The sequence below is a fragment of the Tachyglossus aculeatus genome, chromosome 5, assembly GCF_015852505.1.
Source record: "Tachyglossus aculeatus isolate mTacAcu1 chromosome 5, mTacAcu1.pri, whole genome shotgun sequence".
NCBI lineage: Eukaryota > Metazoa > Chordata > Mammalia > Monotremata > Tachyglossidae > Tachyglossus > Tachyglossus aculeatus.
This window is the reverse complement of record NC_052070.1, coordinates 100,053,797-100,125,885: the sequence shown is the minus strand read 5'-3', so window position 1 is coordinate 100,125,885 and position 72,089 is coordinate 100,053,797.

Sequence of the window (72,089 nt, the reverse complement as noted above, 5' to 3'; positions counted from 1 at the left end):
ACAGCTGCAGAACCATGGGGGCACAATGGTTGCAGCATGGCCTAAGAGAAGCAGCACGGCCTAGTGGATAGAGTGTGGGTGTGGGAGTTGTAAGGTCCCGGGTCCTAATCCTGGCTATGACATTTGTCTATTGTGTGCCCTCAACTAAGTCACTTCACTTCTCTGGGCCTCAAAATGGGGGTGAAGACAGAGCCCCATGAGGGGCAGGGATTGTGTCCAACCTGATTAACTTGTGTCTACCCTAGTGCTTAGTATAATGCTTGACACATGGTAAATGCTCAACAGATACCATAAAAAGAATGGATGCCCAGGAGATGAAAGGGAAGAGGTACATTGGCGTTAATGCCTTAACGCTTTTTGATCCTCCAGATTTGGGGGTTCAGTCCTCATTTCCTCCCTCATTTGGGAGCAGGTGCCATGGTCAACTGAGGAAACTGTAGCCCCAGTCCACAGGAACTGATTGTAAATCCCGGCTCTGACAGTTGTCAGCTGTGTGACTTTGGGCAAGTCACTTAACTACTCTGGGCCTTAGTTCCCTCATCTGTAAAATGGTGATTAAGACTGTGAGCCCCACGTGGGACAACCTTGATTACCGTGTACACCTCCCCCCCCACAGTGCTTAGAACAGTGCTTGGCACATAGTAAGCGCTTAACAAATACCAACATAATTATTATTACTATCATTGACCCTGCCGAATAGTTCATGGACAGTTTCAGACAAATCACACAAATCTCTGTTTCACCTCGTCCGTTGGTTCAGGACGGGGACAGCCAGGCACGTGGCTGCAATGCCAAGGGTTCAGAATCATCCCGTGGCTTCTCAAACATTTGCTAAGACAATCTTCTGATGGTAATTTTGGAAAACGTTCGGTGAAGGTTGACTCTTCTGATGATGAGAAGCAACATGGCCTAGTGGAAAAAGCCAGGGCCTGAAAATCAGAAGGACCTGGGTTCTAATCCCCACCCCGCCACTTAATAATAATAATTATAATAATTATGGTTCTTGTTAAGCACTAGCCATGTGCCAAGCACTGTTCTAAGTGCTGGGGTAGACACGAGTTCATCAGGTTGGACACAGTCCCTGTCCCAGATGAGGCTCACACTCTTAGTTCCCATTTTACAGATGAGGTAACTGAGGCCCACAGAAGTGAAGTGACTTGCCCAAGTTTGCAGAGCAGAAAAATGGTAGTACCAGGATTAGAACCAGGTCCTTCTCACTCCCAGGCCCATGCCCTATCCAATTCTGCTTCTCCTTTGTCTGCTGTGTGACTTTGGGCAAATCATGTCACTTTTCTGGATGTCAGTTACCTCATCTGTAAAATGGGGATAAAACTATGAGTCCTATGTTAGGATAGGGACTGTGTCCAACCTGATCAGCTTGTGTCTATCGCAGTACTTCGTACCATGCCTTACAAAGAGTGAGAACTTTAGAAATACCATGTAAAATCAAAGAAACAAACAGGTATTAAATCCCTATTATACACATGAGGAAACTGAAGCACAAAGAAGTTGGGTGACTTAGCCATGCTCACAAGCAGGCAGAGCTGGGATTAGAACATATGCCGCTGTCTCCCAGGCCTAGGCCTTATCCACTAGGCCACACTTCTTCCAACTGAAGGACTGTGCTTCCAATTGAAGGAGAGCGAGAACGTAGACACCTGGAAGTGAATCTTTAGCTTTCTGCCGTGATATCCAAGTGCAGAGTAGCAGCAAGGTCTCCTGGGGAAAGAAGACTAGCTGTTCATGGTGATGTTCGACAGCAGGAATGCATTACTGATATTGAATGTGGTGATGGAACTGTAAGCCTAGGGCTTTTCCTCGGATGCCTCCTCTTGTACTAGTTATATTCCCACAGCCTCAGTACAGTTGAAGTAAAAGAGAAAAGGCAGAGAAAAAGGAGAGAGAAGAAACGATAAGATCTTGAAAGGTTCTCTGGAAAAGTTCATGCTTATTTATTTATATGAACTTTGTGATGATTAAACATAAGAACTCCATTATACTATGACTCCATTATAATTATCCACCTGGGTGCTATCAATATTTAAACCGGCAGGCTGCAGCTGCCCTAAAATGCGTGGAAACTAGATTTCACCTGAAGAAAAGAGCTAAGCAGGCTTCTCGAAGGCTTTCTGGGTGCTAGGCTCTGACCATTCAGACAGGGGAATAGCATTAATTATAATGATAATGCTTTGAATTTAAAGAGGGCTTTGATTACTCCCATCTATTTGGACATCAATGATTTTATTTCACTTTCACAACATTCCTGTGCAGTGGGGAGAGGCTGGTATGATTATCCTATTTTACTCATGAGAAAATAGAGGCCAGAGTGCTTAAATAACTACTCTGAGGTCACACATAGCAGACTGGTGGCAGACTGGAGGAGAGAATTCAGGTTTCCAGATTCCTTCTAGACTTTGAAGGAGGAGAAGGATTCCAGGTTAGGCTTTCCCAGATGGAAAGTGAATCTCCGATGTGAATCTCTCTTCACATCTCCTCCAAGGGACTTGCCCTGTTAAGCCACTTTTTTTATGGTATTTGCTTAGGGTTTTCTACGCCAGGCACTGTCCTAAGTGTTGGGATAGATACAAGCTAATCTGATTGGACACAGTCCATGTCCCACATGGGTATCTTAGACTTATCCCCATTTTACAGATGAGGTAACAGGTCCGGAGAAGTTAAGTGACTTTCCCAAAGTCACACAGCAGAAAAATAGCTGAACCGGGATCAGAACCCAGGTCTTTCTCACTCCCGGGCCCATGTTCTATCCACCAGGCCATGCTGTTTCTCATTTCTCCTTCTCCTCAATCAATCGATCAATCAAATTTATTGAGTGCCTACTGTGAACAGAGCCCTGTACTAAGCACTTGGGAGAACACAATATAACAGAGTTGGTAGATGCCTTCTTTGCCCACAAGGAGCTTCTGCATCACCCTTGCCCTTGGGTTTTCACCTACCTGCAGCCCCAAAGCACTTATGTACACATCTGTAGTTCATTATATTGTCTGTCTTCCCATCTAGACTGTTAGCTCCTTGTGGACAGGGAACGTGTCTTCCAACTCTGCTGTACTCTTCCAGTTTCTTAGTACAGTGCTCTACAAATGCTAAATGCTCAGTAAATGGCATTAATTGACTGATTGATTGGCTGTGGTCCAGCAGAGACCTACGGGAATCCAAAATGTCTCCTCTCACCCACCCTTGTCAACATGTCCAGGGATCGGGCATCTGAAGTCACAATCTCTTAGAGAAGAAACCGTGACAATAATTGTGTTATTTCTTAAGTATCCGCTATGTATCAAGCACTGTGCTACCCACTGGGGTAGTAGATTAGACTCAGTCCAGTCCCACATGGGGCTCACAGTTCAGGGAGAAGAGAAGAACGCATATTGGATCCTCATGTTGTAGATGAGAAAATCGAGACTCAGAGGAGTTGAGCGGCTCACTCAAGGTCACAGAGCAGCAAGTGGAGGAGGCCAGATTAGAACACAGATCTCCTAACCCTACTAGGCTGAGCTGTTGCTCAAACAGAAAGGAAAAGTGGAAAAACCCAAACAGGCCAACCTTCAGCCTGAACGTGATAAAACTTTCAGTTGAAGACCGTTGAGACCATATGACTGATCTTAAATTAAACACAAGTACCCTCTGGCTCTTTCTAACTATGTTACGGGCTTGAATTTGACCCTTGGGAAAATTCTGTTCAAAATCAGTCCTCTAATCCCTTGTTAATGAATTACTAGGCTCTATGGCACTTTTCCACCACAGGACCAGAGTTGTGGGTTGGAAAGAGGCAGACAGGCCTCTGGGCATCCCCAGAGAATCAAATCCCAGACTGACCTCCCAATATGCTTCTCTCTCCACCGTTGTACTTCATTTTGGAGACTTTGAGTTTCATTAAACGGCAAAAGGAGCTGTGAGAAAGGTTTCAGGCGAGAGCTGAGATGTCTTTGGGCAGGGTGGTGGATTAGAGAGCTGCTTTTTCTGTGGCCTTTAGCTACTGGCTGCCGAAGCTGCATTTGGTGGAAGATCTGGGAATGAGTGGAAGCAGCAGAGAGGCAAGATAGCAGGTGTGGACAGAGGACACTCGGAAGATTGAGTTCCACCTCTTTGGAAGCAGCATCTGGCCACATTGAGGCAGCCTGCGAGCCAGATGGGGTCTCCTTATTATGAACAGTGAACATATCTGCTAATTCTATATTGTTGTCTCGAAAGTGGTTAGTACAGCGCATAGTAAGCCCTAAATAGATGCCACCGATTGATTGATGAATTAAAATATGACCTCCCTGAGCTGCCTCCTCTCCCTATCCGCTTGTAACTTCAGATGTGTTGCACTGTACTCTCCCAGAGCTTATTTAGTGCTCTGCACACTAATACTAATAATACTAACGATGGTATTTGTTAAGTGCTTTCTATGTGCCAAGCACTATTCTAAATCCTGGGGTAGATACAAGGTAATCAGGTTGTCCCACATGGGGCTCACAGTCTTCATCCCCATTTTACAAATGAATTAACTGAGGCACAGAGAATAATAATAATAATAATAATAATAATAATGGTATTTGTTAAGCGCTTACTATGTGCAAAGCACTGTTCTAAGCACTGGGGAGGTTACAAGGTGATCAGGTTGTCCCACGGTGGGCTCACAGTTTCAATTCCCATTTTATAGATGAGGTAGCTGAGGGACAGAGAAGTTAAGTGGCTTGCCCCAGGTCACACAGAAGATAAGTGGCAGAGGCAGGATTAGAACCCACATCCTCTGACTCCCAAGCTTGTGCTCTTTCCACTGAGCCACGCTGCTTCTGTGGTGAATATTATCCCTTCAAAGCCAGGGAATGTTGTCTTATTTAATTGCTGGATTTTCCCAAGTGTGTAGAAAAGCCACAGATAAATGTCTTTTGTGTTTACTACTACCACTATTTCTACTATGCTACTATTACTACTGCTATAATATACTACTATTACTATTGCTACTCCTATTATTACTACTATTACTATCTACTTCTTCTATTATTATTTCTCCTCCTCCTAATTCTGCTGGTGCTCCTCCAAATAATCAAGAGCAAAAACACTCTTACTCCATTCCACCTACCCAGGCCCAGTCAACTTCTGCTATTTGAAAGGGAGAGAAAGCGTTTGAATTGCCTAAGTAAAATGTATCCCTAGGTAATCAGAAGTAATCGAGAATTGACTGTGCTGACAGATGAGATTCGGTCTTGGGAGGTAGGGACTGTGACTACCAACTCCGTCTTCTGAGTGCTTAGTACAGAGCTCTGCACAAAGACAACACTCAGTTAATACCACTGATTGATTGAGAACCTACACAAAGGGATTCACTCTAGCACTAGTGGTTTGCTCCTACTCTCTCGGCCCGACTGGTAGAGCTACTGCAGGGGCAACTGTTAGGACAACGGAGTAGATGGGTAGAGGTGTAGTACCTTGCTAAGTGCATGCGACAATTTAGCATCCAAAACCCATCGGTGGCTAAGGCGACCGCAACATAGTGCTGATGTGGGGTGTTGTACCATAATCCAGCAGACGGGTACCTGGGTAAGCAGCCTGGGTAGCCATTGCAGTTTTCACTGCCCCATTAGACATCTGTTTTCATTATCTGTGCTGAGCCTGCCCATTCTGAGAAATACCCTAAAGGTCTTAGGTCAGAAACCTTCCCTACTGAAGACATCCCTAGAAGAACTTCCTTGCTGGTTCAGTCCAAGGAGGAGAGTGGTAGTAGAAATAGTAGTAGTAGTAGTGGTAGTAGTGAAGCGGTATGATATAATGGATAGAGCGGGGGCCTGGGAATCAGACACTCATGGGTTCTAATCCTGGTTCCACCACTTTTCTGCTGTGTGACCTGTGGGAAGCAAGTCACTTCACTTCTCTGTGCCTCAGTTACCTCATCTGTAAAATAGGGATTGAGACGGTGAGCCCCCCGTGGGACAGGGACTGTGTCCAACCCAATTTGCTTGTATCCACCCCAGCGCTTAGTACAGTGCCTGGCACATAGTAAGTGCTTGACAAATATCATAATTATTATTATTGGTGGAATTTATTAAGGGCTTACTGTGTGCCTAGCACTGTACTGAGCTCCGGGAGAGAATAACAGAATAAAACACGGTCCCTGCCCCTGGTGGGGTTCACAATCTAAGACTATAAATGGGGAGGAGGGACTGGAGACAGACACATCAGGAATGAAGAGAGGGGTAGATTAGTCAGGGTGTGATGGTGGCTTACCTTCCTACTGGTCAAGGAAGATTTTCTGAACACTGTAAGTCCAGGTGGCCTCTCCTCTGTCCTCTCTACCTCAGCACTGCTGAAAAGATGGCTTCCTCCAGGGGACAAAGGGATGCTGAGATAACCGCACTCCCCAGATGTGCTGCAGGCTTTGTCTGCTACATGGCTTTCAAGCTATGTGGTTAACTCAGCAGGCCAGAACATTCTGACACGGGCCACCTGAACATTATCCAGATGGGGGTAGGATGAATAATGTCGGTGATTGCGCAGGCTCGGGGTGATAATTTGCCAGCAGGTGGTTCTCTGCTGTGGCAACACACTTGTCAGTGGACATCCATAAAAACTATCTCCCTATGTGGGTGGGTGTATGTCTTTGTCTGTGTATGTGTTTGTGTGTGTGTTTCTCCTCGTCATGTCTTTCCCCTTCTTGTTCACTCCCACCCTACTCCAGCTCTGTCTCAAGGCTGTGGTATCTGACTGAATGAGAATAAAACCTCAAAATGAAATGGAAAATGTTTTATTAGGAGCAGGAAATGTCAGTGGAAGCCAGATGCATTTCTATTTGCTGCTCAGGGCAGAGAGATAAATATATCTTAGTCCAAAGAGTACCTGATCTACATCGCGCAGATACAGGCAGGCAGACCTAAGCACTGGAGACTTAGGGAGGGAAGGAGCAATTTGCTCTCACGTATTTACGAGGATTTCCAGATCATAAACTGAACTGAAACTCCTAGATGGCCTCCCTGTCACAAGCAGCACTGAAACTTTACCTAGGTTGCCAGACTCATCCATCAGTGAGATAATGGAGCATCATTGTTACCATCATCTTCATCACGATCATCATCACCAGTCTTTACCATCTACTGTTTTAGTAGACTTAGTAAAGTGCTCTGTGTACAGTAAGTGCTCAATAAATACCATTCATTGGCTTTTAGAAGACACCCAGAAGTGGAAGATACGTATCATATCTAGATCAGACCTAGATATGATAGCTATGTATAATTGCCCCTGAGAAGCATCCACTCTAATGCCAAAGGCAAGCTAGCATTGAGAGACACATCCATGATAGTTGAACTAGCTATCAGTAATCAATTCACATGGAAGCAGCGTGATGAACAAATAAAAAGGGCATGAGTTTGGGCATAAGGAGATCCAGCTTCTAGTCCCAGCCCAGTAACTGTTATGCCGTGTGACCTTGAGCAAGTCACTTTTTTTCCACTCTGCTTCAAGTTCTTCATCTGTAAAATGGGAATGATGTTGTCTCTCTCTCTCCCTTAGATTGTGAGCCCTATGGGGGACAGGGACTGTGTGTATATATGTGCATATCTATAATTCTATTTATTTATATTAATGCCTGTTTTACTTGTTCTGATGTGTACTTATTTATATTGTACTTATTTATATTGATGCTATTGATGCCTGTTTACTTGTTTTGATGTGTGTTTCCCCACTTCTAGTCTGTGAACCCATTGTGGGCAGGGATTTTCTCTCTTTGTTACTGAACTGTACTTTCCAAGTTCTGCACACAGTAATCGTTCAATAAATACAACTGAATGAATGTCCCACATAATTGCCTTTGATCTATCCCAAGCAGGGGAACGCATTTACCAACTCTTTTCTACTGTACTCTCCCGATTGCTTAGTACAGTGCTCAGCCCACAGTAAACACTCCATAAATATCTTGATTAATTAACAATAAATACCATAAATAACCTAATTAAGTGGAGAAAGGAGTCAGCAGTAGATAAAGGAGCACCCCCATCCCCAAAGGCCTGTTCTGGCCCGGCTCTCTTCAACCTGTCTTCCAGTTGTAAATTATTTCAATACCCGTCTCTGCCCCTTTAGACTGTAAACTCCTTGTGGTCAGGGATCATGTCCACCAACTCTGTTGTACTGTACTCAAGTAGTGTGTCCTAGTAGATAGAGCAGGAGCCTGGGAGTCAGAAGAACCCGAGTGCTAATTCTGGCTCTGCCACTTGTCTGGTGTGTGACCTTGATCAGGTCGTTTCACTTCTCTGTGCCTCAGTTACCTCATCTGTACAATCAATCAATCAATCAATTGTATTTATTGAGTGCTTACTGTGTGCAGAGCACTGTACTAAGTGCTTGGGAAGTACAAGTTGGCAACATATAGAGATGGTCCCTACCCAACGGTGGGCTAACAGTCTAGAAGACTGCACAATGGGGATTTAGACTGTGAACCCCATGTGGGACATGGACTGTGTCCAGTCAGATTAGCTTCTATCTACTCCAGTGCTGAGTAGCATCCCTGGAAAATAGTAAGCACTTTTCAAGTACCACAAAAAATGCTTAGTACAGTGCTCTGCACACAGTGAGCACTCAGTAAATACCATTGATTAATTGCAGAATGTGGCCCCCACAATGGTTTCTCCAGCATCTCCCCACAGATATATTTGAAGAACAGAGGTACTAGGCTGACTCCCAGAGGTGGTATCTGCCTTGGCATAACCTTGACCCATGTCACTACCACTATTTTAATTTCCTCTGGTCTCTCTTTTCATTTCCTTCCACGGCAGCCCAATAGTCCCGACGGCTGCAGTGTCCGTGACCCCTCCACCCTCTAATCCAGGATCGAGGTGATAACCACGTGGGAACATGCCTCCTGCCTTTGATTTGACTGTATTTCATGCTTCCTTCTCAGAAGTGGGCAGTGATTGTGGATGGCACCCACAAATGATTAAAAAAATCAATAATTCAGTGGAATTTATTGAGCACTAACTGCAGGTAGGGCACTGTATTAAGTACTTGGGAGAGTACGATGCAACAGAGTGGGCAAACTTGTTCCGTGACTGCAAAAGAATAAATAATAATGACAATAATAATTATGGTACTAGTTAAGTGGTTACTAAGAGCCAAGTGCTGAATTGCGTGCTGGGGAAGATACAGGATACTCAGGTCAGATACAGGCCCTGTCCCACAACAGGATCACAGTCTAAGTAAGAGGGTGGACAAGGTTTTGAATTCCCACTTTACAGATGAGGAAACGGAGGCACTGAGAAGTTAAATGACTGGTCCGGAGTCATGCAGCAGGAAAGTCGCAGAACCAGGATTAAAACCCAGATCCTTTAATTTCCCAGGCCCAAGGTCTATCCACTGAGCCCCACTGCTTCCACAATAATAATTGAGGTGTTTGTTAAGCACTTATTGGGTACTAAGCATTGTATTAAGTGCTGATGTAGACACGAGATAATCAGGTCAGGCACAATCCCTGTCTCACATGGGGGTCACAGTCTGAGGGGAAGGGAGAGCAACTATTTAATGTCCATCTTATAGATGAGGAAACTGAGGCACGGAGCAGTTAAGCGACTTGCCCGAGGTCTCACAGCAGACAAGTGGGAAAGCTGGGATCAGAACCAAGGACCACTTACTCTCAGCCTGCGCTTTTTCCACTAGGTCACACTTCTTCCCTGGAAGAGAGTCCCTCTCTCCGCCCCTCCACCGATGTTTGATGACCACTCCGTAGTCAGTGAACTAGCTGTTGTGGGTGAGGGTGCTGAAGAGTAACGATGGCGACTGACACTCCACCCTCCTTTTGGGCACCTCAAGATGCCCTTTGCCACATTGTTGCAGTTACCACTTCCAGGGCAACGGTCTGCTTCTTGTTGTCCTGCTCTTCTCCAAACCTTTGCTTGAGGAAAGCAACCTGATTACCACATATTAGGCTCATCTATCTGGGGCCAGTCTATGATGGGAGAAGCTGTTATTGCATCCCCACGGCGGTGAGCTGACTGCCTTTCAGGACCTTAGTGTGGTGGTCCTGCCATTTGAGGCTCGGCGATGCTGGAGAAGCCATGTGGCCTCATGGATAGAGCACAGGTCTACGAGTCAGAATGACATGGGTTCTAACCCCGATTCCACCACTTTCTTTTATAGTATTCATACAAGTGCTTACTATATGTACAGTCCGACAGAATTAGCAGATACTTTCCTTGCCCATATTGCCTTTACATTCTAGAGGATGGGGCTCGATGTCCAAGTAAGAGGGAAACGTCTGCTGTGTGACCTTGGACAAGTCAACTCACTTTTCTGTGCCTCAGTTACCTCACCTGTAAAATGGGGATTGAGACTGTGAGCCTCTTGTGGGACAGGGAGTGTGTCCAACCTGATTATATTATATCTACCTCACCGCTTAGAATAGTTCTTGATGCATAGTAAGTGCTAAACAAATAACATTATTATTATTATTATTATTTAAATCTGAAATTTATTGTAAGGTCTGTCTCCCCCTGTAGACTGTAAACACCTTGTGGGCAGGGATTGAGTCTACTAAATCTATTCTATCCTAAATTCCCAAATGCTTAGGACAGTGCTCTGTACAGAGTGCTGTGTGTACAGTAAGCACTCAATAAATGCCATGGATTGATTGATGGATTGATCTATTGGATTCAGCACTGTTTTAGGCTCCTGAGGAAGCACATGGCATGGAGAAGATCTGTGCCCATTGAGCACTTGGTATGCACCCCACCCTAGCCCCACAACACCCATGTACAATAGTTATACATTATTTATTATAAACTATTTATTTATAATAATGTCTATCTCCCCACCTAGGCTGAAAACTCATTGTGAGGAGGGAACTTTTCTATCAACTCTGTTGAATTGTACTCTCCTAAGCTCTTAGTACAGTTCTCTGAACACAGTAAGTACTTAATAAATATGATTAAGTGATTGATTGAGAGCTCTTGAGTAATTTACAGTTTTATCAGAAACTCAGGCAGACAGAGCTTGCATGCATTTAGTCGAGGAGGAAGAAAGACATAGCTATAACATGGTAAACATTTCCGGCTTTATTTTAAACAAAGCAAAAGTAGGATTTGCAAGTAATCCCTTATCCTGATTGACTGAAATCCTCTTGCTGACAAGCTTTTGCTCCTGTGTGTTCTTTGTCCGGTCTGCTCTTCAGTTCTCCTTCCCTATTAAAGGAAAAAAAATCTCATAATACCAGAAATAAATGTATCTTGCCTTTCCACCAATCAAATCTAACTTTTATTTTTATGGTCTTTTTGCACAGAGATACTAACTCCAAAGATCACTGTAGGTTATTGACTATCGGGTTATTTTCTCCAAGCAGGCAGCGGTGAATTTCTTGTTAATTAAGGACGTGAGCTAAATTCAAAAATTTTGCAAAAGGATACCCTTCTTTTGCCACTTCTTGAGGCTTATTTTAGCTCTGGGCAGAATCCAGTGCCAAAAGGATATTTCTGCAGGTGAAATACTCTGCTAAAGACAAATTAACCCTCATCCTTTGTGGAATTAGTCTGTGTGCTTTGCTTCTTCTTTTAGATTATAAACCCCTCGTGGGTCAGGATCGTGTCTCCTACAATCCGTGCAACTCTGTCAGCTTTTACTACAGTGCTGGGCACACGGTTTCACAGTGTGCCCTTAAATTATTAACAGTATTGATAGAATTTAGTAAATAAGGTCCCTGATGAGAATGGAATTTAGTACAATGCTCTGTTTACTGTGCTGTATCTATGTCTTCCTTCATCCTGCAACTATATGCATGCAATTTATGTCTGCCTGGATCTCTGATAGAACTGTAAGTTACTCAGGAGCTCTCGATCAATCAGTCAATTAATCCATCATATTTCTTAAGTGCTTACTGTGTTCAGAGCAATGTACTAAGAGCCTGGGAGAGTACAATTCAACAGAGTTGATAGACAAGGTCCCTCCGCACAGCGGGTTTTCAGTTTAGATGGGGAGATGGGCATTAATATAAATAAATAGTTTATAATTTTTAAGTAAGTATAGGTAATTATAAGAAAGGTCTCTGTTGGGAGTGGATCTTAGTACAATGCTTTAGGGGTTCAAAACTAGAGAGTGAATAAACGAGGTGGCGGAATTAAGCTAAGCTCTAAACAGAGCAGGCAAGGCAGACACATTTCCTGATAAAAATCGATAACTTGAACATGGATTAATCCCCCGCTCCCTGCTTCATGTCATATCTTTAGCCACCTCAGCACTTTTGTGTATTTATCTGTTCATTCAGCTGATATTGATTGATTTATCCACTTCTGTATACTACTTATATCTACTCTCCTGCTCTTTTAGCTATTGCAGAGCCAACGGTTTATACTAATTTGTCTTCTCCTTTAGGTTTGCAAACATCTCGAGGGCAGACCAGGTCTTTCGCTTTTTCTTCATGTCCCCCGAACACCTGGCATAGCTGTCTGCATATAGTAGGTGCATGGTTGAGCATTAAATGACTGAATGCAATCACACCTCCCCATCGGACAGCGATCTGGAAGTAGGGCAAAGATGCATTCATTCATTCATTCATTCATATTTATTGAGCGCTTACTGTGTGCAGAGCACTGTACTAAGCGCTTGGGATGTCCAAGTTGGCAACATATACAGTCCCTACCCAACAGCGGGCTCACAGTCTTGAAGGGGAAGACGGACAACAAAACAAAGCATATTAACAAAATAAAATGAATAGAATAAATATGTACACATAAAATAAATAGAGTAATAAATATGTACAAACATATATACATATATACAGGTGCTGTGGGGAGGGGAAGGAGGTAAGGCGGATGGGGGCGGGGAGGATGTGTTCATTCATTCATTCATATTTATTGAGCACTTACTGTGTGCAGAGCACTGTACTAAGCACTTGGGAAGTCCAAGTTGGCAACATATAGAGACGGTCCCTACCCAACAGCAGGCTCACAGTCTAGAAGGGGGAGACAGACAACAAAACAAAACATATTAACAAAGTAAAATAAGTAGAATAAATACGTACAAATAAAATAAATGAATAAATAGAGTAATAAATATGTACCCTGATGAAAAAGTGAATCAGGGCCTATGCAAGGTCATTCACTAGGAACAGCTTGGGGAAGAAATTTAGTCTTGAATTCTGCTTAACCTGGAAATCTTGGTTGGGCCATTTCTCTGATAACCATCAGCAGCACTGAAGCAGAACCTACGGTGTTCAGAGTTGTGTATCAGTCCCATGGAACTTTCAGCAGGAGTGAAGAATGTGATTGTTGCCATTACAATGCATGCAATCGAGAGAGATAGACATAAAAGGTGAACCCTACAATGGGTAAAAAAAGTCTAGCTAGAAGTGTTCAAAGCAAAAGGAGTCACATCAGGGAACATACCTACCAACTCCGTTGTACTGTACTCTCCCAAGTGCTTAGCACAGTGCTCTGTGCACAGTGAGTGCTCAATAAATACCACCGATTGATAAAAGTAATAGTAGTAGTAGTAATAGGATCTATCGAGTACCATCTGGTTGTAATGCACTGTTCTAAGCACTTTGGAAGTTCAAAACAAACAAGTGACATTTTCCCTTTTTTTATGGTATTTGTTAAACGCTTTCTATGGTCCAGACTGTTCTAAGTGCTGGGGTAGATTCAAGATAATCAGGTCCCACATGGGGCTTTCAGTCAAAGTAGGAGGGAGAACAGGTATTGAATCTCTATTTTGCAGTTGGTGAAACTGAAGCACAGAGAAGTTGTGACTTGCCCAGGGTCACACAATCAGGAATGTTGCATGGCTGGGATTAGGTCCTCTGTCTCCCAGGACCATGCTTTATCCACTAGCTCACACTGCTTCCCTGCCCACAAGAACCTTACACTTTAATGGAGCAAGCAATACATATTTAACACTAAATCCAACTAATAGGGTAATTTTCCCAGAAGGTTGGTAATAATAATAATAATAATAATAGTAATAATAGTGGCATTTGTTAAGTACTTACTATGCACCAAGCACTGTTCTAAGCACTGGGGTAGATACAAGGTAATCAGGTTGCCCCACGTGGGGCTCACAGACTTAATCCCCATTTTACAGATGAGGTGACTGAGGCACAGAGGTGTTAAGTGACTTGCCCAAGGTCACACAGCTGATAAATGCCAGAGCTAGAATTAGAACCCACGACCTCTGACTCCCAAGCCTGTGCTCTTTCTTTAAGTCACGCTGCTTCTCTGATGTGGCAAGATTAGGCAATCAATCATATTGATTGGGTGCTTTCTGTGTGCAGAGCATTGTTCTCAGCGCTTGAGAAAGTACAATATTACAGAATTGGCAGGCATGTTCCCTGCCCACAGCAAGCTTACAGTCTAGAGCAGGGACAGACATTAATACAAATAAATAAATTAGGGGTTTTTTATATTTATTTATATAAATAAATAAATAAATAAGTAAATAAATAAATAAATAATGGACATGTACATAAATGCTGTGAGGCTGAGGTGTGGTGGGAAGGTGAATAAAGCATTCAAATCCAAGAATTTCAGGAGTTCTGGAAGAAAGGGGAGTAACGGGACGGGGTGGACAGAATGGGGTTGGGAGTGGAATGCAATATGAAGACGAAGGAATGTCTTCATGTGGATGTGGTAGACATAAATTTCACTCTCCTTCCACTCTGGATCAATTCTTAATCTTCTAAAGGCTCACCCTTCTCAAAATAGTGACACATATCTCCCCCCTGTTTCCCAGGATCTCCTATGAGTTTGAATCAAATGGCATCTGTGAATACGTCTAGTCGCTCAGATCTTATCGTGCAGAAAAACTCTTCTCTCGGAGGCCCACACAGTTACAACTACTGTCCCAGCCTCCAGACACCAACTGGAAGACTTGGGAAAAAAAGAAGACCGCTGATGATGGATTCAGGTAGCGGTGAGTGAGGTGATTGGCTCAGGGATGGGTCAGATGTGGAGAGGCAGGGTTAAAAATTTGAAAAACTATTGGAAGCACCCAAGCCTAGTTGGATGTGGAATTTTGGTGAGCAGGGAGTTGGGAAGGGAAAGCAATGTTTCTGGAGCAAAGTGGGAAGCCAGGGAAAATGTGGTATTTGTTAAATACTTATTCTATGCTAGGCACACTACTGTAGGTACTGTGCTGTACTAAGTGCTGGGATAAGCACAAAATTATCAGATAGGACACAGGCCCTGCCACACATGGGACTTATGGTCTGGATAGAAGGGAGAAGAAGTATAGAATTCCCATTTTACAGATGAGAAAACTGAGGCCCAGAGAAGTTAAGTGACTTGTCTGAAGTCACACAGTGGGCAAGCAGTGGAGCCAGCATTAGAACTCCGGTCCTCTGACTTCCAGGACTGTACATTTTTCCACTAGGCTATGCTACTCCAGGTTTAGAGGTTATGGTGCCATATGGAAGATGGGGAGGTACATTTGCTCCACTTCAAGGCAGTATATCCACGGTTGGCACTGAACATATTCCATTTCACTCATCTGTCACCCACTCTAGTGTGCCGGGGCTTCCGCCTGCAGAATCAGAGCAGGCCTTTCTTCCCTGGGCTTCCTCCTGGGCACAGGCAAATTACCCCCGTCACCTCCCCTTCTTTACCTCACCCTCATCCTTAAGTTCTTCAGCCCTCCCTGGTGAATCCAGAATGCCTCACATGCCAATTCCTGCTGCTCAATACTAAGAACTCAAAAGGGCCCCGAAAATCCTGAAGGATGAGGTTGACTTGCGCGTTGGGATCCTGCCTCCAGGTGATTCATCTTTACCAAACAGCAGCTTTTTGCTGGCTGAACCGGAAGCCCTCATCCATCAAAATGGGAACCCAAGTTTCAGTCCCTGAGCAATAAGAAAGACAGGATCTCCAGGTGGGATGAGGAGATAGAGAGAGAAGTTAATGGTTGCCCAGACAACGTTTATCTTTGAGCTTGTCCACCCAACAAAAACAATTACCGGCCTCCCAGACCTGAACAGAGTATTAACTTGGGGAATGAAGCCGTGAGGGGCTAAGTAAGATGCTTTGGTGTGATCTTCATGTTTGCCCAGAACATGGAAGAAAAAATTCAAAATCTCTGACCTTTGATAAGATGGGGTCTGTGGGGATCTCTTGGACACTAAGCAACCTACTCTAGACTATAAACTCACTGTGAGCAGGGAGAGTATCTACCAACACTCTTATACTGTACTCTCCCAATCACTTCGTACAGTGAATTTTTGCTTATGCTACAGGCCTGTTGGTGTCCTGGGGAAGTCATTAAATGGCATATGGATAGAGCACGGACCTGGGAATCAGAAAGTTATAGGTTCTAATCTCAGCTCCGCCACTTGTCTTCTGTGTGACCTTAGGCAAGTCAGTTTACTTCTCTGGGACTCAGTTCCCTCACCTGTAAAATGGGGATTGAGGCTATGAGCCCCACGTGGGACCATGTAACCCTATGTGCTTGTATCCATCCCAGTGCTTAATACAGTGCTTGGCACATAGTAAGTGCTTAACAAATGCCATTATTATTATTAGTAGTAGTAATATTAAACTGCTCAAGACATTAATTTTCTCTTCTGGAAAACTGGGGTAATAATCCTTGCTTCCCCCTAACTCATAGGGAGAGGATGGGATAACTTTTGGAAAGTCAGTTAGGAGAAATGCAAACACCATACAAATTCAAGACTATTTGTTGGGGGTCCAGATATTATGAGCAGGAATGTGACCTAGTGGAAAGAACACAGGTCTGGGAGTTGGGAAACCTGGGTTCTGATCCCAGTTCTACCGCTTGCCTGCTGTGTGATTTGGGTTGAGTCACTTAACTTTGCTGGACCTCAGTTTCCTCATCTGTATAATGGGTAGTCAATATTTCTTCTCCCTTCCCCTTAGACTATGAGGACTCACAGGGAAAGGGACTGTGATTTTATTGACCCCAGAACATAGCATAGTGCTTGGCACACAATGAGGCTCAACAAATACTTTTATTATTATTGTTATTATTCTCACTATCATTAGCATTAGCATTGTTATTATTATTATTATTATTATTTTCTTGGAATTCACCTGGATCCAAGCTTGAGGTTAGGAGGAGTGAAGCAGTGTTTCCTAATGGTTAGAGTTCAGGCCCGGGAGTCGAAAGGATCTAGGCTCTAATCCCAGCTCCACCACTTGTTTGCTGTGCGGCCTTATCCAAATCGCTTTGTTTCTTTGAAACTCAGTTACCCCCTCTGTAAAATGGAGTTTAAGACTTTGCACCCCATGTGGGTCAAGGACTGTGTCAAACTTAATTAGTTTGATTCTTCCCCAACGCTCAGCATAGTGCCTGGAATACAATAAGTGCTTCGCAGATACCACAATAAAAAATCTATAGTTTAATAGAGAATCAAAGAAGTTGCACAAATTTGGGAGGAATGAGGGCTATATCTGTCAGGACATTTTCAAGGCAAGGAAGGATGATGGATCCCGAAGGGGCGGGTTTGTCCACAAGCACTTAGATCCAAACACAGAAGAATGAAACAAATGGACACACTGAGTTTTGCTAGTAAAACTATGGCTTTAATGCATAAACCTACAAAAAAGCTACAGCTTTAAAATATATAAACCTACAAAAAAAGCTATGGATCCAAGGTGCAAAACAAACCCAAACTTTGAACAAAAAGAAATACATCCCCTTCGGTCCCACAAGCAACATTATTACATACCCAAATCTCAAACAAAAGGTATTACATCTCCTAGGATCTCAATGTCTTGTCCCTCCACGGGTCGGTTGCACGCGTGTACTAACCTCTAGCCCGGATAGAAAGGTCCTCAAACCCCTTTCCCTCTCTAGTTCTCAGCAGGTCCCTTACAGAGCCTCTGACCAGGTGTTCCCGGGTTAGCCGAGCACACTCCGGGCTGTCCTAGCCTCCCTTCTGGGTTGCAAGGAGCAGCAGCTTACCTGGGAGCACATGGCTTTTTAGAGGAAGCTGATGATTCCCCTGACCGACTGAGCAAGTAAACCATTTCGTTACCCATATGTAAACAACTAAGAGCATGTAAAAATTCCTGGATAAAGGAGGAGACGGTGGGCCCTTTCAAAATGGAGTAGGTTTGGCTCACTCTGGTTGGACGGCTGTGGACGCACCTCGGGCCGGTGTCACAGAAGGGGCAGTTGGCTGTTGGCCTTCAGACAGTAAACACATAGAGACTAAGAGGGAATAGGCAGAACCAGACACCTTGGTTGAGGGAAGAGGAGTCTTAGGGTGTTGGAGCCTGAAGGAATTGGAGGCTAAAGGTGAAGGAGACTGAGGGCTGTGGACACCAAGCTCTTCGGAGACTGAGGGTGTTGGAGGCGGAGGGCATTGGAGGCCAAAGGTGCCGGAGGCCAGGGACATCAGAGGTCGAGGAGGTTGGAGGCTTAGGGCATTGGAGGCTGACATGCCCTGCAACCTTACTAGCTAGTCATTCAACTAGCAAGAGGAACGTGTCCAAAATGCACAAGGAACGGTCCGCTTCCAAGCGCACCTTTAACTGGGGTAACTGGGAGCTGTTCTCTGAGCTCGGCTCTCTGGACGGTCCAGGGAGTTGTTGGGTTTTTTTGGTATTGAGCACCTACTATGAGTCAAGCACTGTTCTATGTGCTCGAGTAGATACAAGTTTGGACACTGTCTCTGTCCGACATGGAGCCCACAGTCTAACTAGGAGGGAGAACAGGAGAACTGAGGCACAGAGAAGTTAAGTGACTTGCCCAAGGTCAAACAAAGGAATTGGCAGAGTCAGGATGGATCAGAATCCAGGTCCTCTGATTCCTAGGCCCGTGCTCTTTTGACTATGCCATTCTGTTTCTGTTTAGAAACAGTCTGGCATGCTTCTGATGCTGCATGCAGGAGACGGATCATCACCGTTCTTTGATTATTGATTATCCAATCCCCCGAGTTGGGCTATAGCAAGTTCCCAGTATGATAGATAGCCTCTGTGTGCAATGGATCTTGTAAGGTCAGACATTCTAACTTCTGGGCCTGTTTCAATCAATCGACGGTTTTTTATTGAGTGCTTACTTTGTGCAGAGCACTGTACGGAACACTTGGCAGAGTACAATCCAACAGCGTCAGCACACACATTCCCGGACCGCATCTCCCCAAGAGGAGGGTAATAGGAAGGGCTGAGTTGGTAGAATGGTGGAAACGTGTCTCAGCAAAGAAGAGGGGAAGGAAAATTTTAAATCAAAATCTAACAACTGAAGAGAGGCAAGTCTGCCCGGCATTGTCTGTCCCTGACCCTGGAAGGATGCCCGGCCAGAGATGAGAAGGACAGAGTCTATTTGGGGTGTGGGGAGTAGGGAAGGAAGGAGCAGGGCCAGACACGCTTCATTCCTAGGCTTGGAAGGGAGATCAAGCAGTACATCTGATTTATGAGAGGAGCCCTGAGCCCTGGATAGCCACTGAGACCAACGGGGTCCCTCCAATCTTGACTGCTGGCCTCCGGTTTAGTGTCAGAGGGAGCGAGAGGGTGGAGGCCGTGAGGCAGAGAGGGGGCAGAATGAATCATAGGTCTGAAAGGGCACAAGTTTGGCTGCAGAATGGAAAATATCAGGGACTTTGTGTGGTGCTTGTGAGGGATAAACAGGATCCGCCCTTTCCTCTCCATCCAAACCGCTACCCTGCTCGTTCAAGCTCTCATCCTATCCCGTCTGGACTAATGCATCAGCCTTCTCTCTGATCTCCCATCCTCGTGTCTCTCCCCACTTCAATCCATACTTCATGCTGCTGCCCAGATTGTCTTTGTCCAGAAACTCTCTGGGCATGTTACTCCGCTCCTCAAAAATCTCCAGTGGCTACCAATCAATCTGCACATCAGACAGAAACTCCTCACCCTCGGCTTCAAGGCTCTCCATCACCTCGCCCCCTCCTACCTCACCTCCTTTCTCTCCTTCTACAGACCACCCTGCACCCTCCGCTCCTCTGCCGCTAATCTCCTCACCGTGCCGCGTTCCTGCCTGTCCCACCATCGACCCCCGGCCCACGTCATCCCCCGGGCCTGGAATGCCCTCCCTCTGCCCATCCGCCAAGTTAGCTCTCTTCCTCCCTTCAAGGCCTTACTGAGAGCTCACCTCCTCCAGGAGGCCTTCCCAGACTGAGCCCCTTCCTTCCTCTCCTCCTCGTCCCCCTCTCCATCCCCCCCATCTTACCTCCTTCCCTTCCCCACAGCACCTGTATATATGTATGTGTGTTTGTACATATTTATTACTCTATTTATTTATTTATTTATCTTACTTGTACATATCTATTCTATTTTATTTTGTTAGTATGTTTGGTTTTGTTCTCTGTCTCCCCCTTCTAGACTGTGAGCCCTCTGTTGGGTAGGGACTGTCTCTGTATGTTGCCGACTTGTACTTCCCAAGCGCTTAGTACAGTGCTCTGCACACAGTAAGCGCTCAATAAATACGATTGATTGATTGATTGATTGATTGAAGGGTAAAATCGAGGGGTGAACACAAACAGAAGAACTGGTCAGGGAGGCCAAACTTGGCAGAGGCCGAGAAGCAGGTATTGTTATTCTGCAGCACAAAGTTAGCATCTGGGATTGGTTCTCTTCTTTTTCCCTGGTGCCTTAGCTAATCCTTTGTCTCCTCCCCCTCCTCCTCTCCTTCTCTTCCCCTTTGGCCAATCCCTAATACATTCATTCATTCATTCAATCATATTTATTGAGCACTTACTTTGTGCAGAGCACTGTACTAAGTGCTTGGGAAGTACAAATTGGCAACATATAGAGACGGTCCCTACCCAACAATGGGCTCACAGTCGTTATCCAACCTTGGCTTCACAGACTCCGTCCTCTTCTGGTTCTCCTCTTATCTCTCCGGTCATTCATTCTCAGTCTCTTTTGCAGGCTCCTCCTCCCCCTCCAATCCCCTTACTGTAGGGGTTCCTCAAGGTTCAGTTCTTGGTCCCCTTCTGTTCTCAATCTACACTCACTCCCTTGGTGACCTCATTCGCTCCCATGACTTCAACTATCATCTCTACAATAATGACACCCAAATCTGCATCTCTGCCCCTGCTCTCTCTCCCTCCCTCCAGGCTCACATCTCCTCCTGCCTTCAGGACATCTCCATCTGGATGTCTGCCCACCACCTAAAACTCAACATTTCCAAGACAGAACTCCTTGCCTTCCCTCCTAAAACCTGCCCCCTCCCTGACTTTCCCATCCTTGTTGATGGCACTACCATCCTTCCCGTCTCACAAGCCCGCAAACTTGGTATCATCCTCGACTCCACTCTCTCGTTCACCCCTCACATCGAAGCCGTCACCAAAACCTGCCCGGCTCACCTGCACAACATTGCCAAGATCCTCCCTGTCCTCTCCATCCAAACCGCTACCCTGCTCGTTCAAGCTCTCTTCCTATCCCGTCTGGACTACTGTATCAGCCTCCTCTCCGATCTCCCATCCTCTTGTCTCTCTCCACTTCAATCCATACTTCATGCTGCTGCCCGGATTGTCTTTGTCCAGAAACGCTCTGGGCATGTTACTCCCCTCCTCAAAAATCTCTAGTGGCTACCAATCAACCTACGCATCAGGCAGAAACTCCTCACCCTGGGCTTCAAGGCTGTCCATCATCTCGCCCCCTCCTACCTCACCTCCCTTCTCTCCTTCTACAGCCCACCCCGCACCCTCCACTCCTCTGCCGCTAATCTCCTCATCGTCCCTTGTTCTCACCTGTCCCGCCGTCGACCCCTGGCCCACATCATCCTCCTGGCCTGGAATGCCCTCTCTCCCCACATCCACCAAGCTAGCTCTCTTCCTCCCTTCAAGGCCCTACTGAGAGCTCACCTCCTCCCAGAGGCCTTCCCAGACTGAGTCCCTTACTTCCTCTCCCCCTCCTCCCCCCTCCATCCCCCCCGCCTTACCTCCTTCCCTTCCCCACAGCACCTGTATATATGCATATATGTTTGTACGTATTTATTACTCTATTTATTTATTTATTTTACTTGTACATATCTGTTCTATTTATTTTATTTTGTTAATATGTTTTGTTTTGTTCTCTGTTTCCCCCTTCTAGACTGTGAGCCCACTGTTGGGTAAGGACCATCTCCCTGACCATTGCCAACTTGTACTTCCCAAGCGCTTAGTACCATGCTCTGCACACAGTAAGTGTTCAATAAAGACGAGTGATTGATTGATTGACTGATTAATACGTGGACTTGGGAGTCAGGGGACATGGATTCTAATCCCAGCTCTGCCATGCTGTCTACACATAAACAAAATGATGGAGTAAGGACATAAGCCCATCAGCAAGTCCATTTCTGGTTCAATCCATGGTCCAACCTGCCCAGGATTCTAAGTCTTTGACCATGGCAACGGGACGCTTGGAAGAATCGAATGATGACTGCCCTCTACGTATCCATCCTCAGTGTGAAGGACGGATCACCTAGCACCTCTGATTTCCCTCCTCCATCATTACATTTCCCTCTTCTGAGCCACTTTGGACCACTTGTCCATGAATTTTTCCTAACGTCCGTTGAACCTGCTGATAGTTTCTGCAGGCACAATTTCCCGGGGTAATAAATTCTGCAGTGTGACCTTGTGCAAGTTACTTAACTTCTCTTGGCCTCAGTTTCCTCATCTGTAAAATGGGGGATAGAATAATAATTATAGTATGCGTTAAGTGCTTACTATGCTCCAAGCACTATTCTAAGTTCTAGGGTGGATACACGGTAATCAGGTTGGACACGGTCCCTGTCCCACACGGACAGACTTAATCCCCATTTTTCAGATGAGGTAACTGAGGCACAGAGAAGTGAAGTGACTAGCCCAAGGTCATACCTGCTATTTCTTTCCTTTAGGTTGTGAGTCCCATGTGTGACAGGGACTATGTCTGACCTTATAGTCTTGCATCTACCTTAGTGAACAGTGCAAAACAAATACTGAGTACTTAAATACTGCACATATTTTTGCTAAGAAATAGTATTATCATCATCATTGTCATCACCATGATACATCAGGAAAATGGAGGTACCAAGGGTGTGAACAACTCCAGCTTAGAGGATGCAGTTTTCGAAAGCAATATGGCAGCCCTTTATTGGGTCCCATTTTCCACTGAGTCATTTAGGCCTCCCTACCCTTTGCTAAGTGGTTCCAACCCCTTCCAAATTGGACTGATTGGATTTTCTGAGACACTCCGAACCCTCTTAAATGAAGTCGGGGGTGGAGGAGGAGGGCATCTGAGGTCCTGAGACAAGCACCCGGATTGAATTCAGCTCGACCTCTCCATTCAGCGACCCGACCTGGACCCCAAGCACAAGGCCCCAGTGTTGTAAGGACACAATAGAGACCATGCAGTGCACGGAAACCTTAGGCCCTGCAGTATGATGCCAGGGTTAGGAATTAGCCTCTTGGTGTTGGAGACCGGCTACAGTGATTAAATCCCTTGGAGACACGCAGCCTGGAGTGTTGACTGGGTTGACCTTTGTCATTCAAATGGAAAACTACTGGTAAGACAGAACTAGGTTGTTGTTATCACTCCAAAATGTCGAGGAGCTCAGAATCAGGCTGTCTACACATAAGCAAAATGATGGAGTTAAAGGACATAAGCCCATCAGCAAGGCCATCTCTGGTTCAGTCCATGGTACAACCTGTCCAGGATTCTGTCTTTGACCATGGAAACAGGATGCCTGGAAGAATCGAGTGATGATTGCCTTCTACGTATCCATCCTCAGCATGAAGGACAGATCACCTAGCACCGCTAATTTCCCTCCTCCATCATTACATTTCCCTCTTCTAAGCCACTTTGGACCACTTGTCCATGAATTTTTCCTCAATTGAAACCACCGATAGTTTCTGCAGGCCCAATTTCCTGGGGTAATAAATTCTGCATATTTACCATTCACTGGTAAAGCATTTAATTTTGTTCCTCTTGATCCAGTTATTCTCTTCAGTGGATGCTTCTTCAACCTAGTGGTGTGGGCTTTCCCTTTCTTCCTGATCCATGACATGCTGGATTTGTGGCTCATAATAATAATAATAAAATAATGCTATTTGTTACTTTACTAAGCACTGGAGTAGAATCAAAATAATTACATCAGACACAGTTCCTGCCCTACATAGGGCTCACAGCTTAATTAGGAGGGGAAACAGGTATTTAAATTCCTATTTTCCAGATGAGGTAACTGAAACCCAGACAAGCGAAGTGACCAAAGTCCCACAGCAGTCAAGTGGCAGAGATGGCATTAGAACCCAGGACACTTGACTCCTCTTTCCACTAGGTCACACCGCTTTCAGTTGAGCGATTCATCCAGTTATTCAATCAACGAAGGCAGACAATAGTGCTAACAACAACCAGACCTTTCTTTTCCCCTCAGTTGCAGTGATTGTTTTTCTCTGCCTGAATTCTTGGGAACATGAACTCAGCTTTCCAATCACCATGATCCTGCAAACCCTGCCGGTGATGGAAGAGGCCTTGTTACACCACAACCATCACCACTGATCCTGGTGGGTATCTCTAATTCCCAGAATGTTTTCCAGTCCTAAAACATCAGGGCCTGCTTCCCTCACCAGTGAAGCCCACTTTAGGTGTATGCTCTGGAACCATTCAATAATAAACATAAAAGGAAACTAAATCTAGTTGAAGTTGTTGAGAGAGGGGATGGAATCTGTAATTGCACTCAACTGGTTTTAACAATAACACCGGGATTTATTAACTTCCATCTCTGTGTGCCAAGAACTGTGCTTAGTGTTAGGGATGTACGAGATGAAAACGCAATCCTTGTTCAACAGGGTACTCACAATCTAAGCAGGAGTGAGGCCAAGCCTTTCAACCCCATTTTACAAATGAGGAATCTGAGGTGCCGAGAAGCCAAGTGACTCGTCCACAGTCACCAAGAAACTGGCAGACCTGGGATTAGAACCCAGAGGCAGGAGGTCAGACTTAATAATAATAATAATAATGTTGGCATTTGTTAAGCCCTTGCTATGTGCCAAGCACTGTTCTAAGTGCTGGGTTAGATACAAGGTAATCAGATTATCCCACGTGGGGCTCACACTCTTCATCTCCATTTTACAGATGAGGGAACTGAGGCCCAGAGAAGTTAAGTGACTTGCCTGAGGTCACACAGCTGACAAGTGGTGGAATTGGGATTAGAACCCATGACCTCTGGCTCCCCAGCCCGTGCTCTTTCCACTGAGCCACGCTGCTTCTCTATCCACTAGGCCACGTTACATTCTACCCTCTACTCTTTCTCCTCCCATGTTTCAACTCTCTCCCAGTTGTTGTCTAAGGGGAGAAAGGATCAATGGGTCATTTGAAGACGTCCCAAACTAAACACCCCCTTTTCTTCGGCTCTCCCTCCCCTCCCCATCACCCTGACTTGCTCTCTTTGCTCTACCCCCTCCCAGTCCCACAGCACTTGTACCTATATTTACATATTTATAATTATAATTCTATTTATTTTTGTTAATGATGTGTATATATCTGTAATTCTATTTAATTATAATGATGTTACTGATGCCTGTTTACTTGTTTTAATGTCTGTCTACCCCTTCTAGACCGTGAGCCTGCTATGGGCAGGGAACGTCTCTATTTGTTGCTGAATGGTACTTCCCAATCGCTCTGCACACAGTAAGCATTTAGTAAATATGAATGAATTGAATTGAAACACGGGAATTTAGAAGGAGGGAGTTGCCATTTGTTGGGAACAGATGGGTCATCGTCTTCCGAGTTCTTCCATTTTGGCAGGATACACAGAAGAAGTGGGAATGCAGGGACAGGAGCTCTAGATTAACCAGGGATTCGGGCATCATTCATTCATACCTTCAATCGTATTTACTGAGCACTTATTGTGTGCAGAGCACTGTACTAAGCACTTGGGAGAGTCCAATATAACATGGAAATGGAGAGCGGATCCTTCCACATGGTCAGCCTGACTGCCACTCCGTCTCTGACACAGCAGGAAAAGGGCAAGACAGAACCAGATGCCGGCGAAGGTCTATTGGAGATCGTCTCCTGCTTCTGTCTTCCACGATTTTGAAGACCGGGCTGGAAGATGCAACTCCTGGGGCAGGTATCAGCAACCAGCCTGCTCCAGAAATATCAATAGCTATCATCAAGTCATAATAATCATCATAATAACAATATTTGTTAAGCGCTTACTATACGCCAAGCACTGCATGAAACGTTGGGTTAAATACAAGATAATCAGGTCTCACTTGGGGGCTCACAGTCTCAATAGGAGGGAGAGCAGATGTAGAATCCCCATTTTGTAAATGAGGAACCTGTGGCACAGAGAAGTTAAGTGACTCGCCCAAGGTCACAAAGCAGTAAGTGGTAGAGTCAGGATGAGAACTCAGGTCCTCTGACTTTCCCTCAGGCCCTTACTAGGCCATGCTGCTTCCCTAGCGATCATGATAGTTAACAGGGCACTGAAGCCTCCAGTGAGGGAAGGCTCTCCTCACCTGCTTGCCCTGATTTTTCTCAGCCCATTTGACCAGATCCAAAGCCATTTCTTCTGACTTGCAAATCACTGCCCGCCATTCAGGCCTAGGGAAATGTTCTCCGGTTGGCATTTGGCTTTGAATTAATACATATTAATGGGCAAAAATACATTTCTACCAGTGCATGCATTTACTTGAAATACAATTTTCTATCTAATGCATTTTATTCACATCGCTGCATCGTAACTGCTTCCAGAATAAAATCTTCAGTGATTATTCATTACTGAAATAATACATCTGCGCCAAACGGCAGCTTTTAAGAGGTTTCAGAGTTTTTTCTTTAAAACTGAGCATGTTATTATTATACAGAAAGAATAATCCCATTCTCCCCACTAAATGAAGGTGACAGGTTTCCAAGGAGGGCTTGGGATCATGCAGCCGGAAGGTCGGTATGGGGCTGTTCTTGGGAATGGATGGGTGGCTGTTTGGGTGGGAGAGAGGTTAAACATAAACATGGACTTGGAATTAGCCTAGAGTACAAAGTACAGGCCCGGGAGTCCAAGGACCTGGGTTCTAATCACAGCTCAGCCTTCTGTGAGAACTTGGGCAAGCCACTTCACTTCTCTGTGCCTTTTTCCTCATCTGCAAAGGATGATGTAATATCTGTTCTCCTTCCTACTTAGACTGTGAGTCCCGTAATAATCATAATAATTATGGCATTTGTTGAGCACTTACTATGTGCCAGGCACTGTACTAAGCACTGGGGTGGATACACACAAATTGAGTTGGACACGGTCCTTGTCCCACTTGGGGCTCACAGTCTCAATCCCCATTTGACAGATGAGGTAACTGAGGCCCAGAGAAGTGAAGTGACTTGCCCAAAGTCACATAGCAGACAAGTGGCACAGCTGGGATTAGAACCCAAGACCTTCCAACTCCCAGGCCCGTGCTCTATCCCTTATGCCATGCTGCTTCTATGTGGGTCTGTGACTGCGTCTGACGTGATCAACTTTTATGCACACCAGAGCTTAGAACAATACCCGACACAGAATAAGTGCTGAACCATAAAAAATAGAAAAAAATGAGTCAATATCGACAAAGAGTGGAAGGGACACATCTGGGGCTTATGGGTAAAGATGTCAGGTCAAAGAACTATACATGACTTGGTATTTGGCCAAGAGAGTCAGGTGTGGGCATTACCATATAAATTGGAAAGACACAAAAGTATGGAGAGCAGAAGTCCGGGCCGTAGTCAATGATGGTGTTTGAAGATGCAGCGTATGGGCTGGTGTAAAGAGCACAGGATTGGGATATGGAAGATCTGGGTTCGAATCTCTGCACCTCCACCTGCCAGCTGTATGACCGTAGGGAAAATCACTCTGTCTCTGTGTTTCCTCAGCTGTAACATGGGGATTGGTTGCCCCTTCTCTCTCCCCTTAGACTGTGAGTGAGCATCGTGAGAAGCAAAAGTCATCTAATCTGAATGTATTTCATCTACCTCACTACTTAGCACATAGCAAGCTCTTAACACACATTGTATTATGATTAGAGCTTATTAAGAGAAAGAGGATGCTACCTCCCCGGACCAAACACTTGTCATATGTCACCTCAACTATTGCATCATTCTCCTCCCCGACCTCCTTGCCTCCAGCCTTTTCCTACTTCAGTCCATACTTCACTGTGCTGCCTGGATCATTTTTCTTAAAAAATCATTCCATGCATATCTTCCCATTCCTCGAAAACTTCCAATATTTGCCCCGCTCCACTCCACCCTCATCTCCATATCACCTCTCCTTATCTCACAAGCCGTATCCTGGGCATTATCCTCGACTCATCTCTCTCTCATATAGCACTCATATTCAATGTCACCATATCCTGTCATTCTACTCTCACAGCATCACTAAAATTTGTCCATCGGTCTCCATCCAAACTGCAACTACACTGATCCGAGCACTTACCCTAGCTTGCCTTGACTACTGCAACTGTCTCCTCACTGAACTCCCTGCCATATATTTTTTCCCCAATCCAGTACATACTTTACTCTGCTGCCCAGATTCTTTTTCAGAAAAAAAGTTCAGTCCTTGCCTTTAAACTCCTCAAGAACCTCCAGTGGTTGCTCATCCCCCTCCACATCAAACAGAAACTCCTTACCTATGTCTTTAAAGGCCTTTAAAACAGCTCAACCCCCTCACTGATCTCCTACTACAGACCAGACTGCACACGTCATCCTTCTAGTGTCTGCTTGCTCTTTGTCCCTTGATCTCATCCCTCTTGCCACTTAGCCCCTTCCCAAGTCCTTCCTCTGGTCTAGGACTCCCTCCCTGTCCATATATGCCAGACCACCATTCTCCCTACATTCAAAGTCAAATTAAGATATCTCTTCCCAGAGGCCTTCCCCAATTTAGCCCTCTTTTCCTGATTCCCTTTTCCTTCTGCATCATCTATGCCTTTGGACCTCTAGTCTTTAGGCACTTGATACTCACTCCTCCTTCAGTTCAAGAGCACTTAATGTGCATATTCTGTACTTTAGTTTTTTTACTTTATCATCTCTCTCCTCCTCCAAACTGTAAGCTCCTTCTGGGCAGGGGATATATCTGCCAACTCTGTTGTATTGTACTCATCCAAGCGCTTAGTACAGTATCCTGCACACAGTAAGTACTCAAGAAATATCATTGATTGATTGAAGACACTCAGTCGGCTATCCTTGCCTCACCTAACCTCACTTCTCTTCCATTACAACCCAGCCCACACACTTTGCTCCTCCTTCACCAAGTCTACTTGCTGTTTTTCAATCATGGCTCTCTTTCAGTCATCCCCTTGCTCATAACCTCCTTCCTGCCTGAACCTTCCACCCCCTTCATATCTGGTGATTCACCACTCTCTCCATCTTCAAAGTCCTGTTATAGAAATCAAATCTCCTCCAAGAGGCCTTCCATGACTAACCTCTCTTCTTCCCACTTTAATAATAATAATAATAATGGCATTTATTAAGCACTTACTATGTGCAAAGCACTGTTCTAAGCACTGAGGAGGTTACAAGGTGATCAGGTTGTCCCACGGGGGGCCCACAGTCTTAATCCCCATTTTACAGATGAGGTAACTGAGGCACAGAGAAGTTAAGTGACATGCCCAAAGTCACACAGCTGACAATTGGTGAAGCCGGAGTTTGACCCCCTGACCTCTGACTCCAAAGTCTGGGCTCTTTCCACTTAGCCACACTGCTTCTCTATATTCTCCCTCCCCAATGAGGGAGACCTCATTGCCTCTCCATTTTGGACTATGCCCTTTAAGCACTTTGGCACTCAACCGTCATTCTCCCCACCCTGCCCTGCAATCTCTCACAGTCTTCATATACAAATCAATAAAGGACATTTATTGAGTGTTTATCCTATGCAGAACAATGTACTAAGTACTTGGGAGAGTACAATACAACAGAGTTGATAGACAAATTCCCTGCCCACAGTGAAAACAAACAAGTACATAAACAGACAAGGACAGATTGTAATTAGTTGGGAGTAAATAATTACTGAGAAAGCTGCTTTGAGCAAGAACAGAAATCACCCTCCTGTTTCCTACAGTGAGGGAGTGACCCCATCAAATCTTTATTTTCCATATTTTTCAGGGGGTCTTATTGATATTGTACTGCTCAGATCTCAGAGATCTGCTAGAATTCTGACCCCACCATTTGCTCAGGGAAACTGCAGCCCAGTTGCCTAGCAGATTAATTAACTTGTCAAACAATTAAGCAGACAGCCTGTAATCAAGGTTTCTGTTCCATAATTGATTTATCAACGTACCATCTTCTCCGATCCCAGGACTACTTTCAGCAGGATTTCTCTATCAGGGAAAATTTTTTCAACCGATGTCCAGGGAGAAGAGGGATTTCTCCCTTCTGCAGGCTCCTTTCTGGTGGATCGATTCCTTTTTCCATCTGAAGGCTGTTACCTCAACTTTGACTGTAAGCATGTTGGGGGCAAGTAGCATGTCTACCACTTCTGCTGTATTGTACTCTCACCAGTACTTAGTACAATGCTCTGCTCACAGTAAATGCTCAATAAATACTACTGATCGATTGATTTTTTTTTGGTAGTTGTTATGTGCTTACTATGAGTCAAGCACTGTTCTGAACACTGGGTCAGCTAGGTCAGACACAGTCTGTGTCCCGCATGGGGTTCACGACCTAAGTAGGAGAGAGAACAGTAGATTGAGTGAAGATTTCACGGGACATACTTTGGCCATGGCAGCTTTGGGCTCGTCGCTTGGGGAAGAAATTGCTCTAGTCTGGGGCCCATGTGGTTGGACATTCTGCATGGCTGTGTGCTCAGGGAGCTTCCTATTGGCCCAGTCAGCCTCCTGTCTCTCACTAGACACTAGAGGAGTGGAGACCGCGTGACTGCTTGCACAGGCGTGGAAGTCAGAAGACCTGGGTTCTGATCCCAGCTCCACTACGTGTCTGCTGTGCAACCTTAGGCAAGCAACTTCACTTCTCTGCACTTCAGTGATCTCACCTATAAAATGGGGATTAAGGCTGTGAGCCTATGTGGGACAGGGAAGGTGTCCAACCCAATTAGTCTGTAACCTACCCAAGGGCTCAGTACAGTGCCTGGCACATAGTAAGCACTTAAATACCATAATTAAAAGAAAAGAACCCCTGCTTCATGAAGCAGGGAGGAGCCCAAAGACTCTACTGTCCAAGGGCCACTGTGGTTTCCTCCTTAATAGTGTCCATTTGGATTCTTTAATAATAATGATGGTCTTTGTTAAGTGCTTACTATGTGTGAAGCACTGTTCTAAGTACTGGGGGAATACAAGGTGATCAGGTTGTCCCACATGGCGCTCACAGTCTTAATCCCCATTTTACAGATGAGGTAATTGAGGCACAGAGAAGTTAAGTGACTTGCCCAAAGTCACACAGCTGACTAATGGTGAAGCCGGAATTAGAACCCACGACCTCTGAAGCCCAAACCCGGGCTCTTTTCACTGAGCCATGCTGCTTCTCTATCTTACTCTTAATCTTAATCTTGCCTCATTATTTATGATGTATTCCTTTTGTTGTATGTGTCTATCCTCCCCAACATAGGTTGTCACTCCCTTAGGTGACAGAAACCGAATATCAAGCCTCTGTCTTATTATCTACCCCCACATTTTGTCCAATGCCTGGCAAAGGAAAATACATAATAATAATGATGACAATAACTAATAATAATGAAGTGATAATGAGAGTATCCGAATATATTCTTTATCCTGAGACATCCATTTCCCGGCATTTCAAGTGCTAAAGGAATGCCTGTTATTCTTACTGTCCAGGGCTGGTCACTTAGTGAAGCACATGGGCCTAGGAATCCTGGCTCCACCACTTGCCCGTTGTATGACCTTGGACAAGTCACTTCATTCCTCTGTGTCTCAGTGATCTCATCTGTAAAATGGGGATTAAGACTGTGAGCCCCACGTGGGCCATGGACTGTGTCAAACCTGATTGTCTTGTATCTACCCCAACACGTAATATAGTGCCTGGCACATTATAAAAACAAAAAATAACATTAAAAAAAAAACTCAGGAAGCTGGTGACCCACAAGATAGCCAGTCCAAATCCACAATTGCTGCTCTTTTTGCATTTATAGTCAAATCCACCTTCTTCCTAAATCCCATAGGAGATTGAGAACTCTGGCTTTTCCCATTTAGCTGGTGGGAAAAAACTGAAGTTCAGAGAGATACAGTGAATTGCTCAAAGTCACAGAGCCAGAGAAGCATATAACTGGATTTGAACCCAGGAGCCCTGAGCCTGGATATCAAGCATTCTGAGCAGTGGGAAGACATCAGCAGACTGAAGAAGGCAAAGAAGGAGAGATTTTCATCTTTGCTCCTTAAAGTTGCAGGGATTGTTATTACCCTCTCCAGAGGGACTCTTGGGTTGATTTCTAGCTCTCTAATTTTCCTGAATATCCAACCTGGATGATGAGACTGTTTTGCCATTGGGTTTTGTGCAGCAGGAGCTGAGGAACGAAATCAGACGCATTATGTGTGTGCTCTGCTCCTGCTGTTTACCCTGCGAAAAGACACTGCCTCTGACACTTAAAGTTGTTTGCTGTCGTGGTTGATCTCTTTAAGGACCAAGGGAGGACACTTTAATTAGCCCTGATGAAGTGGCAAGAGCAAAGAGAAACCTGCAGGCTCTTAAGTTACTTCTGTTTGTATTTCTTTCCCTGTGTCCTTGCTGGCAGGTTTTTCTTCCTAATATAGTTTGATGTTTTTCCCTTGGTGTCTAGACATTTTCAGCAAATGCTTAACCTAGGCCTCACCCCTCCCTCTGTGTACCACATATTCATCCACACACACACATATGCATAAACTCACGCACACAAGAACACACGTATCTATACACATGTAGATCCATACATGCACATATGCACACATACGAAAGCATGTGAACAAGCACAATCATATGCCCACCTACACACTCAGGCACAAACCCACACATAGGCATCAACTATCTACACATGCACACATATGTATATTCAAACACACTAGGCCCACATGTGCGTGGGTGAGATGCAGATAGCCCTAGAGAAGGAATGATCTCATTCTTCTTTTATTCCCTGTCCACTTCCCGATATCTGCAGAATGGAAAATCCACATTCATTCATTCAATCATTCATTCAGTCGTATTTACTGAGAGCTTCCTGTGTGCAGAGTACTGTACTAACTCCCCAGTCCTCTGGAGAGCCCCGTCTCAGCTCAGTTCCGAGCTCCCAATCAGAAGATGCCAGCAAAGTGAGGAGAGTAGCTGCATGCTGTCCTCTCCAAAGTGTGCATCTGAATGGTCAGTGGAAGTCAGGAGATACATGTCATTTCAGAATGAATCTAGTCTTCCTCCTGATCTGAGTCTCCTCCCTTCCCAATCAATCAATCAATGGTATTTATTGAGCACTTACTTTGTGTGGAACACTGTACTAAGTGCTTGCAAGATTGAAATGGATCTGATCTGTGAAAGGATTGAACAGGCCCACAGATCGCACCTCTTTCATAACATTTCCACCTGAGGTGACCCCAGCTCTCTCAGGCTCTTTGTCAACAGCTCTAGAGAATTGTCTGTTGGAGGGTAGGTCCTCTTTAAGATCCTTAAAGGAACCCTGGCTGGGAGCTATATTTTAAAAGGGAATTCTTAGACTCCCACATCCTGATGCAGTTAGTGTTACAGACCGACCGACCCATGAGCATCTGACTCCAGCATTCATTTCAACTTGTTCTAGTTCCTTCCCTAAATGGTCAAATCTTAATTGGTAATTGATTTTAAGTCACTAGAGGCCCCCAGTTTCTTTTAGCTGGCATCTCCCTTTCACCCATAATCCAATTTCCAAAGAACCCTCATCTTAAAAGAGTACCCACAAAAGGACTTTAAAGACAGCTCCTTTAAGAGATTACTCTCAGACCATGGGCATTTTGGAGGTTAAATCCAGATGCCACACTTATATTCATTTTTCCCTCAGATGCTAGAAAGTGGTTCCAGAAAGACTATCAATTCCTGAGCCTGTTTCCACTGACGTAGATGCTTATGCATTGTGAGTCTCGTATTTTCTGCCTCTCAAGAAAACACCCTACTCCTGGAAACAGAGCACCAACCAACCACTGCCTCAGTGTTCTGCTCCTGCCAGTTTCAGTGATCTTCCTGGCACAGGAGTTAGAGAGAAGGGCACAATTCTGCCTCTCCTGAACAACCAAATGGGGTTTTCACCCCACCTTTGAAGAGGTGTTGAAGATAATTTTGCCTGAAGCAAAATTTCCCAGGTTACCCACAAAGTACCCTCAGAATTGCCCAGAAACACAGATTTGCCTGAAAACTACAAAAAGGGCTTGGGAAAGGGAGGCAAGGATGTATAATTACTAATTATAATTGCTACCTGATTTCCATCAGGCCTTCTTCCTGGTCACATTAGATTTGTCCTGATTTTGTTTAGGAAACATGGTAGCACACTCCTAAGCTAGGCTTATGGCTCACTAATGTGCCGAGGCACATCCTAAGACGAGGATATTGCTGAGGTGCTATACTGTCAGCCCCTTGGTCAATCAACATTCATCAAGCAGCCACTGCACTTCCTAGAACGGTTATCTAGGGCACTGAACATATCCCGCCTCTGCTACTTGTCAGCTGTGTGACTTTGGGCAAGTAACTTAACTTCTCTGTGCCTCAGTTCCCTCATCTGTAAAATGGGGATTAAGACTGTGAGCCCCACGTGGGACAACCTGATCACCTTGGGATCCCCAGTGCTTAGAACAGTGCTTTGCATGTAGTAAGCACTTAACAAATACCAAAATTATTACTATTATTATGTGCAAGGGATTCGGTAGAAAACTTAGGCTGTGAGCCCCATGTCGGGTAGGGATTGTGATTACCTGATTATCTTGTATCTCCCCCAGCACTTTGGCGCACAGTAAGCACTTCAGTATTATAGGGTTTTCATGTTCTTGGACCTAATTCAAACCTTACTTTCAATTGCTTTTCTTCATTTGCTTCCAGAGCACAAAGTATTTCCCCTTCCTTCATTTCTGTTGTTTCCCAGAGATATTGCACAGGGGCTGTGATCATGTTTTCACTGAGTCATCTTCTTCACAGTGCTCATAATGTGTCAATCCCCTTGCACAAATCAAGTCTCTCTTCATAGCTGTCTCTACTCTTACTGTTCTTACAATTCCCTTGATTTTTGAAACCTTTCCAGAGCACTTCCATTTCAATCACCCTTCATTTCTCCTCTCCACACCCTCTCTCTCATTTCCCCCACTCCTTTTTTCCTCCTTTCTGCACCACCTGTGCATTTTTTTAGTGGTATCTGTCAAGTGCTACTATGTTCCAGACATTCTACTAAGAGCTGGGGTAGATACAGGCAAATCAGGTTGGACACAGTCTATATCCTTGCATCAGGCTCACAGTCTTTACCCCCAGATGAGGAAACTGAGGCACAGAAAAGTTAAGTGACTTGCCCAATGACTTGTCATGCAGCAGACAAGTGACAGAGGTGGGATTAGAACTCACATCTTTCTGATTTCCAGGCCCATGCTGTGTGGCTCAGTGGAAAGAGTCAGAGGTCATGGGTTCAAATCCCAGCTCCTCCAGTTGTCAGCTGTGTGACTTTGGGCAAGTAACTTAACTTCTCTGGGCCTCAGTTACCTCATCTGTAAAATGAGGATTAAAACTGTGAGCCCCCCCGTGGGAAAACCTGATCACCTTGTAACCTCCCCAGTGCTTAGAATGCTGCTTTGCACATAGTAAGCACTTAATAAATGTCATTATCATTATTATTATTATTATTATTATCTACTACCCCATGCTGCTTTTCTTGGGTCCATACCCCCTAAGTATTTAGGTAATCACTACAGACATGAGTCTGTACATAAACAGACATACATGCACACACACACAAATACACACAACTGAGGTATGTTTGCCTCCCCTACCTGTAATTTTATCAATCAAGCAATCATATTTATAGAGCTCTTACTGTGTGCAGAGCACTATACTCAGCGCTTGGGAAAGTGCAGCACAACAATATTAACAGATGCATTCCCCATTGAGCTTGCAGTCTGGAGGGGGAGACAGGCATTAATATAAATAAATAAATTTTAGACTGTGAGCCCACTGTTGGGTAGGGACTGTCTCTATATGTTGCCAATTTGTACTTCCCAAGCGCTTAGTACAGTGCTCTGCACATAGTAAGCGCTCAATAAATACGATTGATGATGATGATGATGATAAATTGCAGATATGTACATAAATGCTGTGGGATTTGGGGTGGTGAGTGACGAGTAAAGGGAGCAAGTCAGGGCGATGCAGAAGGAAGTGGGAAAAGAGGAAATGGGGGCTTAGTCAGGGAAGGCCTCTTGGAGGAGATACGCCATCAATAAGGCTTTGAAAGTGGGAAGAGTAATTGCCTGTTGGAGAAAAAGGAGGGCATTCCAGGCCAGAGGCAGGAGGTGAGCGAGAGATCAATCAATGAATCGGTGGTATTCACTAAGTGCTTATTTTGGGTAGAGCACTGTACGAAGAGCTTGGGAGAGTACAATAGAGTAGGCAGACAAAACCGCTGACCTCAAAGAGCTTATATTTTATTATAATGTATGCCTCCCCCACTAGACTGTAAACACCTTGAGGGCAGGAATCTTATCTACATTTTCTCATGTCGTCATTATTTTCTTATACCGTTGAGTCGGGTCTGACCCATAACATCGTCATGGACACATCACTCCCAGAACACCACGCTCTCCATCTGCAATTGTTCTGGCAGTGTATCCATAGCATTTTCTTGGTAAAAATACAGAAGTGGTTGACCTTTGCCTCCTTCCACGCAGTAAACTCAAGTCTTTGCCCTCGACTCTCTACCACATTGTTGCTGCCCGGTGCAGGTGGGTTTTGACTTGTAGCAGGTTGCTTTCCACTCGCTAGCCACTGGCCAAGCTAGGAATGGAATGGGTAGGCCTCTGTTTGACTCTCCTTCCCATAGACGGGATTGGTCGAGTACTGGAAACTTTTCAGGTGCGAACCTGAGAGGGGACTTTGTCTCATATGCTCTTGTTTCCTCCCAGGTGCCTAAGACAATTCTAAATAAATGCCCCTAACTGATTGATTGATATTAGTGATCTTGTTTCACCCTCTAAAATTCCCTCTGAGGCATGGTACTCCCATTTTATAGATGAAGGGTGTGATACTCAGATTTGTGTGAAGACACACCAGGCCGACTTCTAGACTGTGAGCCCGTTGTTGGGTAGGGACCGCTCTATTTGTTGCCGATTTGTATTTCCCAAGCACTTAGTACAGTGCTCTGCACATAGTAAGAGCTCAATAAGTATGATTGCATGAATGAATGAATGAATAAAAACGATTGAATGAATGAATGAATGTCAGAAGTGGGATTAGATCCCAAGCCTACTGACTACTAGCCCACTTAGTCCAAATGTCTCCCATATAACAATAATTATGGTATTGGTTAAGTGCTTACTATATGCCAAGCACTGTTCAAAGCGCTGGGGTAGATACACGGTAATCAGGTTGCCCCACATGGAGCTCATTTTAATCCCCATTTTACAGATGAGGTAACTGAGTCACAGAGAAGTATAGCGACTTACCCAAGGTCACACAGCAGACAAGTGGTGGATCCGGGATTAGAACCCACATCCTCTGATTCCCAAGTCCATCCTCTTTTCACTAAGCCATGCTGCGTCTCTAATTGGCGTATCTATTCAGGATTTGCAAGTCTGGTCTAGAAATTTTTAAAATTACCTTTGGTAGGGGTTTTTGTGTCTTTTCTGTCTCTTCTTTCCTCCCTTCACTTCTTGGGCCAAATCCCGGGAATAGAATGGAAATGGAATAGCCCAGGAAACCTTTCATTCTTTTCGATTAATCCCCTCTAAGGAGCCTGCTTAGTCTCCAACACCATCCAGCCCTCTCTCTGGATTCTTCTCACCCCACCCCAGCCTTGAATGTCATAGAATGGACTTGAAGACCCAACTGTGTCAGCCCTCACGGGAAGTGGACAAAATAAGAGGGATGGAAACAGATCTGTCGATGCATTTTTCTGAGACCAGGATCCTAACAGGCCAACCACATAACAATCCTGTCGCTTCAGTATTGGCTTCCTGAAACCAGAAGAGAAATTAGACTTTTTGCTGTAGCACGTTTCTACCCATCAACCCTTTCCTAATATCACTGTACTAGAAAATTGATGTAGTGCTTTGGATAAAGCAGATACTAAGTCAATATTATCATTATCAATAGTGAGAGAAGCAGCATGGCCTAGTGGAAAGAGCGTGGGCCTCGAAATCAGAATCAATCAGCATTCATCAAACAGCCACTGCACTTCCTAGCAAGGCTATCGAGGGCACTGGACTGATGCTCAGTGGATTTGGTAGAAAGCTTAGACTTAGACTGTAAGCCCCATGGCAGGTAGGGATTGTGACTATCTGTTTATCTTATATCTACCCCAGCACTCTGTACAGTGTGTGGCACAGAGTAAGTAAGCACTATAAAAAAAAAATGATCTTCACACTCTTGGACCTAATTCGAACCTTTCTTTCAATTGCTTTCCTTCATTTCCTTCCAGAACTCAAAGTATTTCCCCTTCTTTCATTCCTGTCATTTCCCAGAGATATTTCACAGGGGCTGTGATCAACTTTCACTGAGTCACCTTGTCTCCTGTGTGATCTTGGGAGAGTCACTTAACTTCTCTGCACCATCAGATAACTCATCTGTAAAATGGGGATTAAGCTTGCGAGCCCCATGAGGGACGTGGACTGTGTCCAACCTGATTAACTTGTTATCTCCCCAAAAGCTTAACACCGTGCCTTGCAGATAGTCAGCACTTCACAAGTACCATAAAAAAGTAGAAGGGCTGTTCTTCAGTTTGAAGATGCTACCAGCACTATTCCTACGCTCACTATTATTATGTTTTCTACAACTACTACCCAGAAGTGGTACTTCTGGGCACCAAGCCTCTCAGCTCCAGTCCAACAGTGCCAATCCTGGCTCCCTGTTTCCTACTCTAAGTCGATCAATCAAGAGATCAATCAGTAGCATCCGTTGAGCACCTACAGGGTGCAGAGTACTGTACTAAGCATTAGGGGAGTTCAGTAGAAATTATCAGACAGGACCCCTGACCTCAAGGAGTTTACAGTCAAACCACCAAATCCCTCCACCATGACTCTGTCACCACTGAACGAGGGCTGCTTCCTGTCTCCATTCAGCAGTGCCTCACTAATGACTTCATCCTGGATTAGTGTTTGGGCAGAAGACACAGCAAAGGCAACAGCTGTAAAGTCACGATTCTTATCATTTATCTGGAGACAGCAGGTCTCACCTACATCATAATGGCCCTGAATGAAATTGTCCGAGGTCTTTACTGTACCAGAGAAGCAGTGTGGCTCAGTGGAAAAAGCATGGGTTTTGGAGTCAGAGGTCATGGGTTCAAGTCCCGGCACTGTCAATTGTCAGCTGTGTGACTTTGGGCAAATCACTTCACTTCTCTGTGCCTCAGTTACCTCATCTGTAAAATGGGGATTAAGACTGTGAGCCACCCATGGGACAATCTCATCACCTTGTAACCTCCCCAGCGCTTAGAACACTGCTTTGCACACAGTAAGCGCTTTGTAAATGCCATCATCATTATTATTATTATTACCAGACAACACTGTAACAAGACACCCAGCACAGATGAGCATTTTTACCTCCCACAGAAAGGTGGCTACTTTGGAAAGAGAATACATTCTTTTTCCTGCTGAGCACCCCTCTCTCCATGTTTGAAACTTATCCAGGAGTTTCTGTCTCAAGGACAGCCCCCCTTGGCTCTGCCTCAGAGCCTCAAAATAGTACTTCCCGTGAAATCGCTTGACACAAACACATTCTGACCACAGTGTGGTTTGGGATGGTTCTTCTCTCACAACAGTTCTCAGCTGTGCTACAATTATTCCCCAAGATGATCGTTAAGATAACACCGCTTAAACTATCTAATGTTTTATTCAATATTTCTGCGAGTTTCAATTACTCCCAATTATGATTCAACAGTTTTTCTATTTAACACAATTATTGCCCTTTGCAATGGGCTTTGAGGCAAACACATTGTTTGCCATTATTAGTCACTGCGTTTCCTAGGGTTTCCTTACCGAGAGTCGTTCCTTCCCTCCATGGCCTCCCGCTGGTTTTTGGTTTCAAATCGGTGGCTAACTAGTTTAGCTATTTTATTAGCCTCTTTCATGCGGGTAACAGAATAGACTGCTCAATGGGCTAACCACAAAGAGCTGCGGACGTGACCCCGGAGACAATTAGAATCGATTAACCTCATTAAAAAGCAATGGGATTCGATTACGAGCAGCGAGACTCTATTCAGAGTCCATGGAACAGCTTTAGAATTTTTCCAGCCAGTCAGCGGTCATGCTGTCAGGACAGAAAAGTACGGATGTCATCACTGGGTCAGAAATGGGTCATCAGGTCTGAAAACCAGAGCTATGCTTTAAATGTTCACCAAAGACAGCACAGAGAAGCTGGGGAATGAAGCAGCTACTGTGGGCAGGGAGAATTAAAACGTACCCCAGGCTGGGAAGGGGAAGGCTGACATAGGAGTGAAGCTTGCAGTCAATCAGACAATCACTGAGCACTTACTGTGTGCCCAGCCCTGTACTGAGAGTTTAGGATTGTACAAGATAACAGAGTTGCTCGACGTATTCCCCGTCCGCAGTGAGTTTACGGCCTAGAAAACAAAACTGTTACAAAACCATGAAGCGGGTGGGTAAGACGAGCATGGAATTGTGATTCACCAAATCTGAAACAGATGAGGGAGCACTAATTTCCATAGAAATATGAAGTAGTGGAAGAGGGATTTGGATTCAATTTATTGTTGAGATAATAATAATTGTGGAATTTGTTAAGCACGTACTATATACCAAACACTACAAAGCGCTGGGGTAGATACAAGATATTCAGGTCCCACATGGGGCTCAATTTGTAAGTTGGCGGGAGAATAGGTATTGAATCCCCATTTTGGCAGATGAGGGAACTGAGTACAATGAGATGAAGTGACTTGTCCAAGGTCATACAGCAGACAAGTGGCAGAGCCAGGATTAGGGCCCAGGTCCTTAGATTCTCGGGCCTGTGCTTTTTCCGCTGGTCCACACTTTGTCCATCAATCGGTCAATCCATGAATGGTTTTCATTGCATGTGCAGAGCACTGTACTAAGCACTTGGGATTGTAATACAGTAGAGCTGGTAGACATGATCCCACAAGGAGCTTACAATCTAGTGGTCTAGAATGATGGTTGTCTAGTATCAAGCCAACACGGTGGGCAGATTGCCTCATGATAATAATAATAATAATGGCATTTGTTAAGCACTTACTATGTGCAAAGCACTGTTCTAAGTGCTGGGGGGGACACAAGAGTATCAGGTTGTCCCACGTGGGGCTCACAGTCTTAATCCCCATTTTAGAGATGAGGTAAATGAGGCTCAGGGAAGATAAGTGACTTGCCCAAGGTCACACAGCAGACATGTGGAGGAGCCAGAATTTGAACCCATGACTCTGACTCCAAAGCCCGTGCTATTTCCACTGAGCCATGCTGCTTCCGAGCCCAGCTCTGCCACTTCTCTGCTGTGTGATCTTGGGCAAGTCACTTAACTTCTCTGTGTCTGTACCTGTAAAATGGGGATTAAGACTGTGAGCCCCACATGGGACAGGGACTATGTCCAACCTGATTATCTTGTATCTACCCCAGTGCTTAGTACAGTGACTGGCACATCATTTAAAAAAAACAGCTCAATGGGAGCAGGAAAGGTGATGGTCAAGGTGAGACTCAAGTCTTGGTCTTCCTTCCTGCCTATCTCGTCTGCCACCATCGGGCAGATCTGCCCTTTCCTCTCACTGGGCATGTACATACTAGCCCAAGGCATGTAGTTGCTTCCTGTTCTCATGCTTTTCACTCCTAACTATCCCTCTCTTTCAACCCTTCTGCCTCCAAGCTATTCCTTAGGATTTTCTTGCAATGAGGAACACCCTTCCCCAAATCGCATCCCTTTTTCCCTATAGAGCCTTTCTAAAAAGCCAAATCCTCCATAACACTTTCCCTCATCATTCATTCATTCATTCATTCAATCGTATTTATTGAGCACTTACTGTGTGCAGAGCACTGTACTAAGTGCTTGGGAAGTACAAGTTGACAACACATAGAGACGGTCCCTACCCAACAACAGGCTCATCGCTTCTCCCATGTTCCCAGCTTTGCTTTCCCAACTCTGCACACTTATGCCTGTTCCTGTTTGTTTATTTGTTATTGCTTCATTTATCCTCTTGTATTAATTATTCTTTAGAGCTACTCTCACAGCCTTTTAACTACTGAATATTCATTAATTATGTCTCCTTACTTTTCCTATTTTCCTGTTAGCACCTCACAGTAGTGGTGTATGGTAAGCGCTTACTATGTCTCAAGCAGTATACTAAGTTCTTGGGTAGATACGAAATAATCATCTCACAGGGAGGGCTGAGCATGAGAAACAGCATGGTCTAGTGGAAACAACATGGCTCTGGAGTCAGAGGACCTGGGATCTAATCCCCGCTCCACAACCTATCTACTGTGTGACCTTGGGCAAGTCACTTAACTTCTCGGTGCCTCAGCTCCCTCAACTGCCAAATGGGGATTCAATCCCCCTTTTCCCTCCTACCTAAACTATGAGCCTCAAGTGGAACCTGATTATCTTGTATCTAGCACAGGATTTACTAGAGTGCTTGACACACATTAAGTGTGTCCATATATCGCTCCTACCATTCCTTTCCAAACTCCTTGAACGTGTTGTCTACACACACTGCCTCAAATTCCTCAACAACAACACTCTCCTTGACCCCCTCCTGTCTGGCTTCCGTCCCCTACATTCCACGGAAACTGCCCTCTCAAAGGTCACCAATGACCTCCTGCTTGCACAATCCAACAGCTCATACTCTATACTAATCCTCCTCGACCTCTTAGCTGCCTTCGACACTGTGGACCACCCCCTTCTCCTCAACACACTATCTGACCTTGGCTTCACAGACTCCGTCCTCTCCTGGTTCTCCTCTTATCTCTCCGCTCGTTCATTCTCAGTCTCTTTTGCAGGCTCCTCCTCCCCCTCCCATCCTCTTACTGTGGGGGTTCCCCAAGGTTCAGTGCTTGGTCCCCTTCTGTTCTCGATCTACACACACTCCCTTGATGACCTCATTCGATACCACGGCTTCAACTATCATCTCTACGCTGATGACACCCAGATCTACATCTCTGCCCCTGCTCTCTCCCCCTCTCTCCAGGCTCGCATCTCCTCCTGCCTTCAGGACATCTCTATCTGGATGTCTGCCCGCCACCTAAAACTCAACATGTCCAAGACTGAACTCCTTGTCTTCCCTCCCAAACCCTGCCCTCTCCCTGACTTTCCCATCTCTGTTGACGGCACTACCATCCTTCCCGTCTCACAAGCCCACAACCTTGGTGTCATCCTCGACTCCGCTCTCTCGTTCACCCCTCACATCCAAGCCGGCACCAAAACCTGCCGGTCTCAGCTCCACAACATTGCCAAGATCCGCCCTTTCCTCTCCATCCACACTGCTACCCTTCTCATTCAAGCTCTCATCCTATCCCATCTGGACTACTGCATCAGCCTTCTCTCTGATCTCCCATCCTCGTGTCTCTCCCCACTTCAATCCATACTTCACGTTGCTGCCCGGATTGTCTTTGTCCAGAAACGCTCTGGGCATGTTACTCCCCTCCTCAAAAATCTCCAGTGGCTACCAATCAATCCGCGCATCAGGCAGAAACTCCTCACCCTGGGCTTCAAGGCTCTCCATCACCTCGCCCCCTCCTACCTCACCTCCCTTCTCTCCTTCTACAGCCCAGCCCAGACCCTCCGCTCCTCTGCCGCTGATCTCCTCACCATACCTCGTTCTCGCCTGTCCCACCATCAGCCCCCGGCCCACGTCATCCCCCGGGCCTGGAATGCCCTCCCTCTGCCCATCCGCCAAGCTAGCTCTCTTCCTCCCTTCAAGGAACTACTGAGAGCTCACCTCCTCCAAGAGGCCTTCCCAGACTGAGCCCCTTCCTTCCTCTCCCCCTCATCCCCCTCTCCATCCCCCCATCTTACCTCCTTCCCTTCCCCACAGCACCTGTATTTATGTATATATGTTTGTACATATTATTTACTCTATTTATTTATTTATTTTACTTTTACATATCTATTCTATTTATTTTATTTTGTTAGTATGTTTGGTTTTGTTCTCTGTCTCCCCCTTTTAGACTGTAAGCCCACTGTTGGGTAGGGACTGTCTCTATATGTTGCCAACTTGTACTTCCCAAGTGCTTAGAACAGTGCTCTGCACACAGTAAGTGCTCAATAAATACGATTGATGATGATGATGATGATTAAGTACTTTACGAATATCATTATTATTTTTATTTTACTTTTCTTGTCTCTCAAATGCCAAGTTTGATGCCTTGCAAATAGTCCATCAGCGGCTTTCACTGAGTGCTTACTGTATACAGAACACTGAACTAAGCACTTGGGAGACACAATCCCTGCATACAAGGAGTTTACAGACTAGAGACCCAGCGGGTGTTCAGTCAGTACTCTCATTGGTGATGATGGGAGCCTGAAAAGGCAAGACAAATAATGGTCAGTCTCCCTTTCCATCCTAACAGCCCAAAGACGTTTTAGAGGAAGCGTTCGCACGCATCACCCGACTTGTCCGAAATGTTCCCATTCCTCTCTGTAATAAGAAAAGCTTTCAGTAAATATAATATAAATTGCGGTCATTTTTAAACAGTTACCATGTGCCAAGCACTGTAGTAAGCACTGGGTTAGAGCAAGATAATCAGGTCAGACATAGTTCCTGCTACACATGGGGCTCACAGCCTCAGTAGGAGGAAAAAAAGGCATTGAATCCTCATTTTACTGATGAGGAAACTAAAGCACAGAGAAGTGAAGTGACTTAGCCCAGGTCCTACAGCAGTCAAGTGGCAAGGCTGGGATTAGAACACAGGTTTTTTTGAGTCCCAGGTCTGTGCTCTTTCCTCTAGGCCCCACCGCTTTAATCAATCTATCAACCAACCAATCGTATTTATGAAGAACTTACTGTGTGCAGAGCACTGTGTTTAGAACTTGGGAGAGTACAAAGCAAGCAAGACACGTTCCCTGCCCAAAGCGAGCTTACAGTCTACGGACTTTAAGACAGTCAATCAGCCCTCTCCCTCCTACATATCCACTTCCCTCTCCCACCACACCCCAGCTCATACTCTTTGTTCCTCTCAAGCCAACCTCTGCATTGTTCCTTGTGCTCACCTTTTCCGCCGTTACGTTTTTGCTGATGCTCTTCCTCTCTCTTTGCATCAGTAGACCTTATCTTCAAAGCCTTCTGAAATCACATCTACTTCAGGAGGTCTTCCATGATTAATTTCTTACTTCCCTGGAATATATTCCCCCTAAATGTTACTTGAGCACTTCTGCGCTACCTAAGCACTTAAGCTTATGTCTAACCAACCCTATCACTTATGCACGGACTTATTTAAATATCCCCCTATGCCTTCTTCCTTCTATCTGTAATTTATTTTCATAAGATGGAACCTAATGCAAAAAGTAGCAGCTCTCCAGACATGAAAATCTGAATTCTAATAGTAATTGCACTGTTTATTAAGTGCTTACTATGTGTTAAATGCTCCATTCATTCATTCATTCAATCGTATTTATTGAGCACTTACTGTGTGCAGAGCACTGTACTAAGTGCTTAGGAAGTACGAATCAGCAACATACAGAGACGGTCCCTACCCAACAACAGGCTCACAGTCTAGAATAATGATGATGGCATTTGTTGAGCACTTACTATGGGCAGAGCACTGTTCTGAGCGCTGGGGGAGATACAAGGTCATCAGGTTATCCCACAGGGGGCTCACAGTTTTAATCCCCATTTTACAGATGAGGGAAATGAGGCACAGAGAAGCAAAGTGACTTGCCCAAAGTCACACAGCAGACAAGTAGCGGAGCCGGGATTAGAACCCATGACCTCTGACTCCCAAGCCCATGCTCTTCAGTGCTGGGGTAGATACGAGATGATCTGGTTGGATACAGTCCTGGGCCCATATGGGACTGAATACTAAGAGGGAGGGAAAACAAGAAGCCACCCTGCCTAGTGGAAAGAGCACAGTCCTGGGAGTCGGTGGACCTGGGTTCGACTCATGGCTTCACCACTTAATGTTTTTTTAATGGTATTTGTTAAATGCTTACTAAGTTCTAGGCACTGTACTAAGCCCTGGAGCATGTTCAAGCTAATCAGCTTGGACACAGTCCATGTCCCTTTGGGGCGTCACAGTCTTTTGTTCCCATTTTACAGATGAGGTAACTGAGGCACAGAGAAGTTAAGGCACTTGTCTGCTGTGTGACCTTGGACAAATAACTTCACTTTCTCTGGGCCTCAGTTACCTCATCTGTAAAATGGGGATTAAGACTATGAGCCCTATGTAGGCAGGGACTATGTAATTCATTCAGCTGTATTTATTGAGTGCTTACTGTGTGTAGAGCACTGTACTAAGCGCTTGGAAAGTTCCAATTCAGCAACAGAGACAATGGGCTCATAGTCTGATTATCTTAATAATAATAATGGTGGTATTTGTTAAGCACTTACTATGTGCCAGGCACTGTACTAAGTGCTGGGATGGATACAGGCAAATCTAGCAGAGCCCCTGTCCTATGTGGGACTCACAGTCTCAATCCTCATTTTCCAGATGAGGTAACTGAGGCCCAGAGGAAGGACTCTACTCTAGCAGTTCTTTCTTTCATTCATTCAATCGTATTTATCGAGCGCTTACTGTGTGCAGAGCACTGTACTAAGTGCTTGGGAATTACAAGTTGGCAACATATAGAGACAGTCCCTACCCAACAGTGGTCTCACAGTCTAGAAGGGGGAGACAGACAACAAAACAAAACATATTAACAAAATAAAATAAATAGAATAGATATGTACAAGTAAAATAAATAGAGTAATAAATACGTACAAACATATATACATAAAATAAATAAATAAATAGAGTAATAAATACGTACCAAAATATATACATATATACAGGTGCTGTGGGGAGGGGAAGGAGGTAAATTGAGGGGGATGGGGAGGGGGAGGAGGGGGAGAGGAAGGAGGGGGCTCAGTCTGGGAAGGCCTTCTATCTATCCCAGCACTTAAGACAGTGTCTGGCATGTAGTAAGTGCTCAACAAATACCGTTAAGAAGAACAAACAAGTATTTAATCCCCATTTCACAGATGAAGGATCTGAAGTATCAAGAAGTTAAGGGATTGGAATACAGGTCCTCTAACTCCCAGGCACGGGTTCATTCATTCATTCAATCATATTTATTGAGCACTTACTGTGTGCAGAGCACTGTACTTAGCGCTTGGGAAGTACAAGTTGGCAGCATATAGAGATGGTCCCTACCCAACAACGGGCTCACAGTCTAGGACGGGGAGACAAGACAAAAAAACAAAACATGTAGACAGGTGTCAAAGTAATCAGAACAAATTGAATTAAAGCTAGATGCACATCATTAACAAAATAAATAGAATAGTAAATATGTACAAGTAAAATAAATAGAGTAATAAATCAGTACAAATATATATACAAGTGCTGTGGGGAGGGGAAGGAGGTAGGGCGAGGGGGGATGGGGAGGAGAAGGAAAAGGGGACTCAGTCTGGGAAGGCCTCTTGGAGGAGGTGAGCTCTCAGTAGGACTTTGAAGGGAGGAAGAGAGCTAGCTTGGCGGATGTGTAGAAAAAATGTGGAATGCTTCACGAATTTGAGTGTCAAATTGTGCGTCTTTCCGTTGGGCTGTGCTGCTTTACATGTAGAATGAAGTGCTGATCCTCTTCCAAAGACTGCCTGAGCTGGAGGACACAGGATGGAAGCAGGCTTCCCCCCCTACCCCCCTACCCCCAGGCTGCCCGAGATCTGACCCTTTAGCCAAAAAAACAAGTGTCAACAGAGCCCCTGGGTTCCCTTGTCACATCAAAGGACCCACGGGGCCAGCAAACCGCCAGAATTTATCCCAAGGTCAAAATAATAATAATTTCGTTCCGCTAACTGCCTTTTAATCACTTTTTTATGATTGGGTGGCTTAAAGAAATTCATGATGGTTCATTTTTCACCTTCTCCACTCATTTCCTTAGAAGTGTAATTCCCTGAGCAATGGAATAAAATAACTGTTGTATTAAGAACAAGGCGGCTCAGTGGAGAGGTACCCTCCACTTCTAGGGGTGAAGGCTGGCTCTGACTTAGTGAAGGCCTCCAATCAGGTTGAGTTCAGCTCAGTCTTCAGCGGTTCATGTCCACTGAACCACCTTGTCCCTGTTGACTGTCAATCAATCAGGGTTGAGGAGGATTCGGTTGGAGTAGAGACCGTGGGCTTTGGCAGGAAGCTGATCATGGTTGAACTTTGAGAGGTGAATTTAGGTGGCGTGAAGGGAGTGGAAGCCATTGTCAGCAGTCCTGCATTAAATGGCCCCTGCAGATTCTTGCCCAGGATTCTTGCTCATTCTCCTCACCTCTACCTCAATCTGCACCCCTTCACTGTCCTTCGATTAATTAATGGTATCTATTACCTCCTTCCCCTCCCCACAGCACCTGTATATATGTATATGTTTGTACATATTTATTACTCTATTTATTCATTTATTTTATTTGTACATATTTATTCTATTTATTTTATTTTGTTCATATGTTTTGTTTTGTTGTCTGTCTCCTCCTTCTAGACTGTGAGCCCACTGTTGGGTAGGGACCGTCTCTATATGTTGCCAACTTGTACTTCCCAAGCGCTTAGTACAGTGCTCTGCACACGGTAAGTGCTCAATAAATGTGATTGAATGAATGAATAAGTGAATGAATGAATCTATTGAGCATGTGCAGAGCACTGTACTTGGTGCTTAAATTCCTTAAGATAATAATAATAATAATGGCATTTATTAAGCACTTACTATGTGCAAAGCACTGTTCTAAGCGCTGGGGAGGATACAAGGTGATCAGGTTGTCCCACGGGGGACTCACAGTCTTAATCCCCATTTTACAGATGAGGGAACTAAGGCACAGAGAAGTTAAGTGACTTGCCCAAAGTCACACAGCTGACAATTGGCGGAGCCGGGATTTAAACCCATGACCTCTGACTCCAAAGCCCAGGCTCTTTCCACTGAGCCACGCTGCTTCACCAAGATCGCAGCTGCTGGTCTGCTCTGGAAAGACAGCTAACCTAAGCAAAATAGGTTTGGGTTCAGTCATGGTCTCCAGCCTGCCCCGGCTAATCTTTGTCATCTGACGTTAAGTTCAGTTTGCTGCAGAACTGAAATGATTAGAACTAAAATGACCATCTCGTTCCCTGCCCTTCCCCATCAAAAATAATTATGGTGGATCATATATACGTGTATATACACCAACTCACTCACATCCATACATACAGTCCCCGCACCTTATATATATAGATATATATAGATATATCTATATATAAGGTGCGGGGACTGTATAGCCCTGTAACACTTGACATGAAGAGTGGCCAAACTAAGTGAATAGAAAAAACAAGAGAAGCAGCATAGCCTAATGGAAAGTGCATGTGCTTGGGAGTCAGAGGGTCTGGGTTCTAATCCTGATTCTGCCACTTGGTTTTCCCATCTGGGAAATGGGGATTAATTCCTGCTCCCTTTTACGTAGACTGTGAGACTCATGCAGGACAGTGTCCAACCTGATTATCTAGTAAGTATCTCAGTGCTTAGTACAGTGCTTGGCACATAGTAGGTACTCAATAAATACCATTAATCAAGAGAATTTGTTTGGCCTACTGCACTGAACACAGCTCAGGACTCAGAAGCACCTGGGTTCTAATCCCAACTCTTACACATGTCTTCTGCATGACATTGGGCAAGTCACTTAACTTCTCTGTGCCTGCTTACCTCATCTGTTAAATGAGGATTAAGACTGGAGCTCTATGTGAGGCACGGACTGTGTCCAAACTGATTAGCTTGTGTCCATCCCAGCTCTAAGTATGTGTCCCTGGCACATTGCAAGAGCTTAAAAAGTAACATTCAAAATATTATTAACAAATCGCATCTCTTCCAAGATGCCTTTTTGGACTAAGGCCTCATTTCCCCTGCTCCCTCTCCCCTCTGCATCATCCTTGCACTTGGATTTGTACCCTTTATTCACCCCACCCTCAGCCCCACAGCACTTATGTATATATCTGTAATGTATATATCTGTAATGTATTTTAATGTCTGTATCCTCATCTAGACTGTAAGCTCCTTGTGGGCACTGTACTCTCCCAAGAGCTTAGGCAATGCTCTTCATACAGTAAGAACTCAATAAATACTATTGATTGATTATCATCATCATCAAAACGGTATGGATTAATACACAAAATAAAAACGAAGAAGCAGTTGGGCACTGTTGACTAGGGGAGCATAGTCTGGCTCTCGTTTTGCGCTCGCTACATCTCCGAGTCCAGTATTCCCATGTAGCAAGCGTGATCTCCACAGGTACAGCTCATGCCTATGTCTTCCTAAAGATCTACATTCTGTGGAGGCCTCGTGCTGCATCTTGTTACTCCATCAGCCTTCTCCCTGGCTTCTCTGCCTCCAGCCTCTCTCTTCTCCAGTCCTAAGTTTACAATACTGCTCAGATCATTTCTCTAAATCAGCTCCCTTCCTCCTACGTATCCTCATTCCTCTCCTACTACGACCCAGCTGGCACACTTTGTGCCCCTAACGCTACCCTGCTTAGCGTTCCTCCATCTAGTCTGCCTCATTCATTCATTCTATTATGTTTATTGAGCGCTTACTGTGAGCAGAGAGCCGTACTAAGCACTTGGAAAGTACAATTCAGCAATAGAGACAATCACTGCCCACACCGGGCTTACAGTCTAGAAGGGGGGAGACAGACATCACCGTCAAACCCTGCTCACTCACACCCTTCTTCTTAGTACTCCTTCACCTCCACACCCGACTGGACACCAGTCTTCAAAGCCTTTGTAGAATCACACCTCCTCCAGGAAGCCTTCTCTGAATAGTCTCTCTTTTCCCCACCCTCCTTTCCCTCCCCTTTGTATCACCTATGCAATTAAGTCTATACCCCCTAAACATTTTGATTCTCACCCTACCCCCAGTTCCGCAGCACTTTGCCAACATATCCTTATTCTCCGTTTCTTCCTGCATCTGTAATTCAAGTCGGTGTCTGTCACCCTCACTAGATCGTAAGCTCTTTGAGAGCAAGCGATTGTGTCTCCCAATTCTATTGTTCTCTCTCATTTTCTTATGACAGCGCTCTCAGTGTAGTAAGCACTCATTAAATATCATTGAAAAGTCCTTCCAGAGTGAAGAATTGACCTCCTTTTTCATATGGTCCTTGTTAAACACTTACTATGTGCCAAGCACTGTTCTAAGCACTGGGGCAGATACCAGTTAATCTGGTTGGACACAGTCCCTGTCCCACAGAGGGCTCATGCTCATAATCCCCATTTTACAGATGAGGTAACAGAGGCCCAGAGAAGTGAAGTGGCTTGCCCATGCTAACAGCAAGCATGCGATGGAGCTGGGACTAGAACCCAGTATATTTGTATGGTTCCTTCACCCTATAGATTCTTTAACGTTGAATAAACTGTGAATGCCCAAGAATGTCCCACACACTCATGACATTCACAGGGCATCCCTGAATTTTTAGTTTTCTGTGAAGAAAATGTTTAGCTCATGGCCGGGTGCTCCACACTGGTAGTGGCCAGCATTGGTCTAGGAACAGTAGCATTGGGATTTATTAAGCTCTTACATTGTGGTAAGCACTGTGTTTAGCACTGGTTAGGTCCAAAATAATCCAGTCAGATGTGGCTTCTTGTCCCACCCAATCGAATGCTCTGTCCAAGACCATTGTCCACCTTGACTTTTGATACTGACTTTCGATTCATTCCTTCATTCAATTGTCTTTATTAAGTGCATACTGTGTGCACTTAATAGCACACTGTACTAAGTGCTTGTGAAAGTAGAACATAAGAGTAAGCAAACACATTCCCTGCCAACAATGAGCTTACAGTCTATGCTCATAGTTTTCACTCCTGGTAGCCCCGCCTGGAACCAATCACCTTACGCTTCCCTCATTCAACCCTGCCTAAGCTATTTAGAAGATTCTAGGCATTGGGGCCATTCCTCATGCTTTGGCACAGCTGGAACCTCATTTGTACTGTATTTCAATCGTATCGTTCTCTACCAGGAGCTTAGTACAGTGCTCGGCACACAATAAGTTCTCAGCAAAAACCTTGACAGAGTGATTGATGGATTCACTTGTGGTTCAGATGCAGGAACTCTCTCACTCTCTTCAGCCATCTTGGAATTTGGCAAGATCAAACTTTCTCCCTGAGAATATAGCAGTGGGTCTTGGTGCTCAAGGGAGTCCCATCTATGAGCACCGTGAAACTCCAGACCAATCTTGGGGTGGGAGTGGAGGGGAGTGGATTTGCCTTGGGGCCACCTTCAAGGGCCAATCTTGGAGCATGTGGCAAACAAGGGGAAAAGAAGGGAATGACCGACTGCCCTTCCGCTCTCCAAGGCCCCTGCTCTGTGTAATCCAAAGGATACTTTATTAGAAGTTAAGGTGTCAGAAGTCTGAAAATTCTTAAAAGAGGCAGTCAGGAAAATATTCAGTGGCTGCAAATGTAGCTGAGAAACTCCTCAGCCTGGGTCACACAGGAACCAGGAGTCCCTGCCTCATACCTCGACTGTTTCTTACATCAGTTTGAAGGTCCTAACAGGGAGAAGGAGGGAGATACGGGGAGCACTGCAGAGGGGAGGATAGAGTCAAATAGCGGGTAAGCTCAATGTAGGACTGATCCTCCCCTCCACCCCCATCTGTTCCCTGCACCCGTCTGCACACCCTCTCTCGTTTTATCTGCGATGCACATATCACACCTTGAATGTGATCGGGTAATTTGTTCGACTCTTAAAGGGGCTTAAAGCCACCGCTCCTAATGTGTGGTAGAAATCAAGGTTACAGGTGTCGATTAATTCCAAGATCGCCCTTTCGGCTGCCATATGGCCCCTCTCTGGATGTGGATCATAGACCAGGAAATGATGCGAGCGATTAGCTCCCTCTCCGGAGCAGAGCTGAACCACCAGGAGCAGCACCAAGAAACTCCGTTTCTTCTTTATCCAGAAGAGGGCAGGAGCCAGGGCTGGCAGAGAAGCTCGGAAGAGGAGTCGCTTCCCAATAGGTTGTAATGAAATGTTATTTATTGTAGAACAAATGCAAATCATTCCAGCTGTGAAACCCTGAAGCTCAAAGCCCATAGAGTTCCCAGAGCAAAATGGTTCGCTGTGGCAGGAATCAATCCCCCAAACCCACATTTGCAGAAAGCATTATGCTCTGCTATGAAGCTGTTTGGCTTGTATAGGAGATAAAAATCTATAGAAAAAAAACACCACCATCCTTGTTGCACGATTAAAGCATCCTTTATCTTGCACTCTTCAGGAATTCCAACTTGAAGTCCATGGTGCCTGAAAACGGCAGTGGGAAAATAAATGGTTCAGGGCTAGAGCAGCATTCAGACACAAAGCAACCCGGGAACAGAGCAGGCCTAGAGAGGTGGGAGGCCTCTTGGAAGTGAAAATCTTGATTCGGCTCTGGGGCTTTGACAGTGTTGGGGTTTGTATTTACTAGTTAATTCTAGGGAAAAAGGAAGTGACTCTCTATTCCATGCAAGTGAGACTCCCTCATTTGTCTTGAAGATCCTCAAGGCATCAAAATATTGGAAACAGCATGGCCTAGTGGAAAGAACTTGGGTCAGGGAATCAGAGGACCTGGGCCAATTCCAGCTCTGCCAATTGCTTGTTGTGTGACTGTGGGCAAGCCACATAACTCCTCTGTATTTCAGTTTCCTCTATTATAAAGTGGGGATTAAATACCTGTTCTCTCTCCTATTTACCATGCACAGGGACTATGCCTGATCTAATTAACATGTACCAACCCCAGTGCTTTGAACAGTGTTTGACACTGTTAAACTGTGACACTCTTTGACACTGTTAAATAAATATGACAATCAATCATAATTATTGAGCATTTTCTGTGTACAGAGCACTGTACTAAGCACTTGGGAAGTACAATTCAGCAACAAATAGCAACAATCTCTGCCCACAATGGGTTCACAGTCTAGAAGTGGGGGAGACAGACACCAAAACAAGTAAACAGGCATCAATAGCACCAATATAAATAAATAGAATAGAATAAAATAAATAGAGAAGCAGCGTGACTCAGTGGAAAGAGCCCGGGCTTTGGAGTCAGAGGTCATGGGTTCGAATCCTGCTCTGCCACATATCTGCTGTGTGACCTTGAGCAAGTCACTTAACTTCTCTGAGCCTCAGTTACCTCATCTGTAAAATGAGGATTAAGACTGTGAGCCCCACGTGGGACAACTTGATCACCTTGTATGCCCCCCAGTGCTTAGAACAGTGCTTTGTACATAGTAAGCACTTTACAAATGCCATTATTGTTATTATTATTAGAATTATAGATATGTACACATCATTAATAAAATACATAGAATTATAAATATGTACATATATACACACAAGTGTTGTGGGATAGGTAGGGCAGGGAGCAGAGGAAAGAGGGGGCTTAGTCCGGGAAGACCTCCTGGAGGAGGTGAGCTTTCTCAGTAGGGCTTGGAAGGGGCGAAGTGTGCTAGTTTGGCCGACTAGAGGAGGGAGGGCATTCCAGGCCAGAGTTAGTAGGTGGGCCAGGGGTCGACGACAGGACTGGTGAGGATGAGGCACAGTGAGAAGGTTAGCACCAGAGTAGTGGAGTGGGAAGGCTGGGCTGTAGAAGGAGAGAATGGAGGTGAGGTGGGGGGGGGGGGGGGCGGCGAGGTGATGGAGAGCTTTGAAAACAATACTGAGGAGTTTTTGCTTGATATGGCGGTTGATATGCAACTACTTGAGATTTTTGAGGCGGGGGAGTGACGTGCCCAGAGTGTTTCTGTAGAAAGATAATCCGGGGAGCAGAGTGAAGTACAGACTGAAGTGGGGAGAGACAGGAGGTTGGGAGTTCAGAAAGGATGCTGATGCAGTAATCCAGTCAGGATATGATGAGTGATATAGTTAGTGCTTGAAAAATACCACGAAAAAAAAAAACCACAGCTGGGATGGGGAATAGGGAAAAGTATCTTTGGTGGGGAGGGTGAGCAGTAAGAAGGAAGAGCCCTAGGAACGTGGATAGAGGGGCATGGAGGGGAAAGAGGAGGGTGATGGCCTATTTTAGGACTATTTTATGGGCTTAAAATGATACTTCCCAACCAAAATGACATCAAAAATATTTACAGATTTGATTGAGCCACATTTCCCACTTATAATTTGTATTTAGAAAATCAAGTGGCTTTGTCTGAATTTCCGCATTCAGGGACTCCTCAGAGAAGCAGGGGGATCAGGGCCAAACCTATTTCCAATCATTGATTTGGGGGCTGGCTTCTGTTTCCTGGGGGAAGCCCCGTGGGTGATTCTTAGGACTGGAGTATCCTGGAATCCTTAGCCGTGATGAGGGAGAGGAGAAGGAATTCTTTCTTGTTTGGAGTCCAGGACCACAGGGGAAGCAGTGGATGTGTGGGGCAGAGACGGTGGGAGTCTGGGAGAGGATGGGGACCTACTTACCAAACCATGATCAGGTCAGGGTAAGGAGCCAGAGAGGGAACAAAAGGCTTGTTAGAAATTGAGTAATGATATCGGTACTGTGACAAAAATATATCTATTTTAGAAAAAAGGAAAGAAAAACAGAAACATAACTCATCATGCATCACACACCTCTCAGAACAAATTATGTGACAAAATTGACAGCTGGCTGACAGCCTCAATTTTGGTTTATTTTATTACCAAATTTTGCTCTCACGACTCATGTTAGTAAACACTGAATACAGGGAGTCAGGGAAACAGGAACTTAGTGGGACGGAGAGACTTTCACCTTTCTTGACATTGCCTGTCTCTTCAGCTCCACACCATGGATGCCTGTGTTTGTGTGTGTGTGTCTGTGTGACATTGATGAGAAGCCATTAGTTTCAAGACTCTCCACAAGTTACCTCTTTCTTATCTTTTGGCTCTTTTCTCCTGACTCTTCCCAGCTCATATTCTTTGTTTTTTCCAAACCACCTGTTAAATCTTTTTTGCCTTGGGAGTCCCTTCCTTGTGCTCACAACTTCCCCGTTTCACAGCTCATGACTGATGGACCCCAAAAATGAAACAGCTAAGGGAATGCATAGAGTGAGCAGAAATAAGACAAGCAGGGTGAACTACTAAGTGGAGGAAGGAAGGAAGGAAGGAAGGAAGGAAGGAAGGAAGGAAGGAAGGAAGGAAGGAAGGAAGGAAGGAAGGAAGGAAGGAAAGGAGGGAGGGAGGGAGGGAGGGAAGGAGGGAGGGAGGATGGCCAGGATCCACATGATCTTCTTGCCTTTTGGATCTGTGGCCTTCGGGCATTTAATATTTGCCCCACCCTCCACCCCGAAGTACATTATCTTTAAACCATGGCTCAGTGGAAAGAGCCAGGGCTGGGGAGCCAGAGGTCGTGGGTTCTAATCTTTTCTCTACCACTTATCAGCTGTGTGACCTTGGGCAAGTCACTTAACTTCTCTGGGCCTCAGTTCCCTCATCTGTAAAATGGGGATGAAGACTGTGAGCACCATGTGGGATAATCTGATTATGTTGTATTTACCCCAGTGCTAAGAACAGTGTGTGGCACTTGTAAGTGTTTAACAAATAAACATTATTATTATTATCTATTAATGAATTAATCATATTTCTTGAGTGCTTACTGTGTGCAGAGCTCTGTAGTAAACATTTAGGACAGTGCAATATAATAATATAACAGAATTGATGGACAATTTCCCTGCCTGTTTATATTAATCCGACTCCCCCTCTAGACTATAAGCTCACTGTGGGCAGGGAATCTGTCTCCTAACTTTGTTATATTGTACACTTGCCACTTGGTACAGTTTTTGGCACATAATAAGTGTTCAATAAATATCACTGATTGATTGATTGTATGATTTGGGGAGGTCTCTCGGAGCCAAGGAGTGAAGGTGGCAGCACTACGGGGTTGAGGAGTGGGGTTCACTTCATAGAGGTTCCCAATTCTCTCCTGTTCCCAGAAGAGGAAAACCAGAGGGCATTAGGATATCACAATAATTGTGGCATTTGTTAAGCACTTACTATGACTCAAGCACTGTTCGAAGCACTGAGGTAGATACAATTTAATCAGGTTGGACACAGTCCCTGTCCCACTTGGTGTTCACATTCTAAGTAGGATAGAGAGTAGGATTTAACCTCCATTTTACAGATGAGGAAAACTGAGGCACAGAGAAGTTGTGACTTGCCCAAGGTCACACAATGGTATTTATTGAGTGCTTACTGTGTGCAGAGTACTGTGCTAAGCACTGGTATCAGTATGTATTATAATAATAATGATGATGATGGTGGTGGTATTTGTTAAGCACTTAGTGCCAAGCACTGTTCTAAGTGCTGGGGTAGCTACAAGGTAATCAGGTTGTCCCACGTGGGGCTCACAGTCTTCATCCTCATTTTACAGATGAAGGAACTGAGGCCCAGAGCAGTTAAGTAACTTGCCCAAGGCCATATGGCAGACAAGTGGTGGAGCCAGGATTAGAACCCATGACCTCTGACTCGCAAGCTGTTGCTCTTTCTACTAAGCCAGGCTGCTTATGTATGTAAGTCTTCTCAGCGTGGCTCTGGGAGAAGAGCTGAAGTGATCCCAGTCCATGATGAAGATATCAGGGATTCACACTGATGCAGTTTCCAGGAGGCCAGCCCTGGAAAATATGGGCAAGAAAGGATTTCCTTTGCCCCAGCCCACCGTCTCATTACAGGTGCTAGTCTAATGATAATAATAATAATAATAATAATAATAACAATAATAATAATTAATAAATAATAATAATAATAATAATAATGACATTTATTAAGCACTTACTATGTGCCAAGCACTGTTCTAAGCACTGGAGAGGTTACAAGGTGATCAGGTTGTCCCACGGGGGGGACCAGTCTTCATCCCCATTTTACAGATGGGGTAACTGAGGCCCAGAGAAGTTAAGTGACTTGCCCCAAATCACACAGCTGACAATTGGTGGAGCTAGTCTAAATAACCTTGGCATTCCTCTCCAGAGGTGGCTGCATTTTAGTAGCTGGGACTACTCAACATAGCACAGTCTAGAGGAAAGACACACTCCTGGGAGCCAGGTGACCTGGGTTCTAGTCTCAGCTATACTACTGATCTGGTACGTGACTTTGGACAAGTCACTTCACTTATCCTCAGTCAGTTACCACTCTGTAAAATGGGGATAATAATACCAGTCCCTCCTACATCCCAGGGAGGTTGGGAGGGTAAAGTGTGACAATTATTATTAATAATAATAATAATAATAATGGCATTTATTAAGTACTTACTATGTGCCAAGTACTGTTCTAAGCACTTGGGGAGGTTACAAGGTGATCAGGTTGTTCCACGGGGGGCTCACAGTTTTAATCCTCATTTTACAGATGAGGTAACTGAGGCACAGAGAAGTTAAGTGACTTACCCAAAGTCACAAAGCTGACAATTGGTGGAGCCGGGATTTGAACCCATGACCTCTGACTCCAAAGCCCGGGCTCTTTCCAATGAGCCACACTGCTTCTCTACACAATTGATGTGTAGTGCTTTGAGAAAATTAAATTGGTTTCAATAGGCCCCCTCAAACTTAGATTGTGAGTCCCACCCCGGACAGGGACTGTGTTCCTCCAGATGAACTTGTGACTCTCCCAGCATTTAGAATAGTGCTTGTCACTTGGTAAACACTTAACCAATATAATAGTAACAATAATAACAAAAACAAAGAAGCAAGGTATCAGATGCTTCCAGTGAAGTACAGGAGGGGCAAACATCGGTGCCTAGATGTCTGGCCATCTGCTCAAGATTGTCTCGTGGAGTCAGGAGGCATAGTCAGCAGAAAAACAAGGCAAGTCTTTTTGATCCGGTGGGGTCTGGAGGTGAGGAAGTGGAAGGGAAGAAGGTGGGCAGCCCATTGTCTCCTGTTTCAGGAAAAACACACCTCAAGGTAATTATTGTTTTATGGCTTTGAGGTGCAAGCACTTTTTATTTGACCTCATTTAAAAAGTCTATTGGGTTTTTATACAACATTTCATCTAAAATCCCCTGTTAGATTCTACACAGGGTGCATTTGGTTTCAGAGGAGCCAAACAACTTGGTGGCTTATAATGAAGAGGAATTGGAGGAATTCTGGAAGCTGTCTTTTTGTTTTATTTTAAGAAAAATATATGACCCATTTCTGCCCATTTCCTGAGAAGTATTTTGCCTGTTGGATTCGGAGGAAAAGCTCTGGAATGGAACTGGAAGTTATGTAAATTAGGAATTGTTTGAAAGTACTATTTGCTTTTTTTCTGAATTTTGGAAGCTCCCTCTCTGTCTCTCTTTCACATTCTCTCTGGGCTATTTACCTCAGTATGACTCTCTGCTTCTGTGTCCATATTTGTCTGTCTCTCTTTCTTTATCTCTTCATCTCTTGCTGAACTTCTGGCAGGTGAAGGTAACTTCTTTAAAACTCACTAATCTTTCTGTGTCTTGTAGTTTCTGAGAGAGTAAAATCCCCGGGGTGCATCAGAGAAGGTCTCCTCTTTCAGGTCTGCCCTATCGTGGTTCCTTTCGAAGGTTTCTCTGCAGCATCCAAGGAACAGAGTTGAGCCAACCTGGTCTCCTCCACTCATGAGTTCATCTCTCCATCCAGATGCCATTAACTCTTTCCAGGCCAGAGGACACACTTCAGGCCCCAGCAATCATTTGTCCCTTTTTTCAATTCTGGTAGGTATTCTTAGAGAGCCAGTCCCTGGACCTATGCACAATCCAGGAAAATATCTCTGGATTTCATTGGTGATGGCCCATTTATTACTGATGTCCTACATATAGGCCATTAAAGAAGTAACCTGTGAGCTTTCATAGACCAAATTTTTGGAGGGCTTATGAGAGCAGTGCTTTCTTCCAAAACCTTATCTCACCTCAAAAGGGAGGACCGTTCACAGAAATCCCATTCCCTAGCATCCTTGTGACATTGCCGGTGGGTTCTCGGTGCTAAATCCCTGCCAAAAGAGCCCCCAGAGTCACAGACACAAGATAATCAGATTGGACACAGTCCCTGTTCCACTCAAAGCTCACACTGTAAGGGGGGAGGGAGAGCAGAGATCTTATCTCCATTTTACAAATGAGGAAACTGGGGCACAGAGAGGTTAAGTGACTAGTGCAAGGTAATAAAGTAGACAGGCTAAAAGAGGCCCCAGAGTCACTTTAGGAACTTCCAGGCCCCAGCCAGCCTTCACTGGGTCCTGAAGATGTCTTGCTCTTCCATTTTTCTAATACTGGCTTAGGAGCCCCGTCTGCTTAGTGTAGCCCAATTGCCTGCAGTGCTGTCACTGCCCTCCCCTGCAACTGAAGCCTGAGATTTTCCCCTGAGTGTGAAGAGGTCAAAAGCACTGCCTCTCCCACAACTCTTCTGGTTCTTTTGTCTCCTTGAAATGTGGAGCTTCTCCTTCAGCCCCTACTGTGGGCAGACACCAAAATCTGCAATCTCAGTTGTCCTGTCTTAATTTGATAACAAGGAAAACCGTTCTGGTTCAAACCTCATCTCTCTTGATCTAATTCTTTTTCCTTCAGGATGCTCAGTACTTCCCTGTAGGGAGTCCTAGGACACAAATTCCCCTGGTCTTTTCCCCTCTTTTCTCAGGGCATCCCAGATTCCAGTCTCACATTCTACCCCAGTGCTTAGTACTTTGCCTGGCACATCGTAAGTGCCTAACAAATGCTCCAATTATTATTCCCTCCTTGAATCTGACAATTACTCTCCCCTCTTCAAAACCTTATTGAAGGAACATCTCCTCCAAGAGGCCTCCCCAGATTAAGCCCTCCTTTCTTCTTCCTCCCGCATCCTTTATCCATGCCTCATCCCAGCCCCTCAGCACTTATATACATATCTATAATTTATTTATCTCTATTAATGTTGGTCTCCCCCTCTAGAGCCCTCTCAGGACTGATTGCACCTGGAGAGCTTCCAGTACTCTACCTGTCTCAGCTACGGGAGGGAAAATCAAGCAGCGGCATAACCATTCCATTCCTAGCTTGAGCAGTGGCTAACAGATGGAAGGCAATCTGCTACAAGTCAAAACTCACCTGTGCTGGGCAGTGGCGACATGGGAGACCTTTGAGGGCAGAGACTCAAGCCTATTCTGTGGAAGGCAATGGTAAATTACTTCCATATTTTTAACAAGAAAACTCTAGGGATGCACTACCAGAAGGATCATAGATGGAAATGGGGCATTGTGGGAGAGATGTGTCCATGGAGTCACTATGGATCGGAGACAACTCTACAGCAGAGCACAACGACCCCATCTAGACTGTAAGCTCGTTGTGGGCAGGGAATGCATCTGTTTATTGTTATGTTGTACTGTCCCAAGCCCTTAGTACAGTGCTCTGCACCTAGGAAGCACACAGTAAATATGATTGAATGAATGAGTCCTTCAGAAGCAGGGTCTCTTTGTGTCCTTTCTCCCCATCAAGGGCAAGGGCCTTGCTCCTCTGGAGTCTTAGCCCTGGACCTCAAACCTCCAGATAATCCTATCCCTCACCCAGGATCACCTCCAGTCCCTCTTGGTGCCCTGTGTCCATCCAGGGTCACAACACGAGCCTTCCCTGTGTTCTGCTCTCCCAGGCACATGGCTCAATCAATCATTTATTGAGCGCTTACCATGTGCAGAACACTACACTAAGCACTTGGGAGACTACGGCATAGCAGTGTAACAGACACATTCTGTGCCCCCAGTCAGTTTACAGTCTAGAAGGGGAGCAAGACATAAATATTAATAAATAAATTACAGCTATGTATAAAAGTGCTGTGGGGCTGGGGCCAGCAGTGGCGAATAAAGGGAGCCAGTCAGGATGACACAGAAGGATGGGGGAAAGGGGCCATGAGGGGTCTCTTCAGGGAGGCCTCTTGAAGGAGATGGGCCTTCAATAAGGCTTTGAACGTGGGGAGAGCAATTGTCACCGCTCGCCTCTAAATTTGCCAAAGTCTTTCCAACTACATACCGCCCTCTACTTCCTTTTTCTGATTGGCTTGGCTAGGAGTTTGCACTTCTGTCAAGGAGGGACACCATGGAAGGACTGTCCCAACTTCCTCTTCCCCCTCCCAAGTACAGAAGCCAGACAGACCACCTGTCCCTGTCCTACATATAAGCCATAAGGCACAACAGATTTAAATAAAGACAAAAGGGCTATTGCTTGGACCCAAGGATGAACATCTTGACTTGCAGAGTAACAAAATCCTGGCCAGGGGAAAATGGAGAGGCTGTGAATCTCCGGCTTTGGATGACTAAGTTATTCACTTTTCTAGAGATGGAGTAGACCGCGTAACAACACTAGTAACTATGGTACTTATTAAACACTTACTATGTGACAAGCACTGAACTAAGCACTAGGGAAGATACAAGATAATCAGGTCTGACACAGTCTCTGTCCCACATAGGGATAACAGTCTAAATAGGAAGGAATCGGATTTAATCCTCAACTTTACGGATTAGGAAACAGAGGCACTGAGAACTTAAGTGACTTGACTAAGGTCACAAAGCAGACAAGTAACAGAGCAATCAATCAATCAATCAATCAATCGCATTTATTGAGCGCTTACTATGTGCAGAGCACTGTACTAAGCGCTTGGGAAGTACAAATTGGCATCACATAGAGACAGTCCCTACCCAACAGTGGGCTCACAGTCTAAAAGGGGGAGACAGAGAACAGAACCAAACATACCAACAAAATAAAATAAGTAGGATAGAAATGTACAAGTAAAATAAATAAATAAATAAATAAATAGAGTAATAAATATGTACAACCATATATACATATATACAGGTGCTGTGGGGAAGGGAAGGAGGTAAGACGGGGGGATGGAGAGGGGGACGAGGGGGAGAGGAAAGAAGGGGCTCAGTCTGGGAAGGCCTCCTGGAGGAGGTGAGCTCTCAGCAGGGCCTTGAAGGGAGGAAGAGAGCTAGCTTGGCGGATGGGCAGAGGGAGGGCATTCCAGGCCCGGGGGATGACGTGGGTCGGGGGTCGATGGCGGGACAGGCGAGAGCGAGGTACAGTGAGGAGATTAGTGGTGGAAGAGCGGAGGGTGCGGGCTGGGCAGTAGAAGGAGAGAAGGGAGGTGAGGTAGGAGGGGGCGAGGTGATGGACAGCCTTGAAGCCCAGGGTGAGGAGTTTCTGCCTGATGCGCAGATTGATCGGTAGCCATTGGAGGTTTTTGAGGAGGGGAGTAATATGTCCAGAGCGTTTCTGGACAAAGATAATCCGGGCAGCAGCATGAAGTATGGATTGAAGTGGAGAGAGACACGAGGATGGGAGATCAGAGAGAAGGCTAGTGCAGTAGTCCAGACGGGATAGGATGAGAGCTTGAATGAGCAGGGTAGCAGTTTGGATGGAGAGGAAAGGGCGGATCTTGGCAATGTTGCGGAGCTGAGACCGGCAGGTTTTGGTGACGGCTTGGAGCAGGGATTAGAACTATGACTCCCAGGCCTGTGATCTTTTCACTGTCACACTGTATCCTTCCACATAATTTCCAAGATTGCTTTTGGAATACAAGCCTATGTGAAACTCCAGAGAGAAGTTTCTTCCTTGATTCCACGTGCCTTTGCATGTCCTGATCGCATACCAGCCTTGTTCCATCTTGTCCGGCATCTCTTCAACCATGCTTCGGTCACAACTCTGTTCCAGGTTCTCCCCCACACACCTCAAGTCTGCCAAGCTGAGTTGTCCTGAAAACCTCTGGAACAGAGGAAGGCAAGAACAGGGCCTTAAGCAGGGTCTTCCCACCAGGGTCTGGGGTTGGGGAATTTGAAACTAAGAACTAATGTGGAAAATCAATCTGCAAATGAGCTCGCTAGGCACTAAAGGGGCTTGCGCTGGGATGGACTAAGCCTGTGGGTTGATATTTGTCTGCTTTGGTTCTTGGTGGTGTGGCTTTAGTGTTTCCCAGAAGTAGCCTGTTTCTTTGAGGTCAGAAACCTTCCCAGCTGAAGAGACAAGATGATTGGGCTGGATTGGGTCAGTTCTTTATGTTAGGGGAAGGGAGAAGGAAAGGGAAGTTCAGATCTTTGTCAATAAGTAAACCAATTGTATTTACTGACCACTTCTTCTGTGCAGAGCGCTATACCTTACTTGAGGGAGAACAGTAGAAACTCCTCCATGGCAGGGATCATGTCTACCAACTGTATCATACTCTTCTGCATGATATTAACATTCAATAAATACCACTGATTGACCTCTATAAGGAACTTACAATCTAGCCAGAGAGCTTGGTGTGGGATCCTGGGGTGGGTTTAGGAGTCTGTCTGGGAGTAGACTGAATTGTTGGTTTTAAGAGAAGGCAGAGTGAAGGGGGGCAGGGGTACTGCAATAAAGATTTAGCCTGTCCATTAATTTTGGGCTAATAATAATAATACTGATATTTACTAAGCACTTACTTTGTTTCAAGTGCTGGAGTAGATACAAGACAGTCAGATCAGGCCCAATCTCTATTCCACACAGAGCTTACAGTTTTAGGGGGAGTGAGAGCAGAGATCTTACCTCCATTTTACAAATGAGGAAATCGGGGCATGGAGCAGTTCAGTGATTTGTGCAGAGACACAGAGTCAGTACTATAAGCCTACTTTCTTCACTCCCAGCCCAGTGGTCTTTCCAGTACATCACACTGCCTCTCATGACCCTATGATCCCATGTGGCTCTTGATCCTTTGGTGACTTCTGGTCCTCAGCAAGACCTCTAATTTATCAGCCAAGTCAGTCACCCTTTCAGCCCCGTTCTCTATCTCCAGTGGCTTTAGCCGGACGATCAGAGTTGTGACGTGACTGCCCACCTGGCATCCACAAAACGAGTCAGGCTTTTTGAACTTTACTCTTTTTCCTCAACATTTCTAGCTGTTCCTTTAATAATGATAGCAGAAATTTCAGCTTGATTGTCCAACCACTTGAACAATTTCTCCAAAAACAATTATTTAGATAATTCCCTCTATTTCTGACTTCATTTTGTCTAGGTTGATTCCAAATTAATAATAAAAGGTCGTGTTGGACTGGAATGCCTGTAAAACAAGGAAGAGAGGCAGTGTGGCCTAGTGGATAGAACCTGGGCCTGGAGTCAGAAGGACCTGGGTTCTAATCCCAGCTCTGCCACTTGTCTGCTGTGTGACCTTGGGCAAGTTAAGTCACTTCTCTGTGCCTCAGTTACCTTATCTGCAAAGTGAGGATTAAGACTGAGAACCCCATGTGAGACATGGACTGTTTCCAACCTGATTCACTTGAATCTACCCCCACGCTTTGTACAGTGCCTGGAACACAGTAAGCACTTTTCAAATACAATATATAAAAAAGAAGGAGTTTAAGGGACACAGGAATTCCTGAAGCAGAGAGCCAAGTAAATTTGCAAACACGTTCACCTAGAAAGAGCTCAAGAGTACCAGTAAGTTAACCACATGTGACAACTCATCAGTTTCTTGTTGACACAAGTGACCTTGTTTTCAGGAGAAAGCAAGGACCTCTTTTGCAATAGGAATGAGAGTATGCAGGGTGAATTTTATAAATGTAAAGAGAGTCTTTTTTTTTTCCCTGCAGCCTATTTGTGCTGAGGACTGGGGATGGGAGAGGTAGTAAGCTTCCTTGGTTGTGATCTGGGCATAAAATACCCTGTCCAGCAACTTTTCCCCCCTCCTCCTCAGTCTTGCCTATCAGCTCATACCACCACCTCTCAAGGCTAAATACCAACAACAATTTTATTAGACAGCAACTAGATCATCTGATAGAAATCCTGACGTTAGGAAATCATTATCAGACTACAGAAATGATTTTCCTCTCTGAGAGCTGGGCTTTATTTATTTATTTATTTTTTAGAATGGGGAGATGGGCAAGGAATCTATTTCTTCCTTGATGGAGATTTTCAATTTTTGCCCCAGAGAAATATCTGCAAAAAGAGAGAGATTGAGAGGGTGAGAGGAAAATAGAGTGAATTCTCAGAATATGGGACATGGTTCCCACCATGTACAGTAATAAAAAGATGCAATCGAACATAACTTACTCTACTGAGTGTGGGGAAACATCAGCTGGAATGATACAATCTTAAGAACAGCCACTGTGTAAGGACACAGGGATATTTTACACATAGAAGGAGAAATGATTTAAGCACCGAAAATCCCCGGACCACTGGATAAAAATGTTATCTTGACTCATCTCTACAATTCAAGCAGACAGACATTGCTTACCCCCACCCTATCCATTACGGATAGTCAATCCAAAATCAATCGGTCTATCAATCAATTTTATTTATTGAACACATTATGTGTGGCACACTGTGATAGGTACTTGGGAGAGTACAATACAATAATGACGATTGTGATGTTTGTTAAATGCTTACTATATGCCAGGCACTATACTAAGCACTGGGAAGGTAAAAGAAAATATAAAGGTAAAAAGAAAAGATAAGACAATAAAAAGATAATAGATAATAATTTTTTAACAGATGAGGTAGCTGAGGCACAGAGAAATGAGGTGACTTGCCCAAGGCCACACAACAGACCAACACAATAGGTGGAGATGGGATTAGAACGTGTGACCTTCTGACTCTTAGGTCTGTGCTCTATCCACTGTGTAGAATTGGTCGACATTCATTCATTCATTCAATCGTATTTAATGAGCGCTTACTGTGTGCAGAGCACTGTACTAAGTACTTGGAAAGTACAATTTGGCAACAGGTAGAGACAATCCCTACCTAACAACGGGCTCACAGTCTAGAAGGGGAAGACAGACAACAAAACAGAACGAGTAGACAGGCATCAATTCCATGAAAATAGATTAATAGAATACTAGATATGTACACATCAATAAAACAAATAGAATAATAAATATGTACAAATATACACAAGTGCTGTGGGGCGGGGAAGGGGGTAGAGCAGAGGGAGGGAATAGGGGCGATGGGGACAGGAGGAGGAGCAGAGAAACGGGGGGCTCAGTCTGGGAAGGCCTCCTGAAGGAGGTGAGCTCTCAGCAAGGGCTTAGAAGGGGGGAAGAGAGCTAGTTTGGAGGATGTGAGAAGGGAGGGCATTCCAGGCCAGAGGTAGGACGTGGGCTAGGGGTTGACGGCTGGACAGGCAAGAACGAGGTATAGTGAGGAGGTTAGTGGCAGAGGAGCAGAGTGTGTGGGTTGTGCTGGAGAAGGAGAGAAGGGAGGTGAGGTAGGAGGGGGGCAAGGTGATGGAGAGCTTTGAAGCCAATAGTGAAGAGTTTTTGCTCGATGTGAAGGTTGATAGGCAACCACTGGAGATTTTTGAGGAGGAGAGTGACATGCCCTGAGTGTTTCTGTAGAAAGATAATCCGGGCAGCAGAGTGACGTATAGACGGAAGCGGGGAGAGACAGGAGGATGGGAGATCAGAAAGGATGCTGATGCAGTAATCCATTTGGGATATGATGAGAGATTGTACTGAGGTAGTGGTTTGGATGGAGAGGAAAGGGCGGATCTTGGCAATGTTGTGATCCCTGCACTCAAGGAGCTTAGCTTAGTGGAAAAGCAGACATAAATTATAGTTAGGGGAGACACAGAGCATATGATATGAACATATGGACTGTGGGGCTGAGGATAAGGTGAGTACCAAAGTGCTTGAGGGGCTTAGTCCTGAGTGTGTAAGTGACCCAGAATGGAGGGCAAATAAGGTGGGAAATGAATGCTTAGTCAGGGAAGACCTTTTGGAGGAGACGTGATTTTAATAGGGCTTTGAAGATGGGGAGAGTGGTGTTATGTTGGATATATTCTAACTCTGTTTTACAATACTCTCCCAAGGGCTTAGTACAGTGCTCTACACATAGTAAGCACTCAATAAATACCATTGATTGATTGACTGATGAATCAGGAGGGGGGCGAAGGGGAGGACATGGGAAAGGAGTTCATGGAAAGATAGGCAAGAACATGTAATAGAGAGGAGGTTGACATTAGGAGATAGAAGTTTGTGGATCAGCGAGTCAGGTAGAAAGAAAGAGAGCTGACTGAATGATTTCAAGCCAATGGTAAGGAGTTTCCATTTAATGGGGAAATGGGTGGGCACTGAAATGGTTGGACACCCATTGGAGCTTTCTGAGAAGTAGGAAGGTGGGCAGAAAGTTGTGATAGAGGGAGGATGGTGGTGCTGTCTACAGTGATGGGGGACACAAGGAGGGAGGGTTGGGTTTTGGAAATGTAAAGTTTGAGATATCAGCAGGATATCCAGAAATGACCTGAAGACAGGAATGTTGTCATGCAGAGCAGTCAACGAACCTCATGATAAGGAGTCAGGTTCTGGGGATGAAATAAGAAGGGTTTATTTGGGTGGGTCACCAAGCTTTCACTTGGCAATCAGGTCCTGCTTCACATTACCAAACTGCTGTGTATTTCACCTCTTACGTCCAATTTCCGCAACCCTAGCTGGGGTGCTTTTTCCTAAGTTAGTTTTCTCATGCTTCCCCTTTTGAGGCATCTTTTTGAATCCTAGCAATCAGAACAGCTCAGTCTGTAGGTCCAATAAAACCAGACTTAGGATATACTGATGTAGAATTCTTAGGAATTATGGAGCCATAAGGCATCTAGTACACTGCTAAGCGCTTAGTACAGTGCTCTGCACTCAGTAAGTGCTTATTAAATACGATTGAATGAATTAAACCCTGAATACAATCACATGTCCACTACAATTGTTGTGTGTTACATGACTGGGGGAACATTTCTTTTGATGTGTTGGGGGGTCCCTGTTAGGCAAGATACTCTGAATGCAATCATTCATCTGTGCTACTTGCAGACCCTCAAGTGCAGACCCCTAAGTTTTTTTTTATGGTGTTTGTTAAGTGCTTACTATACGTCAGGCACTGTAATAATAATAATAATAATAATAATGACGGCATTTGTTAAGCGCTTACTATGTGCAAATCACCGTTCTAAGCACTGGGGAGGATACAAGGTGATCAGGTTGTACCACTTGGGGCTCACAGTCTTAATCCCCATTTTACAGATGAGGTAACTGAGGCCCAGAGAAGTTAAGTGACTTGCCCAAAGTCACACAGCTGACAATTGGCGGAGCTGGGATTTGAACCCATGACCTCTGACTCCAAAGCCTGTGCTCTTTCCAATGAGCCACACTGCTGTAGTAATTGCTGGGATAAATATAAACCTGTCAGATTGGACACAGTCCATGTCCCACATGGGGTTCACAGTCTTCATCTCCGTTTTACAGATGAGGTAACTGAGGCACAGAGATATGAAGTGACTTGCCCAGGCTCCCATAGCGGACAAGTGGTAGAGCCAAGATGAGAGAACCCAGGTCCTTCTGAGTCCCAGGCCCATGTTCTAACCTCCAGGTTTGCTGTTTCTTGAGTTTCCCTGAGTGGTTGGAAAAATCAAGCATGACAAATGTCCTCTGAGTCAGAACCATAAGCACTTCACCACAGTCGGTCTTCTCCATTCCTTTACTAGGCCCCTTGTCCCTTAACCCAACTAGGAGGAAAAGCAAGACTGCCGAGGACAGAGGTCAGGACAGGAGAAGTATATCTGTAGATTAGTAGAAGTGGGAGACAGTGCTGAATCCTTAGGGACTCTCACAGTTAAGGAGTTGGGGGATGGAGGAGGAGTTCATGAAAAGGACTGAGAATGAGTGGCCAGGGAGATTGGAGGAGAGCCAAGACAGGATAGTGTCAATGAAATTTTTCCAGGACAAGAGGTTGGTCCACAGTGTCAAATGTAGCTTAGTGGACTACGAGGATTGAGATGGAATGGAGGCCATTGAATTTGACAAAAAGAATGTCATTGGTGACCTTAGAGAGAGCAGTTTCTGTGGAGTTCATAGGGTAGACGTCAGATCCCAGAGATTCATGTAGAGAGATGGAGAAGAGGAAGTGGAGGCAACAGGCATAACCGACTCACTTGAGGAGTCTAGAGAGGAATGGTTAGGAGAGAAATGGGGCAATATCTTCTCACTGTACTTCGCGCTCATCTATCTCACTACCGAACATTTGCCCATGTCTTACCTCTGGCCTGGAAATCCCTCTCTCCTAAAATACGAAAGATAATCACTCTCCCCCTCCTTCAAAGTTTTATTGAATGCACATCTCCTCCAAGAGGCCCTTCCTGTCAGCCCCACAGCAGTTACATAAATATCTGTAGTTTATTTATTCATATTGATGTCTGTCTCCATCTGTAGACTGTAAACTTATTGTGGGCAGGGAATGTGACTGTTTACTCTTCTATCATACTCTCCCCAGCACTTAGTACTGTGCTCTGCACACAGTAAGTGCTGAATAAATACAATTGAATGAATGAATGAATAACAGGAGGATACCATGGGGTCAAGGGAGGGTGTTTTTCAAATAGAGGACATTTGGCCACGAAGATAGCAGGCAGGGAGGGAAGGAGGGAAGTGGAAAGTGCTTTAATAAGGTACTAAAGGATGGACTAGTCGTGCAGGTGGAAGGAGTGGATTTTGAGAAGAGGCAGGAGACACAGCACCTGTATATATGTTTGTACAGATTTATTACTCTATTTACTTTACTTGTACATATTTACTATTCTATTTATTTTGTTAATGATGTGCATCTAGCTTTACTTCTATTTATTCTGATGACGACATCTGTCCACATGTTTGGTTTTGTTGTCTGTCTCCCCCTTCTAGACTGTGAGCCCGTTGTTGGGTAGGGACCATCTCTATATGTTGCCAACTTGTACTTCCCAAGTGCTTAGTGCAGTGCTCTGCACACAGTAAGCGCTCAATAAATACAATTGAATGAATGAATAAATGAATATAATGCCTGGGACCAGCGCTGGAGTGAAATTAAAGGAGAGAAGTGTTTTCACATTTTGAACCCAGGACGGCTACTGCAGTGGAGAAAGTGAGCAGTATTTAGACAACGACAGAAAATCTTCAGCTCCCAAGCAGACAATTCCAAGTACTTAGTGTAAGAAAAATCTCTGGGGTCCTCTTCAGCCCCCTGGGGGCAGATTTCAGTTAATCTTCTTCTGTTTTATTTTACTCTGAAATCTTTGTTTTGTTTTTAGATGAGATACATTTTTCTCTGGCAGTGAAACTCTTGCTAGAGCAAATGTCCTCTCTGGGCTTTAGAACTTCATTAATTAGCATCTTTGAAATGGTTGGGTAATATTCCTTTCTCCTCTTTCTGAGCCATTTCCCCAAGCCCTCATTTTAATAAAGCCAGTGTTCATGAACATTTCAATATTAAAGCCCTTGGTTACAGAAAGACGGAGGATGCATTTTAAGAGATAGCAGATCAAGAATGACTTAAATAGCTAACGCAACTTCATTTTTTTTTCCTTCGGATGAATCTTCTTTAAAGGATTAATATTATCTTAAACGCCTTTCTCTAATGTGTGGAGAAAGAAGGCTCACTACCCAGGAGCTGGTAGGCTCCATCCAGGAGTCAAAGACGCCAGAGGTAGGGAAGAGAAAGTTATATTTTAGTGCTTTATTTGAGTGTGGGCGACAAGTTATTTCAAAATAGAGCAATAATGAACCTGTTGTCATTTTCTTTGAAAAAAAACAACTCCTCACACCTTGCATTGTAATCAGGTGTTGAAGGTGAACATACTAAAAGCGGTTCAATGGAAAATGCAGGAAACAAACTGCTTAAAATCCCAAATTGTTAACAGAAATTGTCTCTACATTTGCCAAGAGATGTTAAGAACAGACTAGTTGGAAATAATAATAATTGTGGTTAAGTGCTTACTCTCTGACAAGCAATGCCCTAAGCCGGTGGGTAGATACAAAACGACCAGGTCCCATAGCTGAAGTAGGAAGGAGAACAAAGGTCTCTCCATTATACAGATGAGGCCACTGAGGCACAGAGAAGTTAAAGTAACTTGACTGCGGTTACACAGCAGGTAGGTGGCAAAGCCAGGATTTAAACCCAGGTCCTCTGGCTCCCAGATCTGAGCTCTTTCCCCAGGTCCATGCTGTTTCACTTACCTGTTAAGAGTAAGTCTGAATGATTCTTCAGTATTGCGGTACATCATAGGTTCCTACCAAACGGTGAAGAAACTGCTTCTTTGATGGAATAGGTTTAAATGATGCAATCAGTGTTTGCTTTAGAACCTATAAGCT